This window comes from Grammomys surdaster, unplaced genomic scaffold (assembly GCF_004785775.1).
Source record: "Grammomys surdaster isolate TR1022 unplaced genomic scaffold, NIH_TR_1.0 375, whole genome shotgun sequence".
Classification (NCBI taxonomy): Eukaryota; Metazoa; Chordata; class Mammalia; order Rodentia; family Muridae; genus Grammomys; species Grammomys surdaster.
Genome location: NW_021604794.1, coordinates 1,593,186 through 1,665,274, shown reverse-complemented (window position 1 = coordinate 1,665,274; position 72,089 = coordinate 1,593,186). Strand labels below are relative to the sequence as shown.

General features: G+C 40.6%; 1 protein-coding gene and 1 pseudogene across 1 annotated transcript; both read left to right on the top strand.

Annotated features, from left to right (window-relative positions):
• The first annotated feature begins 34,518 nt into the window (after window positions 1-34,518).
• Window positions 34,519-35,238, top strand: LOC114632632 (annotated as a pseudogene).
• Window positions 35,239-50,838: 15,600 nt separating this feature from the next.
• Window positions 50,839-69,001, top strand: LOC114632637 (protein FAM240B-like). Its single transcript, XM_028781221.1, has 3 exons — window positions 50,839-51,179; window positions 62,178-62,322; window positions 68,404-69,001. The coding sequence occupies exons 2-3, from the start codon at window positions 62,180-62,182 to the stop codon at window positions 68,495-68,497; spliced, it is 237 nt and encodes a 78-aa protein (XP_028637054.1). The 5' UTR covers window positions 50,839-51,179; window positions 62,178-62,179; the 3' UTR covers window positions 68,498-69,001.
• Window positions 69,002-72,089: the final 3,088 nt, after the last annotated feature.

Genomic DNA, 72,089 nt, shown 5'->3' with positions numbered 1-72,089 from the left:
TCCAGGAAGAATTAGAAACAACCTAAAAGATGAAAGAGTTGTTGGTGGTGTTATGTTTTCAAGTTTCCATTTGGCATTTACCATTCCTACTGTAAGCGGAGCCAAGAAGGCAGGAAGCTGGAAGACAGGAATGATTATACATATAGGGAGATAACTGATCTGTGGCTGGGAAAGAATTGAGTCCCCTGGACATCTTAAAAAGAAGTATCAATCAGTAGTACAGATCTGAAGAATTGTTATGAGCGTAAAGAAGAAAAAAAAAACACCCACAAGACTATTACAAGCTTCCTTTTAAGGCAACTCATTATAGAGTGGCAAAGCCTTGGTGTACCTGGAACTGAAGTTACCCCAGTTGACCCATGTGGACAATGTCAGACAAGGTAGCTGCAAGCAAGTTGGTCACCATACTTCATAGACATTAAGCTTTTACTGACACCACCCTTACACCTGGAACATTTCTTGTTTTCATCTTTATGTGCACAGCAAGAATGCAAGTACCTGTGGAAACTAGAAGATGTTGGATTCCCTAAAACTGGAGTTATAGACAGTTGTACACTGCCCATTGTAGGTACTAAGAACTGAAGGCCTATTCTTTGGTTACCTCCCAAAGGTTGTATAAGTGACCAAGCTGTCTGACTGAATTTTCATGAGTCTTTTTGTGATTCATCTACCCCTGTATCACCATGTAACCCCCAATAAACTCATTGGTTCACCAATCCAGACTTTGGTGGAATTGTTTCTTGAGCCTGCTATTGGTGCCTGATCTAAGATGAATGGATGTTTGCTCATACCTCCCCAGAAAAATTCACACAACACCCACATTACCTTATATGAAATTGAGACAAAAATACTATATAAAAACTGCAGAAAATATACCTGATTAAGTATTGGTGCAAAGAAAAAAAAAAACCTCAATAGTGTACTAACAGTGAACTAACCAGTACATTAAAACAATTTCGCCATAATGTGTCCTACAGACCTTTCCTCTCAACAAGGGAAAATGCCATGTGTCACTTTTTTATAGTTCCCAGTTACATACTTCTATTCCACTTGTCATACTGGCAGATGCTTCATAGCTGTATGGCAAAGTTGAAGAAAAATACAACCTGAACTGATGTATGAAAATTTACCTCCGAGACAAACAAACAAAAATAGCTGAAAACCCTCCAGCTCCTCAATGTCTACCATCTTTCCTTTGCTGGCAGATGACCTCTGTATCTGAGAAGATTGGTTTTTCCTCTTTCATTTAGGGGCTGTCAGATTATACACATGTTCCTCCAGGAGAGGATCCTGGCCTCAACAAATGGGCTGTGACATGAGGGTGGAAAATAGATAAAGTTGCATCTGGAGTTCTTCATTCTCAAAGTTCACAGGAATTTTGGAGAAGAAAAAAAATGTTTTGAGGAGTCTTAATGACAACAACAGTCTGGTATTGTTAGTCTCACTATTGATAGGGAATGTTCTACAAACTCCACCATTTGTGTTGTTCCACAGTACAAGGAACACAGTTCGTCCAAAGGTGGTAATGAAAGACCTGCCTAATGCCGTATACTCAGGGCAAGAGGAAGAACCAGAATGGGAACTCAGATCTACACACAAGTGTGCACACACACACACACACACACACGGGATGGAAGGAGAGCTGGGGCAAGGAAAGGAAGAAGAAGAGAAAGAGAGGGAGGGAGGGAAGGAGGGACAAAGGGAAGGAGGAAAAGAGAGGGTGGGGGAGGAGCCAGTATAAGATTGTCTTATTTTCTTTTTTAAAAAAGAAGAAAATATACAGATGTATATAGTACTGTTTGCTACAAATACCCATTAATATATTGGTAGTAGATACATATAGACATGTGATTTTCTTTTGAAATCATACCCAGAAACTAAATAAGAGTTTTTAATAGAGTGCTATGAGAATGATTGTATTTTCATTTTCAAACTTTGTATAATATTCTAATATTTTTACAATGTTTATGTGTTAAATCTATGGAACAGATAGTTTGTTTCTGAATAGAACTTAGCTCTGCACACTCTAGCCCTTTTAAGTCATCCACCTCTGAGGCTGTCCTACTTTTTACTAATATTTCCCTCCTTCCACTTAAGAAGCAAAGAGGTTTATTACATGTCCTAGGTAATAAGACCATCTCATCAACCTCCAGTTACTGTCTTCATTTCACATTCCACTCTGGAAAGAAAAATGAATGTTTTAGTCTTTGCAAACCATGCAGTCTCTATACAACAATGACTTTGCTTGTTAACAAGGGGGGAAAAAACTATATAAATCACCAGCTTTGATAAGGAAAATATCCTGATAGAAGCCACCTGTAATGGTTAGTTTAAACTGTTAACTTGACACAACCTAGAGGAGTCTAAATGAGAAACTGCTTGAATTGGGTCGTCCTGTGGGTCTGTCTAAGATAGACTTTCTTTTATTTATTTATTTTTTTACTTTCTTTTTTTTTTGGTTTTTTGAGACAGGGTTTCTCTGTGTAGTCCTGGCTGTCCTGGAACTCACTCTGTAGACCAGGCTGGCCTTGAACTCAGAAATTCGCCTGTCTCTGCCTCCCAAGTGCTGGGATTAAAGGCGTGCGCCACCACCGCCCGGCTTAAGATAGACTTTCTTACATAAATTTAATTGAGGTGAGGAACATGCCCTAAATATGGGTGGTGCCATTCACTGGGATTAGGCTCTAGAGTGTAAAAATAAAGAAAGCTGAGCACTAAGTATGTATGCATTTCTTATTTCTCTGCTTTTGACTAGCTGCTTCAAGTTGCTGCTACCTTGACTTCCCTGCAATGCTAAATTATTATCTGGAGTTGTGAGCTAAAATCCTTTCTCCCTTTAGTTGCTCTGTGTCAAGACAGCTTTATCACAGCCACACAAATGAAACTAGAAGACCCCCCTCATAGGTTGAGAAGTCTATAGAGAATGTTGTGCCCTCTGCCCTCTAGAGAAAAATCCTATTCTCTTTCCCCTCTTCACCTTCCCTCATTCTCTGGGAAACAGCTGCCTTTTGAATCCTACCAATTAACTACAGCATTCACCCTTCCTAGGAAGAAGGAACTAAAATGACATGAGTGGTAAGACTACCTGACCCTTAACTCGTTTTCACATTTACAAAATCCAGAATAACCTGGATCTTCATGTAACAGCAGCCAATGCACAAGGAAGACAGACCAGGCCTACCATGGCCACCCTATGCCTGCCTACCAAATGTTCCATAGCTCCCTGTGTTACCCTCATGTCGGCAGCCTTTAGGAGAGACCATCTCTGTTCCTGACAACCTCCTCCTTTGGTTTACTAATTTTCACTATGAATCTGCTCAACCCCATCAACTTGTCCTCAAAACATGGCTTTTTCAAGTGGTAAGAAACAAGTATAGGCTCACAATTACATTGTGCAATCACAGGAGTGAATTCAAAGAGACTGAGGCAAAAGGGAAAGTAGAGACACACAGGAGGTGAGGTTGAGCTGACCACTGCCAGGTGCAACCAATGGGCTGCTTGACCACTAGGACCTTTACCCTGAAAGCTACTAACTGCCTCAGAACAGTCAGTGAGAAGAAAGGAGGAGACACTGGGGAGATGGTTCAGTAGGAAAAGCACTTTCCTATCAAAGCATGAGGACCTAGGTAGTCAGCATTTCTGATTATGGCATCTGAGCTTCTCCACTGGTCTCCAAAGAAACATGTACTCAAGTGTCCCAACAGGAAGCATAGATAAAGATATAAACAAGAGTGCAGTTTGAATTTTTTTTCAACACACAGCTGGCCAGATTTGTCTGCATGGTCCTAGTTTTTTAACCCCACATAGGCCAAGAAGTCAAAAGATCCTTTTCTCATATAGTCTTAAGCATGCTGCCTAGCACAAAGACATTCTTGACAAAGTCACAGTGGCCATGAAGACTATACAAAAAGAACAAAACAACAACAACAAAAACTGGAAACTTGAAAAAAACTAATTTGAATACAGCTGCTGTGTGTAATTTAAAATTCAATTAAAAACTAAAGACATTGACCCTCTACAAAGCAAAGCTGAAAACTCCAATCTCTTCTTGAGGGATGGGAGTCTTATAGCCTCTGGGCAGTTTCCCTCCCCTAATGTAGGGTTGGTCAGTTTGAAGAAAGCCAGGATGGTTGATTGTCCTGGAACTGTTGCATGACATGTCCTCATCCAACCTTAAGTTTGTTGAGCCAGTCCATCATCAGGGGGCCTGCTAGTAGGAAACAAAAGCTGCCAGGCTTTTGTCTCAAGTCAAGAGGCTTAGGAAGAAGCTGGCCCTCTAGAAAATTTGCCACCTTAATTGCCTCATCATGGCCCCTCTCCCTAACTGCCTACTAGGACCTCTCTTTAACTCCTGATCTCTCATCTCCAAATAAAGTCATATGAGGTGTACCACATACACAACTAGTTGATGTTGGTTCCTGGGCTAGAGCAAGGGCTGCTTGCTATTTGGCTTGGCAAGAACTCTAGCAGTAATGTCAGTAAAGAATATCTAAATAAAGACAGGATCACTGCATGGAGTCTCTTGAGAAGCAACATTGAAGAGAGTTGTTTGTTCAATGTCCTACCAAATTGCCTATCAATGTGTGCTTGCTAAAAAAGGCACCAAGCAAATCCAATGGAGAGATGCAAAACTGGCATTTTGGCAGCTTCAGATTCCCATTGCTAGAAACAGCCTAAAATTTGTATAAATGGAATTAAGCCTCTCGAATGAACCTGTGTTATAAGTGAATGTCAGAGCTTCTAAATTAGGATTAAACCACATCAGTCAGAACTAGTCATTTGTCTAACATCTTAAGTTGTAGTGACAATGAATCCATGGCTAAATAAAATGGAATGCTTGTTTCAAAAATTTTATAATTAAATGCCAACAATATACCCGTTGTTGTTGTTTCCACAACAATATATGGAGTTTGGAAGATATTGCTCCTAACCTTACAGTAAGAAAAAAAAAAAAAAACTGAGGAGCTCTGGAAATGGTTAGATTGGGAAAGTACTTGCTGTGCAGGGATGAGGACCTGAGTTCAAATCCCAAGAACCCATGTGAAAAGCTGAACATGATGGCATGTGCCTGTAATCCTAGAACTAGGGAAACAAAGACAAAATCCCTGGGAGTCTTGCTGATTGGTTAGCTAGCCTAACTGTCTCAGGAATTAAGGTAAAGAGAGACTTTGGAAGGCACTGAAGATTTACTCCACACATATGAGTAAACATAATCACATGCCCCAAACATTCATTTGCATTCACACATATACAAACATGCACATATACACACAGGGGAAAAAAGAAAAAGGAATGAAAGAGCTGAGCTAATTCTAAATTAATTACGTTTCTCCAGTGTAACAGAGAATTTATTTCACAAAGCCAATCCGCTGGAAAGATGAATAGCTGAGACTCACCCTTGCAGAAGGGCAGACCTTCGTACCACAGGCTCACGTCTGACATAGGTGCTTATCTGAAGTGCTGCTGGCTGAATGCTAGAGTTGGGGGAGGGAGGGAGAAGGTGTGAAAATCCTCATGGCTGAAGGTGAGAGGACACCTCCCTTTCATGGATTTTACTTTCCAGAATCTCAGCCAGCTCTCAGAGAAGAGCAAAGAAAACACACACTGTATGTCTGCCCACAAGAAAGGAAAGGGAATTTTGGAACATATCCAGAGTATTTTGAAAGCCCAAACCTAGTCGCTGGAAGAAAAGAACATTAGCTTACATGAAGGGAAGGAAAGCTATGTGTCTACCTCCATCCCCCTTTAGGCTTCTGATCTCACCAGATGGGAGAGAGAAGCCAAAGAACAGGAAGATTTTATCCAAGAGTAAATCCACTTAAAATAGTAACGGGATTAGTTAATGCTTCCCCTCCTTCACAATTTACTATCAATCAACAAGTTTCTGTTTTAATGCTAGTGGGCTCCAGGAAAGAGCCAAAAAGTAGTTCTTTGGGAAGACTAAAGACAGAAGGAGAGACAAGGCTAAAGAAGAAATATTATAATTATATCATTTCATTATTTTTTATTTATTTTTATTCACTTTACATTCTGATCACAGCCCTCTCCCCCTTCTCTTCCTAGTCCCACCTTTACAAATCCCTCCCTCCATTGCCTCAGGGAAAGGGAGCCCCCCTTGGGTACCATCCCACCCTAGCATTATCTACTTAGTACCAAAAGGTCTAGGCACAACCAGGCACTAAGGCCCAACCAGGCAGTCCAAGTAGGGAGGAAGGGGCTCCAATGGCAGAGAACAGAGACCAAGACAGTCCCCATTCTATTTGTTAGGGGAACCACCTGAACATCAAGCTACATATTTGCTACAAATGTGTATGGAGTCTAGGTCCCGCTCCTGTATGCTCCCTGGTTGGTGACCCAGGCTCTGTGAGACCGCATGATCCCAGGTTAGCTGACTCTGTGAGTCTTCTTGTGTCTTCCTTGACCATTCTGACTTGCTCACTTCTGTCTCCTACTCTTCCACAAGACTTCCCAGGCTCTGCCTGATATTTGGCTGTGGGTCTCTACATCTGCCTCCATCCACTGCTGGATAAAGCCTCTCAGGAGACAGTTATGCTAGGTTCCTGTCTGCAGGCATAGCAGAGTATCATTAATAATGTCAGGGGCTGGCTCTCTCACGTGGAATGTGGCTCAAGTTGGGGCAGTCACTGGTTGGTTGTTCCCCAAGTCTCAGTTCCATCTTTATCCCTGCACATCTTGTAGGCAAGACAAATTTGGGGTTGAAGGTTTTGTGCTTGAAATGATGTTCCCTTCCCTCCTCTGAAAATCCTGCCTGGCTACAGGAGATGACCATTTCAGCCTCTATAACCCCCTCTGGTAGGAATCTAAGCTAGGGTCACTCCCATAGACTCCCCATATCCCCTCCTATCCCAAGCCTCTAGCTAGTCACCAGATATGCCCCCCCCCGATTCCATTCTCATTCACAGTCCTCTCTTGCCCCCTTCTCCCCACATCCGATCACCATCCCATTCCCCTCCTCACCTCTGAAATGGATGTACAAGTTTGCACTCCCATCAGCAATGGAGACGTGTTACCCTTGCTCCAAAATCTCAGCATCATGTGCTATCTCTTGAGTTTCTGATCTTAACCATTCTGACAGGTGTAAGATAGAATATCAGAGCTGTTTTGATTTGGATTTCCCTGATGACTAAGGATACTGAACATTTCTTTAACTGCTTCTGGCTCATTTGAGATTCCTCTCTTTAGCTCTGTACCCCAATTTTTAATTGGGTTATTTGGATTGTTAGTTTCTAATTTCTTTATAAATTTTGGATATTAGCCCTCTGTCAAATGTAGGGTTGGTATAGGCTGCCATTTTGTCCTGCTGACAGTGTCCTTTGCAGTGCAGCAGCTTTTCAGTTTCACGGGGTCATATTTACCAATTGTTGATCTTAGAGCCTGAACCACTGGTGTTCTGTTCAGGAAGTTGTCTCCTGTACCAATGAGTTCAAAGCTATTATTCTCCACTTTCTGTTCTATCAGGTTTAGTGTTTCCAGTTTTACATTAAGGTCTTCGATTCACTTGTACTTGAGTTTTATGCAGGGTGATAGTTATAAATTTATTTGCATTCTACATGCTGTCATCCAGTTAGACCAACATTTGTTAAAGAAGCTTTCTTATTTCTATTGTATGGTTTTGGCTTCTTTGCCAAAAATCAAGTGTCCATAGGTGTGTGGGATTATTTCTGGGTCTTTAATTCAATTCCATTGATGAACCTGTCTGTTTTTATTCTAATACCATGTAGTTTTTATTACTGTTGCTCTGTAGTATAGCTTGAGGTCAGAGATGGTGAAATCACTAGAAGTTCTTTTATTGTACGGGACTTTTTGTTTTGTTTTGTTTTGTTTTAGCTATCCTGGGGTTGGTTGGTTGGTTGGTTTTCCCATATATAATTGAGAGTTGTTCTTTCAAGATCTGTGAAGAATTTTGCTGGAATTTTGATGGGAATGACATTGAATCTGCAGATTGCTTTTTGTAAGATGATCATTTTCACTATGTCAATCCTATCAATCCACGAGCATGAAAGATCTTTCCATTTTCTCATATCTTCCTTGATTTCTTTCTTTAGGGACTTGACATTCTTGTCATATAAGTCTTTCACTTGCTTGTTAGAGTTACACCAAGATGTTTTATATTATTTGTGGCTATTGTGAAAGGTGTTGTTTCCTTAATTTCTTTTTTAGCCCATTTATCATCCACGACCATATAGGGCAGAATGGGGTTTGTTCATCTCTTCTTTGCAGCCTTTCTAGTCTCTCTGCTCAGCCTATATGCACTCTATCTCTGGTGAACTTGTGAACTCCTGTGGGCAGAAAGTCAGGAGCTAAAAAAGGACTTGGAGGATAGACACTCCCAGGAACAAATCCAACCCTGTGTGTTAAACAGAAAAGACTCAAAGGAATGTTTAGACAAAATATATAAACATAATTTGGTGCCAACATTGATGAATAGAACTTATTGCTTTGAACAAATTACCCTTTCCTGAGGGTTATTTTGAAATCTAGAGAAATACAAATAAGAGACTGGGAAGTTGGCTCCATTGGTAAAGATGACACTGAACAAGCATAGACCCTGACTTTAAATCCCTGTGTCCACATAAATAGCCAAGTGTAGCTGCATACATCTGTAACTCCATTGCTGGTGGAACAAGAACAAGAGAATCTCATGGGCTAGCTGACCAATTAGTTGAAACAGTAAGTTTTAGATTTAATGAGAGACTCTATATTTTAAAAAAGATCAAATGCAATAGAGGAATATATCTGCTATTGACCTCCAGTTTCCACATGGATACACATGGGCAAGAGCACTCACCCACACAAAAAAATAAAAATGTGATCCAGGAGGATGGGGAGATGATTCAGTTGGTAAAGCATTTGTAGTATAAGTGCAAAGACCTGAGTTCAGACCTCAAGCCCTCACACATAGAGCCAGACATGGTTAACCAGAGAGTCTTCCCTAGTCAGTGAGCTCCAGGTTCTGTGACAGACCCTGTCTCAAAAAGTAAAATGGAAAATGATAGAGGAAAAAAGGAGACATTGACTTCTGGCCTCTATACAGGCACGGACATGCACATGAACACATGCATGCATACACTGCAGGGGATAGGGATTGACGTTTCCAATACCATTAAATGTAATATGTGCAAATGTCATCTTTTCTCTACCCGTTCACCTGTTGATGGACATTTAATTTCCCCTTCTTGCTTACTGACCTAATATTAAATGAAAGAAACAGCAATGCCATAAAAATCAATGCTCTGATTATTTTAAATAGAAGTCATTTAAGTTGTCATTGATGAAGCAATACATTCTGTGTTGCTTGTTTTAAATATCACCCAGTGGCTTTGATGTAACAAAATCAAGACAGATAGCTAACAGCAGAAAAATTCAATCATCCCAGGGAAATTTAATGCAAACACTGGGACTTGTTTCTTATCGGAGCCCCTTTGAAAGTCTTGCAGATGCTTGGTATCTCTCTAGCTGACTTTCCTCTTTGGACGTGGTTCATTTCATCTTTTTCTTCATCCTCACACTAGCAGCGTTACAATGCCATCCATCCTGTATATTTGTCAGTTTATAGCAGCTTTGTGAAGAAGCATGTGAATTGCCTCCAGGCAGGTGATGAGAAACCTTTCCAGCTTCCTGTGGATTTTTGTATGTGTTTCATAGTTCTCTGTATAAAATAATTGGAAGGAAAAAAGAATCCTTACTATTCAAAACTGTATTTGAGTGTGTTTCTTTTGTCTGAATTTTTATTTAGCTTTTATTCTCTTGGATTTCCTGTGATCATTAAATATAAAAGCCAAAGTCTTATTCTTAAAATTCAAACCTTTGAAATGGTTTATTGCAGCTGTCTATAGTTCAACCTAAAGGATGATTTATTGAAGGCATGCCAAGTGAAGTTTTACTATCTATTCTTCTATTGAATCTTGGAATTAAAATTTGTTCTGTGTGGGGGAGGTCAGTAGGAACTAGGAACATAGACAGCTCTTTAGCAGAGTTCCCATAAAAATAAGTGAATAAATAAAATAAAATAAAAAGATTAACACATAGGTAAGATTTTGATTTTCCCCTTCACTCAGTGGACACATCCATGAATCTTTGAAAGGTTTCATATCCTCCATTGTAATTTGCCAGATGATTTTTTCCAGCCTATGCTTAGAAATACAAAGTCAATTATGAGTTTTCATCTGAGTATATTTCACCAATGGTGACTTCTCTTATCTGTTATGTTTGGATCCTTGGAACTTTTGAAATTTTGTGCCAAATGCTTAGATTGGTAGAAAAATCAAGCAACTCAATGAAAAATATTTTAACTATTTCCTTTGTTAGTTGCAATTGTCAATTTAATACACCCTAGAATTATCTGAGGAAAAATTGGCTTCAATTAAAGAATTCCTTAGGAGGATTGGCCTGTTGGCATGTCAGAGTGGGGGAATCCTTTTGATTACAAATTGATGCAGAAGGATCCAGCCTACTGTGGGAGATCCTGTTCTTAGCCAGGTGGTCCTGGTCTGTATAAGACTACTAGCCAAGCATAAGTCAGCCAGCAAGCAATGTTTCTACCTTGACTTCCCTGGATGATGGATTGTAACTAATGAAAGAAGAGTTTTTGTTTTAGAGTCCAAGGTTGCAAGTAGGTGATTTGTGCTCCACCAGCCTCAATTATGGCAATAAGATAGAAAAATTAGTAGACCACAGATGTGTTTTGGATTAAGCCAGCTCCTGAAGCATAATCACTATTTATTACATCATTTCAATGGTGAAATGTATTCCAGATTTTATTTTTAAAAGTTATAATAAACCAGGGATTTCTTCACTGAGAAAACAGATGTTATAAAAAAAATATCAACAAGCCTGGGCCATTAACTAGGTATTCACTGTGAAATTTTATTCCTATGAATAAGCCAGTTCTTTGTAAATCTGAAGGTAAATCCAGTTGTTGAGAACTCGTTACTCCGAGACATATCATTATTCTTTAGAGTATTACCGCAGTTTGACATGTTGTTATTTAGCTTTCCCCACTTACTGCTCATCTTCATGCCAAGGTGATGAAGTCACTGGATGTAAGCTCCACTGAAAGGGAAGCTCCACTCTAAGGGCCCACTGGTTGTTAGGATGGTATCTTGCCTCTGAGGAACTATCTTTCCACTTGTAAATTCATTTCCTCTTTGAAGACTTTAATAAGTTCTTGGCATGTGCACTGCAAAGACAGAGTCCCTGGCAGTTCCCTGGCTTGCCTCTCTATGCTGTCAAGCAAATGCACTGAGACCTAAAATAGGACTCCTCACTGAGCAGAGCCCAGGTACAGGCAGTGCTGGGTAAGGCTCCAGACCCCTGTATTCCCAACTCTAGAACTGTACACCTTCCAGGAGCCTGGAGTCAATTCAAGACCAAGACGCCCAGAAGCCAAACTGTGAAACACAAAATACCAAACAACTCAGCAGTAAGGATGTGTCTGAATGTGAGAGTTCTAGGTGATAACAAGCAATCTGAGAAGACGGTTGGAAAAAAGTGTACAGCTATGCAGCAATGCTGAGGGCCTTGATGTGCACCAAGGATTTGAGGCTTGGAGGAAAATGGCCTGTGCAGCAAGAATCTAGAAGTCAGTCATGGTGAATGGGCTGTGCCCACAATAACTGGAGCACAGACAATCTTTGAAAATCTGGGCAGGTATGAAGCATAGTACAAGATCTTCAGTCTGCCAACATGATGCATGGGGAACACGAATGTGTTTCAGAAATTCGGGGGTTAATGATTTTGCCTGTCATATAAGGTCTTCTCATCCATGCTATGCAAAGTGCAGGGGTCACATTTATATGTGGTCCAGACACAGTGTCCTTGGTATTCTGCTTTGTCTGTTTTCTTTACCAGCTGGGCCCTAAGCCCTAGTTTCTGGCTGACATTAGTTACAATGCTTGTCTAATTAAACATTGCTAGGCCAACAATGACTCTCAAGCTTGGCTGCACACTGTAAGCACCTGAAAAACCATTAAAAACCTCAAGCTGTATCAATAAAATCAGAAATTCATCTTTCAATCTTCCTGAATATTGCAGGTAGGTTAGCCATATTTTGTGAATAGGAGTATTGAATATTGGGGCTGGAGAAATGGTTCAGTGATTAGGAGTACTGGTTGTTCTTCCAGAAAATCCAGGTTCAATACCCAGTACCCACATGGAAGCTCATATCCATCTGTAACTCCAGTTCCAGGGCACCTAACAACCTCACACAGACATACACATAGGCAAAACACCAATGCATATAAAAATAAATAAATTATAAAAAGAAAAAAGAGTACAGAATACCAGATGAATTTGAACTCAGATAAGTAAATAAGCAATTTTTACTTATTTATTTTTTAAATATATTATTGTCATCAACATCATCAACATCATCATCATCACCACTGGTTCTTTTGAGACAGTATCTCACAATGTAGCCCAGGCTAGCCTCTGACTTTAAATCTTTCTACCTCAGACTTCCAAGTTCTGTGATTACAAGTATACAGCATCACACCCAGTTTGTTAAAAATATTTTTGTATCTCAACTCAATGAAATATCTAGTTCTGTCTTATTCATTCCTCTTCATCAGCAGCAACCACACAAAAATAATTGCAACTATTTTGAAGGAGAAACAATGTGGTATTCAATCCGAGACTAGTCGATGTATTGTAATAGGACCTAGCACCTTTCATGTCCATTAATGTTTGTTTTATGAAATTGGGACCCTCACTGTTTAGCTCATATGTATTTGTAATTGAGGGATCCTCTTGAAGTATTGTTCAATTGTTCTCTTTGTTAATATGGGTGCCCTTAAAAAAAATCTGTCTTAGTTAGGGTTTGACTGCTGTGAACAGATACCATGACCAAGGCAACATTTTATAAGGACATTTAATTGGGGCTGGCTTACGGGACCAGAGGTTCAGCTCATTATCATCAAGTTGGGAACATGGCATTGTCCAGTGCTAGCTGAACACTGGCTTCCAGGCAGCTAGGATGAGGATCTTAAAGGCCACACCTACAGTGCCATGCCTACTCCAAAAAGGCCACACCTACTCAAACAGGGCCACACCTTCTAATAGTACCACTCCCTGGGCCAAGCATATACAAACCATCACAATATCTTTGACTATTTTTGGTTTAAAATAGGCTTTATTTTAGAACCGCCATGCCCGGTTGTGGGGGGGGGGGGGAAGTTGTTCACTTGATAGATTGTTTTCCATTCTTTATTTCTCAGTCTGTGGTGTCTTTTATCAGGGAATTGTGTTCCAATTAGTTGGATCCAACTTCTTAACTCAGAAAGCCATTCTATATCTCTGTTGGTAAGCTGAGTTAGTGATGAACTCTGGTCTAGGTCTTTGCTCAGTTTCTCCTCTCACAAAACGTACTCTTCCCTGTGTTCTCATGATTTAGATTTTCTTCCTCCTCTGTCTATAGTTTTCTGTTCGGTATCTTTTGCGGTGTGGGTATGGTGATGTTTGTCTTGAAATTTCTCTATTCTCCATCGGGTTTTTAAGGGTTCATGTGTGTGGTCCATGTATACATATGTGTTCTCATGTGTGGACACAGCTTTGGGGTCTCCATTCCTCTTCACTGTATTCGTTGAGACAGGGTATCTCTATTAAACTGAGGACTCAGCAATACACCTAGCGTAGCTAGCCAATTTGTTCTGTAGATACCATGTGTCCACCTTCCATGTGTTGGGAAAATAGTGGAACTAGAGTGACCATTCAACATTTACCTGAGCTCTGTAGAGTCCAACCCAAGTCTTTAGGGCAAAAGCTTTATCACTGAGCCTTCTCCTCAGCTATCTCCATCAACTTTAAAATACACCTTTGCTGGATATTGCAATCTTAGTTGGCAATTACTTTCAGGACTTGAGCTTTGTTGTTCCATGCTTTCTTTACTCTGAGGTAACCGGGGCAAGGGTAGCTAATGTGATATTTCTACCTGTGGGTGTTTCTTCGCTTTGGTGTTTTGTTTTGTTTTTTGTTTTTGACATTTTGACTGCAATGTATCACAGAGAACCTCTTCTCTGGTATTGTATATTTGAGATTCTAAATGTTTCAAATGTTTAAGTGTGTATTCTTTCACTCGATTTGGGGGTTTTCTACTATAATCTCGTTGACAGATTCTCCAGCCTTTGTTACATATCTGAGCTACTTCTAGTCCATGGCATCTTAAGTTTTGTCATTTGGTTATATCCAAAAGTTTTGGGTCACTGTGAATATGATCTTTTTCTTTTTTACCTTTATTGATTTTTGAACTTACATCCACATTCCTGATTTTTTCTAATGTTTAGTAGAGTCTATTGCAGATGCTTTCCGCTGTGTTGTTTTGGTTTTGAGTTTTGGTTTTTTTTTTTTTTTTTTTTTTTATCTGTAGCTCATAAAATACACATTTAAAAAACCTTGGTAAATTGTTTTAATCTGATTCTTTTGGATCAAAACTAGTTATTTATGAATTTAGCAGCAAAACTAGGATTCTACTCTGTCTTAGGGCTTCTATTGCTGTGATACAACACCATGACCAAAATGCAAGTTGGGGAGGAAAAGGCTTATTTAGCTTACTCTTCTACATTGCTGTTCATCATCAACAGAAGTCAGGACAAGAACTCAAGCAAGGCTGGAAGATGCAGAAGCCATGGACGGAGTGCTACTTACCAGCTTGCTTCCTCTAGCTTCCTCAGCCTGCCTCCTTATAAAACCCAGGACTACCAGCCCAGGGATGGCACCACCCACAATGGGCTGGGCCCTCACCCATTAATCACTAATTGAGAAAATGCTCTACAGCTGGTTGTCATAGAAGCATTTCCTCAACTGAGGCTCTGTGATGACTCTAGCTTTTGTCAAGTTGACACACAAAACCAGCCAATACAACTGACCCCTTGTCAACTTGACACACAAAACACATCACTGTTTATTTACAGTGCTTACTTTCTTATTCATCCCCAAGATCTAAATAACTGTAAAGGTTCCACAGTCTTTACAAATTAAAAGACATTAAATTTTGAATCCCTGTAAAATATCCAATCTCTTTCAAAATTCAAAGTCTCTTAACTGAGAATGATAAGCCTCAGCTGCTCTCTGTGACCCCTTACTGCTTTCAAAACCAGTACCACCTGGGTGACTCTTACACAGTACCAAGTCTGCCTGCCAAGAGTAGGCACAACCATGGCTGTCTCTGGAACACAGCTTCTCTGTGGTCTCGGAAAACACTTCCCAGAAAATTTTACCTCAGTGACACTGGTCTCTTCTTAATCATTGCTAATTTCTTAGCTCCAGCTAACCAGCATCAATTGTCCCAGTAATATAGAAGCTTCACCTTAGTAGTTCTGGTATCTTGTTAATTATTGCTGTTGTTCAGACCCAGAAAACTAGAACCACAGATTCTTAAATCCAAATAGCAATTAGCCCTGACAGAGTTTTTAATTTTTCTTCTGAAATTCACAAGCGAGGTCTCCATCTTCTGCATTACTCCCAACATTCTTATCTTCCAACCTTCTACAGAACATCCCACTGGGGTCTCAACACTCAATGGATTTTCTAGCAACTAGTTCCAAAGTCCTTCCACAATCCTTCCTAAAACATGGTCAGTTCTGTCACAGCAATACCCTAATCCTGGTATCAACTTCTATCTTAGTTAAGGTTTCCATGGCTGTGAAGAGACACCATGACAAAGGCAACTCTTATAAAAGCAAGCATTTAATTCAGGATGGCTTACAGTTTTACCAGCTTTCTGTTTTCAATGGTTCCTTCATTGCCTATGCTTGGCTGTTTTGGAACTTGATCTGTAGACCATGCTGAACTTGAACTCCAAGATCTGAATGCCTCTACCTCCTGAGTGCTCAGGTTAAAGGTGTGTACCACCATGCCTCGACCTAAGCTTTTCTTTAATTACTTATCACAAGGTCTTTATAAGCATGGCCACTATGCCTCAAGATCTGAATTAAAAGGATATGTCAATCTAGATCAAAAGCATGTGTCATCCTACCTCAAGATCTGAATCAAAAGCCTGTGTCTCCCAGGCTCAAGATCTGGATCAAAGGCATGTTGTTTTCCTGCCTCAAGATCACAGCTGTGCCCTCCATTCCTGGATTGTAGTTCATTTCATATATAGTCAAGTTGACAACTGAAAATAGCTATCACAACCCACCCCTTGTCAAGTTGGCACACAATCATATCTCCATATGTTCAAATGAAAACAATAACCAGGTCAGAATAACACCTAACATGATATAACTATATCTTGTACAACCACAAATGCCAGGAGCCATCCCCGGCCTAGTGGAAGGAGAAGGTGATCTTCTTTCTTCTCCTCTGGTCAGTTCTTCTTGAGGCAGCCGAAGGGGGTGGGAAGAGCGTCAGCAGTGGGTAAGACCTAAGGCTAGGCTACTGTAGCTGGCCTGCCCTCTGTTTGATCCTCTGAGGCCAGAAACTGCTGTTTCTGTCCACTGGCACCTCCGCCCAGGGACAGCAGAGAATTAGGCAATGCCTTTGTTCTGTCTCTGCAGGTGCTGCTAGGCTCTAACTTAGGTCTGTTGGTTTGAGGTTGCAGGAAGAAAAGACACTTAAAGAAGTTATTATAATTTATTGCTAAGTGTAAAAAGTTTCCTATGAAAGCTATCTAAGGGGAAAAGCAGAAAGGTCCTAAGTGGAGAAAGGTAAAAAATTCTAACAAAGGAAAAAATTCCAAGTGGAGAGATTCTAAGCAGGGAGGAAAGAAGAGGGGAGAGAGGAGAGAGAGAGAGAGAGAGAGAGAGAGAGAGAGAGAGAGAGAGAGAGAGAGAGCTAGAAAGAGTGGGAGAGAGAAAAGTGAGGAGAAGTGAGTGAGAAAGAGAAAGTGAAGTCACTAACGAACGTCCCTTTGTCTTATACATCATTCAGAGTAACTGATCACATGTTACAAAGTTCATCACAAGTTCACACCAAAATTCAAATCATAAATTGAAATAGAAGTTTACAATCGAGAATGTTTACATGCATATCCATTAGGAGTAATTATCTGGCAAAACATCCATCACTTGTCTAGCTCCACAGGTTCACTGAAGGTTTAAAACTATAACTAAGAAATTAGTGAAGTTTTGTATAGGTAAACCCAGGCAATATTTTCTCTTCTGTCCTAGCACCTGTAATAAATCGTGAGTTCCCTTTTAGTGACCTTTGGTTAATTGTTTTACAACCACCTTGGAATGTGCTCTGAGCAGGAAAGAGTCTGGTTACTATCTAAGAGCTGTTAACTGATGACACTTGGGAGACTGGCAGAGTTCTCATAGCAGTTTTGACTATCAGAAAGGGATGTAATACCAGTCCCACTATAAAAAGAGCTAAATAATCATTGATATAATTTTAGGAATTTTTATAGGATCACCATTAAGACTTAAGAAATTATCTATTTGTCTATATAGAATCACTACAAGACAGTACATCTTCGTGGGTCTGCAGGGATCTGCTCCAAAGGGGAGTGCTATTCCTTAGTGATTGTTATGTATTTTTAATAATAATAATAATAATAGGAAAAGCATATTAATAGCAGGATCTTTCCTAAAATTGTCCAGCCACAGCCTTGCTGATGGGGCACACTTGTCATAGATTATATAATAATCCAAGGCAAGCATTTCAGGATGATCAACTGCTAATTATTAGCTTGTCCTATTATGTCTCCTGACACACAAACACACTGTAAATTTAGAATAGGTGGCAATGTCCCTTGGAGAACATCCTTTTCACAAAATGGAAGCTTAGCTGAGTGGGATCTTGTCCCAGGGTGACTCTTACCTTAATTCCATTTAATATCTTTAATCTGTTTATCTACTTGAACACAGGATTTAGCACCATTCCACTTCCTGGTGTCCCTTTAATCCTTAAACCATACGTTTTGTATTTTTCCTTTCTCAGTTTGCTACATTTGATCAAAACAATCTTCAAAAGACTGAAACACAAGACAAAGTCTACACTAAGCAGTTTGGAGATTTCCTTTGCCAATGCGATTAATCTAAACCTCTTCACCTTAGCCTCAGATAGACTCTTTGGACAAGGGCAAATTTCCCCACATTTATCACCAAAATATCACAAGAATAATCTCTAGGCAACATACAAAAATTCTTCTCCTCTGAAACCCCTTGAGCCAGAGCCACAGTTCAAATCACCTTCAGCACCACTGTCTTCCATGTCCCTTCTAGGATGGCCCACTAACCCCACTTAAAGCACTCCACTGCTTCCCTAACGCAAAATCCCCAAATCTACATTCCTCCAAACAAAAGCATAGTCAGTTGTACTGGCTGATTTTGTGTGTGAACTCGACATAGACTAGAGTCATAACAGAGAAATGAGCCTCAGTTAAAGAAAAAACTCCATGAGATCCATCTGTAGGACATTTATTCAATTAGTGATCAATGTGGGAGAGTCCAGCCCATTGTGGGTGGTGCCAACCCTGAGTTCTATGAGAACTGAGAAAGCCAGTAAACATTGTCCTCCCATGGCCTTTGCGACAGCTCCTCCCTTCAGGTCCAACATTGTTTGCATTCCTGACTTCCTCCATTGATGGACTGTGATCTGGAAGTGTAAGCCAAATAAACCCTTTCCACCCCAACCTGCTTTTTGGTCATGGTGTTTCATCAAAGCAATAAAACCCTAGCTAAGATACTATCATTTCAATATTCAAGATCAAAATAAAAAAAGAGTTTTCAGAAGTTCTGACTCTGTACAGGGTAGAAGCAGGTAAGAATAAGGAAAAGCCAGGGGTGCTGCTGTTATTTCTCTATTGTCTAACATATGTTACTAGTTTTATGCAGGGATGTGTAAATAAATGCATACTTATATACACACATCTTTTTTCTGTGTTTTCTGCTTTCTTCCCTTTTTTGTGTTATTGTTGTTGTTTTTGTTGTTTTGAGACAGGGTTTCATTGTGTAGCTCTTGTTGTCCTGAAACTCACTATATAGACAAGGCTGCCCTCAAATTCATAAAGATACACCTGCCTCTGCCTCCCAAGCCTTGGGGTTAAAGGTGTGTTCCTTTAAGGTAATAGAACCCTGACTTACAACTTTTCTGTGATTTTTTGAGGAGTTGCAGTCACCACATATGCCCAGAGAATATAATGGATAGAGAGGTCCTCTCAATAATCTAGCCTAATGAAAAAATCTATGTAGTAATGCAAGTACCAGATAAATATCCATGAGTCCATAATGATCTAAATAAATGATTGAATAATAAAAAAAAAGATAACAGACTGATCTCCCATGAAGAGTAACTCAAATAGTTTATGCAGACATCCCATCCTCAGGAAGGATAAATATAACTGAACAATTCTTATGTATGAGATGCAGTAATTTCCACCCCAACAGTACAGTATGAAACAGGAAAAATACATAACTCTACTGCATTGATTCTGGTTCATTCATCATGACAAACACTGATGTGTTAATAATAAAAACTAAGTACAGAGTGCATGCCCTGTATGATTTTCACTTATCTTAGTATTGAAAATTTATACTAAAAACTCTACTCAGCCTAGAGCATGTGTTCTTTCTACTTATTTCTCTTCTCTCATTCCATTGGCCCATGTACTTAGCATCTTCACATTAATCCACTGCTTCTGGATCACTCCGAAGTAAAAGTAACATGCAAGGTTGAGGTAAGCCTGGCTGGGGATGGAAAGAAGGCATAAATAACACACGAGAAGAATGTGGCTAGGTTGTAAAAGTTCAAATTCCTGTACAGACATACAGAGAAAAAGCAAAGTGCATGCCCTGAGGATCAGACAGGAGCTTATGAAGTTCCAGATGCAATGGAACTGTAAGCTCCACAGTTCCATTGCATCTGAAATAATTGGCAGGATTTCTACAAGCTGTGTTGGGACATCTGAATATCACCTGACTTGAGGAACAACTGAAGAAATGAAGGTTGATAAATAAGAGTAAGAACTTCAAATTGAGAGTTGTAGAACTGCTTTTGAATCTTTACAGGAAGCAGATCTGTGTGGCTCTACACCAAAAGAGCAAAACGAACCAAATAGTTCCAGCATACAGATGAGTCCTCCACAAAAGACAGACATTTAGACTCTACCATTCTTTGCTCCACGGGGGAAAGGGGGTTAGATAGAAAACTCTCCTTGCGTTTCATTGGTCTCCACTAGACAAGTGAGAAATATAGGAAATCCATATCAAACCAAAGATCTCACTTTATCCTCACTCTCTACAAACATAATGAGCCAGAATATTCAATACTCTTAAGATTTGTTTCTATTTTTAATTGTGTGCTGTGTGTGTGTGTGTGTGTGTGTGTGTGTGTGTAAGAGGTGGGAGAGAGAGAGAGAGAGAGAGAGAGAGAGAGAGAGAGAGAGAGAGAGAGAGAGGATGCACTGGGAACTGAATTTGGTTCCTCAGCATGAATAGCACATGCTCTTAAGTCCAGAGCCACCTCTCCAACCAGTAGAATATTAAATATTTTTCGTGAATACTGTATATCATAGTCTATATAAAACAGCATAGGTTGTGCTTCTTTCCAATAAGCAAGTAAAACACATGGAAAGAAAGTGCAGTCAGGAGTTGTTCAGATCAACATCAATCAGCTGTGAAGTCTTATAAAAGAATAATGAGTAGAAAACACAAGCTGGATGAATTATAGCACAGCAGCCCTGCTCTGATGACAACCTCAATAACACAGTGTGTCATTCAGTGACAGGGGAGCCTGGAGAGCAAGTCTGACAGCACAATTTAATGCACTTGGAAGCTAGCACATTCCAAAGATGTGTTAGGGGACAGTAGCTCACAGGCATCCATTTAAGTACAATCGACAGGTATATTTAATATGAATGACAAAGTCATTGATATTGAGACAAAATATACTGCATCTTATCCAGTAAGTCACAACGAGGTTGTAATATATTCCCAACACAGGCCTTGACACCATTCTTTGCACAAAGGGCACTAACTCACTTTCCCAATAAATTAATGCAGAGTCCTTCTTACAAAAAAAAATAAATAAATAAGGATGACATCCAGGCTAGTTCGCCGGAAACGCTGCTGCGCTTTACCTGGGTTCAACATCTCTGGATCAAATCCAGACACAGTCAAGATTCTGGTAAGGCTTCGAGCCCCAAGGGCGGAGAGCTGAGCAGGAGGTGGGAGACCTACATCAGAATGCCTGGGAGAGAGGAAACCTACGCCCTGTTTCTAGCCTTTATCTCTAGGCTCTCTCGCCCGGCTGCTTCCCCCTAGTCCTGCAGTGTTCCCAGATCCCACCTTAGAGCCTCGAACTTAAGAACGATGGCTCTTAATTTTTTTTTTTTTAAGATTCGTTTATTTTTTATGTATACAGCTTTCTGCCTGCATGTGTGCCTGCAGACCGGAAGAGGGCACCAGGTCTCATTACAGATGGTTGTGAGCCACCATGTGGTTGCTAGGTATTAAACTCAGGACCTCTGGAAGAGCAGACAGTGTTCTTAACCCCTGAGTCATATCTCCAGCCCTTAATTTATTTTTACATCTAGCGTCCAGCTTCTCCTTTTTTACCTTCCCCGTTGTCATTTCCACTTCCACCTCCACCCCAGGGAGTGGGTCGGCCTGCTAGTAGTCACCTCTCAGACTTCACTTCCCTGATGGACCCCTTTCTTCGTCCTCGCCGGTGTAACTCCCACCCGACTCCCAGACCACCACCGAGTCAGTGCTCGTTTCCAGGAGTTTCTTTTTTCGTGTGCATCCGAGTGGGAGGAAACTGATGATGGTTGCAGATTAGTAAAGGGACGCTTGAATAACGTGTACCTCTACGTTGGACAAGTGTTACTGAACTCACTGTGAAGCCAGCCCTGTTAACAACAGCAACTAAGGCCCACTCAAGGAGCTTATATTTTAATGGGTAGACAATAACCATGTAAATATAAATAGGAAGTAGTTTCAGATCTTAACAAATGTTATGAAGAAAATAGATGGCAACTAGCCTTCCCCTGGTGGCAATTATCCCAATACTTGAAGGCAGAGGCAGGAGGATTGCAAATTTCAGGCCAATGTGGACTATGTAGTGAGTTCTAGGCAAGCCTGGGCTACATAGCTATAAAGGCTGTCTCCAAAGAAATGGGGAAAAAAGAGGCTGAGGAAAGAGCTTGTTGTACAGGAAGAGGGGTTACAGGGTACAGCAGATCATGCTTATGACCCCAGCTCTGGAGAGACAAAGGACACGCAGATCCTCTGAGCTCATTGGCCAGACAGCCTAGCCAAAATCAGCACATTCTAGGTTCAATGAGAAGCACTGTCACAAGAAAAAAAAAAAAAGTAGGGGCTGAGGAGGTGTCTCAGTGGTAAAAGCATGAGGAACTGAGTATGGGTACCTAGCACCCAAGTAAAACAGACAGGGGAGGCAGCTCCTGTCTGCAGTTTCAGAGCTGTGGATGTATAGAGTTCCCTGAGGCTCCCTGTCTCAAAAATAAAATGGAAAGCAGTTAAGAAAGAGAAAATAAAAGGATACATCAGCTGGTTTTTATAACCAAGTTGTTCATCTCCTTCCTTTCTAATGATAGGAAAGAAGAGTTGAACATCTTTAAGTATGAAGACAGTTCCACTGAGTAGTTCCAATGAGCACACAAGTACAGACGGGGTCAGGATAGGGTGTGGTTTGTGTGTGGTATGTGAGAAAACAAAACTTAATTGTTTGATAGAATGTTGAAGGAGGCAAACTCCACTCTAAGACTGCCAATATTGGTGTATGTAGGAGGAGACCAGTTTACAGAAGTGTTTCTCAACCTGGGGTGTCCCCCACAGTACCATTTACCAATGACTGCTGTGTATTGTGTCACATCTTGATGGAGGAGTGACATCTAGTGAGCAGAGGCTGGGGATGCAATACACATCCTATAAGACATGGAACAATCCACCTTGTCCTACCACAAGCATTTCAACCCACTGAGCCATTGCTCTTCTCTGTCCCCCTCTGATTTATACCTCATAACAATTGTTGGTAATGAGAGAATGGTGCATTTTCACTGAGCACTACTGTCAGCCACTGTGATGCCTTCCATCTTCCCTCTTGACTCAGACTCATCTCATTTGTGCAGCATTATTTAGTTCCTTCAGCCACAGACACATCTCTCCTCCAGGAGAGAGCTCATCCATGCACCTTAATCTGATTGGATGAGCACCCTCTTGCCTGACCATCAGAGAACATCCACCTGACTCATCCTGGGCCCATGGGTATGATCATTTGGGCCACTCGGGATGGGAACTTTTTTTCTAAAATTCTATGCCAAAATGTTCCTGATACATCTTATGAATAAGAAGTCACAAATCATTTCTACATAGGGGGAAAAGCAGTGGTTTTGCAAAGAATAAGTATCTTCATCTGTGTTGTGTTGCTGTAACAGAAGGCCTATAACTGTATAATCTATAAAGGGAAGTCTAGCTCATAGTTCTAAAGGATGGAAGTCCAAGACCTATGTGGGCATGTGAATGCCATGGCACACATGTGTAGGTTAGAGGACAATTTGTAACAGTCAGTTCTCTCTACCAAGTGGGTCCCAGGGATCGAACTCAGGTCCTTAGACTTAACTGCAAGTAACTTTAACCAGCTGAGCCATCTCACAGCCCACACTTCTCAGTTATAAAATACACTCCCTTACACATAGGAAACAAAACTTAAGACTTTGGCATTCTTATAAGTATAGAAATGAACTTTTTAGCCAGGCAATGGTGGCACACACCTTTAATCCCAGCACTTGGGAGGCAGAGGCAGGTGGATTTCTGAGCTCGAGGCCAGCCTGATCTACAGAGTGAGTTCCAGGACAGCCAAGGCTACACAGAGAAACCCTGTCTCGAAAAACCAAAAAAAACAAAAAACAAAAAAAACAAAAAAACCACACATACACACACAAGAAAGAAATGAACTTTTTAAAGGAGTAATCAGATGAAAGGTATGGTATATATGGCCCAGGAGAGTACGCAGCCTGCAAGCTTCAAACATTCTGCAGGCCAAGGCATCTGCAATCCTTCAGCTGTCTGTGTGGAGGAAGATAGACCCTCCAATCACCCAGTGAGGTTAGCTGTGGAGCCCAGGTAGGAACACCATGTGTTAAATAAGGATGACATCTCATTTATTTTATATCCCCTGCAGTGTACACCCAGATCTAAAACAAAAGCTCCTAAATAGTTACAAATACATTGCGAAAAAACAATTATGTACAGCCTAAGAAATTGTTTGTGTATCTATTTTTCTTCAGATTCCAAATTCTTCAATTCTATAGCTAGCTTTCATTATATTTTTAAAATTCATTTGAATTTAAACCAAAAATAATCTTTTAAAAAAAAAGGCTTTCCTTAATAAGAACAACCTCTTGCATTAGAGCTGAAACCAAAGCTAACTCACCTAAGTGGGGGCTTATGACTTCTGGCCAGAGCAAACACTAGAAATCTCACTTTTGGATTCTGGGTTGAGATTATTCTTAAAGCATGCCCATCCACTCTTCTTCCAGATTTAACTCTAGAAGAACTTAATTGCATTTTTCTTTGGCAACACATCTGCCCAATTATCTCCTTCACGAGAAAAGAGCAGAGATTGCTCCATCGCCTCCCCCCTCTCCCTTACTCTTCCATCCAGCTGACAAGAGATGCTGAATGCTTTAAGTGGGAACCAGAAAGGAACAGATGGACTGGGAACACTACAAATTCAGATGAGACACGGTAATTAGCATCCATTTGATGTTCCCCCCGCCCCCCCCAAAGTCAACTTGTGTTCGGCATTTGCATAGCTATAATAAAGATCTCACTTTGGGTGACATTTATGCATTTTGGGCAGAGTGAGTTCTGCCATTGGTAGAAGCATCTTCAGAACTGTGGGCAGAAATGAGATTTTCTAAGCCTAAACTTAGAAATTGTGGTTTGGAAGAAGTCAAATATCAGGGCTGAAGAGATGGCTCAGTGGACAAAGCAACTGCTGCACAAGCAGGAGGAGTTTGGATCCTCAGACCCTCACAAAAGCTGGACAAGCATAGTGGCTCACCTGGGACCTCCGTGAAGACAGGGAGCTCCTGGGGCAAGCTGGCAAGCTGCAGGAGCCAAGCTCTGGGCGAAGCGACAGACCTGCCTTACTAAAGAGGACAACAATTGAGGAAGATACGAAAGTCAGCTTCTGGCCTCCACGTGTAGATTCACACACATGCACACATGCATTCCCATACACACAAAAGAACCAAAGGAAGGAAAAAACATGAGTGAAAGAAAAGTACAGTAACAGCATATCATCTATCCTGAACCTTCTCAAGTGTGGACATGTGCTGATATAATTATAAATCTATTACTCTTGGCCAAAAAAATACAAGTGTTCCTGAATCTCAGAACCCCCACCTGTTATACTGGGAACTCCAAAAGACCACCAAGGAGCTGTTTCTGATGTAATCGTGTTAGGGTCTCTATTACAAGCTCCGGCTTGGACTCCTCCAACCCAACCCTGACACAGAAATATGGGAAGGCAGAGCACCTCCAATCTTCAGCAGGACAAGATTTTATAGGGAATGGGAGTGAGGGGATGTCCAGCCTGGCAAGTGTCTAATAGAATAACTACTGTAAGCTGACAGGTGGGTGCTCTGAAGCAAGACAGTACACAATCACAAATGTTCTGAAAGTACATCTGAAACAATCAGACTAATCTTTAATTAACTGTTGTTAGGAAGTAGCTAGGAGTAACTCTGCCAAGGTCAAGCCATGGGGTCCTTCCTGGTACTTGGGTGTAGCTTGAGTTCAGCTGTGGGTCAAGTTCTCAGGCCTTTTTTTTTTTCCTTTAAGATGGAGGCCGGTTCCAAGATGGAGTAGGTTTGGCCTCTCATTCCCCCCTTTCTCTGGTAACTAAAAGGCCCCCCCAATCATGGGACTTCCTGAAGTTATTATTATATTTTAAAGGGGGTTAGGGTTGTTCTCTTGCCTGTCTGTAAGTTCCCTAGAAGAGTCAACATTTGCTTCAGATGACTGCATATTGCCTAAAAGAATTCCCAACAATGTTAGTTGCTGTCACATAACTTTGAGATAATATCCAAAAACTTAATCACAAACTTAACTAGTTACTGATAATATACTTTCCTATGTGACATTATCATATAGGAGTAAAACTATTATAACCCTTTTCAACTTATTCAATCAAATATAAATACTATATGGAATCCACATCTACTTCAATCCGCTGAAGGGGGCCATGAGAAATCTCTTTAATAATTGAAACACCAATTCTTTTTTTTTTCCCTTCCCTTGTCCCTCTTGCTCCAGTCCCACTCACTCGGACCTTTTTTATTTGTTTTATTATTATATGTAAGTACACTGTAGCTGTCTTCAGACACCCCTTAAGAGGACATCAGATCTCATTATGGATGATTGTGAACCACCATGTGGTTGCTGGGATTTGAACTCATGACCTCCAGAAGAACAGTCAGTACTCTTAACCACTGAGCCATCTCACCAGCCCGGGTCTCAATTCTATTTATTTATGTATTTATTTATTTATTTAATGTATATGAGTACACTGTAGCTGTCTTCAGACACACCAGAAGAGAATATCGGATCCCATTTGTGAGCCACCATGCGGTTGCTGGGATTTGAACTCAGGACCTCTGGAAGAGCAGTCAGCGCTCTTAACTGCTGAGCCATCTCACTAGCCGTAAAACACCAAATCTAGTCATTTTCTGAAGTTATGTTTTTATTTCACTACCTACATGGGCATTTAATGTTAACATAATTGACTTTATGCTTGAAAGTCTTTTAATTATACTCTTAGTATGCATTGCATTCCTAAAACAAAACATAAGGTATTTAAAAGTTAAAATTTACTAAGCTTATTTTTCATGACCATGGATGGGTTCTGAGTGTTGACATTTGTGTTTCTGGGTTGCATTACAATTACAAAAGCAGTTAGGCCATACTTGATTGGTCTTGATAATGAAAACATTCTCTACACTGTGATAAAGTGTCCATTGGAGATGCATCTCACTAAAGGATAAGTGCACCAGAGTTGCTGATAAATCATCCCTTCAGCCAGAAGGACGTTGTAGGTTGGGTCCGAGCCACACTGGAAGATTCTAGATATACAAGAGGGACATCTTTCTCTTAAAAGGAAGGTGGAAAGTCATTATGAAAGTGGAGAAGGAAAGGAGAATCTCCAAGCAGAACTAACTTCTCTCTCTTTGATAAAGGTTCATTTTTACTATTGTAGATTACATATATGTGTTCGAATATGTGACTATGAGTTCAGAGGCCAATGGATCCCAGAGGCATCATATCTGCTGGAGCTAAAGTTATAGGTGGTTGTAAGCCACCTGTGTCATACTGGGAACTAAACTCAGTAATACTAGCTCTTAACTGCTGAACCATCTCTGGTCCAGAGTTGCCGTCTCTTGCAGATAAATGTCAAGAGTTATCCATTTTTTAAATGTACAGAGACGTCTGTGGTAGCTATTCTTATTGTCAACTTGACTATACCTGGAATTAACTAAATCCCAAGTTGGCTGGGTACACTTGTAATACTTTGAATGCATTTTTCTTAATTAAATTATTTGAAGTGAAAGACCTGCCCTAAACTGCCCTTAAAAGGTAGATTTTTGAGGTGGAAAGATCCACCTTAAATTTGGGCCACACCTTCTGATGGCAATCTATATAAAAGATGTGGGAAAAGGAAGTTTGCTCTTTGCCTGTTATCCTCCCTCTCACTGAGCAAGTCCATTCCTTCACTGGTGTTAGAAACCAGTTCAGGATTCTGGTGTATACTGAAGACCAGCAGCAACATCGTCTTGTGTACTGAACAGCTACTGGACTCTTGGACTTTCTATTGTTGGAATAGTTGAACTGTAACCTGTAATCCACGTTAATAAGTCCCATTTATATACAGATATAAATAGATTCAGGTGAGGGCTGGAGAAAGGGTTCAGCCATTAAGAGCACTGACTACTCTTCTAGGGGACCTTGGTTTAATTCTCAGTACCCACATGGCAGCCACAGGGCATCTGTAACTCCAATTCCAAAGGATCGAATACCCTCTTCTGGCCTCCACAGGTACTACATATATAAGTTACACAGACATACATGCAGACAAAACACCCATATGCATAAAATAAATAAATTTAAAAATATAAATTTATTTTTTAAAAGATACTTGACCAGATGCGACCAGTTAAAGAAATGAGGGCACTAGCATTTCATTGTCCTTGAAGCCACTGGATAGTGTTAGGCTCAATTTCCCATCTATCTACTTTTTACTTTTTCCCAATCTAAAAGCTCATCCTGCCTCATCAGTCTTGTGGAAAACATCCAGATGACTGTCTTCACTTCCAGGACTGCTCCATCTATACATCACACACTGAAGCCTCACTCAAAATAGTTATTTTTCTGTTCTCGTAAGCATTCAGCATCTCCTTGGTACAAAAAAACCCAACCCTTTGCTTTCTAACCACATACCCTAATATCTCTGAAATCTGATCCCATGTAATGGTCCTGGAAGCTGGTTCCGCTGGGATGCCTAAGAATCACGCCATCACCACAAGTGCATCAATTGCCCACCTCTGTTAGACAGACCTTTTACCCTTTCTCTTTCTGCAAGCATCCCACTCCTCCTGTCCCATCCTCAGCCTCAACATCAAAAGAGAATTATTCTGCACATTCTCAACACTGCACAACTATGGCTGGGCTATTGAAAAGCTTCCTAACTAAAGTCACTAATGCAAACTTCTCCCAGGGCTGGCTGTACATTTTCTGTGATAAGCCTCCAGTGGGTTTCATAGTTACAGCACACATGAGAACTCATAGCTCAGCATTCAAGGCTTCTACAACCAGGCCGACCCTTTTTTCATGCTTCCTTTCCCCCTATCTCCTGCCCACTGTTGGCTTTTCCCACCACTACTCCCAAATGCAGGCCATGATCTAGAAAAATGTCCCTTCATCCTACTGTGGTCCTAGAATGCTCCTTCCTGCTCCTCCTCCTCCAATAGTTCCAGTTTTGCTCTCCAAAAAGACCCAGATCACATGCTCCACTACATGAAACACAGTACAAAATCCTTCTTTCTTTCTCTGTCCTCTCTACCCATCACAGCAGTATAAGGCAACTACTGAATAAGTTGGCCTTTCCTGGAGGATCACCATCCAGGTGCCCATCATTTTGTAATTGATTCCTTCATGTTCCTAGGATGTAAGATCCACCTCTCTGATCTGTGGTAAAAGGGCCTGTTTGGAGTGTTAGGCCTTGGCTACTTCTCTGAAGAACCTAGCTCAACCCTTCCTATCTTCCTCAGAGCTCCCAGGACAAAGTGGGGTCCTCTCTTTTAGACACAGCTTGTATATTAATGTCATAGCCTACATTTGAACTCCTAAAGCCTTCCATAATTGATCCCATCCCCTACACACACTCATTTACACACTCTCACCCGCATACTCTTACATATCCAAACTCAGACACAAACACACACATACATCCACAAACATACGCTTACACACACATACCACAAACTCTCACACACACACACACTCACATACACCCACAAACATACACTTACACCTCTCTCTCTCTCTCTCTCTCTCTCTCTCTCTCTCTCTCTCTCTCCACACACACACACACACACACACACACACACATACCTCACTCACTTTTGCAGGAACTTTATCATGCTATTGACACACTGGATCTTATTTCAATTTTGCTGCCTGTTTGTCTCATTAAAATATAAAATCCATGACAATAAAAACCTAATTAGCTCACGGGAGGTATCCAGATGGCCCAACATACTGAGGGTCCTCAGTCCTTTTCTAAAAAGTAAAATATAAGCAATATTTCAAGATGAAATACGTGAAAATGTAATGGAAAAAATCACTAAAAGCTTCAAATGTCATGTAAGCACTCCTGAATAGAGTTTTCTGCCCTTCCTTGGACTTTACTTAGCAAATCTGACAGTATTTTACAGTTCTTCAATCTTCTTGAATTCTAGGGATGTAGCTCGGTTGGTAGAGGGCTTCCCTAGCATATGTGAATATCTGGTTTTTGAAACCAGACATGGTAGTATACTTTAGATTAGGAGTTCAAGGTCACCATTGCTACATAGGAAAAATGAGGCCAGCCTAAGACACAAGAGATCCTGTCTTGAAACAAATGAAGAAAAATTCTGGTTTTTTACTACATTTACTTCTTGTGAGCAGGGGCAGTATACTGCAGTGTTCCACAGCACAAATGTAGAGGTCAGAGACAAATTTCAATAGTTGGTTTCCTCCTTCCATCAACTCAGGTCAATTCAGCCCTCATGTGAGTTCTAGGAATTAAACCCAGTCGTTGTACTTGGCACCAAGAGTCTTTACAGAACAATCTCTCTGGCCCCAATATTCTTGTCTCTTGACATCAACTAATGCCAAAAGGAGGCTCTGGCTGATCAAAAGTGGTATAGGGCTTAACTATCATCCTAATTAGACTAAGCCGTTCCAATGGTCCGATCGTGTTCCTGCTCCCTGTGAGATCTGGACAAGAAATTTCCATAGTATTTGATTTTGCTCCTCTGTCCCCACTACACTTAAGCACTACAAAGCCATCAAGCTCCCATGAATCACATTGTTAGATTCCTTCTCTCCAAACCTCTGGTTTTACATTAGAGGAGCTGGAATTTCCCAAAATGATAGATGTTCCCTGTTAATGTTAATATTCATTACTTCTCTATGATTCACAAAAGCTACTTATGGAAGGAAGGACTTATCTGAGTTATAGTTAGAGAGAAGGCTCATCATTGTGGGGAAGGTCTGGCAACAAAAGAATGTGACAGCTGGTTGCATATGCGCAGAGTCAGGAAGCAGAAAACAGAATTATGTATGAGTACTTGACTATCTCCTTTATTCCGTTCAGGACCTAGCCCATGACATGGTACCATACACAGTGGGAGGATCTCCCTATCTCAACCATATCTAGATAATCTCTCACAGCCACAGTCGGGAGATTGCTCTCCTAGATGATTTCTAGATGTTATCAAGTTGACAATCAAGATTAATCGTCACAATGCCACTGTCTTAATTAGGAGGAAAATGGATCAAATATAACACTGTTCTTATTCCAGGCTCCTTCCAGTTTGTTTCCTGCCTCCTGCTTCCTGTGGCATTTTTTCTTTTTATCATATTTTCATTATGTTTCACAGTATATACTTTATTTCTCTTTTTTTTTTTTCTTCATGACAATATCCAGTTTCCAGGTATCATTCTGGTGGCTTTTTCTACTAAGTTGTTGAAGCTGAGGGCATAGGGAGGTGAACATATTCTCTAGCTGAATCCCTTCATCTTTAGAAATGGACAACTGATTTTAAAGGTTTATGGAATTCAGAAATGAAGTTTTGATTTATTGTTATTTATTTACCATTTGACAAATCTATAATCAAACTCTAGCCAGTATGGACAAGTTCACCTGCTCTTGGAGGATTAGAAGCACATAAAACCAAACTTAAAAACATAGTTTTAACACTTGTAAGTAAACTTGACTGCTACGACATAGAGCCACTGCTTCTGAGAGAACCCAGTACTTTCTTTCTTGTGTTTTTGGAAAGATCAACCCAGGACTCAAATCTGTGAGCATTCCTTCTACCTCTGACATGATCCAGAAGCTAGAAAAAAGGGGGAAATTCTTTACAATATGAAGCAAAAAGTCAAAACTAATTTTTGATATCTCAATATGTCTAGGTACTGGTCAAAGCAATGAGAGTAAGTAACAGCTTACAGCTCAGCCACAAATGGGTATCTAGATAATGTCCTCCAAATTTAGAGAACATTCTGGAAAACAGAATGAAAATCATGTATGAGTCAGATAAAGTGTGAGTGGTGTAAAACACTGTCTTCCAAGTCCCTCTTGAATGGTCATTTCCCTCTTGAGCACACAGAAGCTGTGATTACCTACACAAGACCTGCATAAGACAGGGCTCACAAACATCCTATCATGTTGTCATGAAGCACTTTCCTTCTCAGAGGATTTATAGGCAGGAGAGAGAGACATTTCTTAGTGATTTAGCCACTGATACAGTGCTCATGCTCCTATAAACAAACCCTTACTTATTTTCCTGTAAGCAACCTCAATAAAACTTATTAGGTTAATAATAATAATAATAATAATAATAAATTGAGCCAGACATGGTGGCACACACCTTTAATCCCAGTTCTTAAGCAGCAGAGGCAGGCAGATCTCTGTCACTTTGAAGCCATTCTTGTCTATATTTAGGGAGTTCCAGGCCATCCTTACAAGGGAAGATCCTGTCTCAAAAAAAAAAAAAAAAAAAGACATGAAAATAGAAGAACTGTATGGAAAAGGAAGAGGATCAGTGGGAAGGGGTGAGAGGGCAATGAATGAATGCTATCAAAATATATGATATACATATATGAAGATGTCAAAATGAGACCTATTATTATGTAAAATTAGCATATGCAAGTAAAATCATTAAAATAAAATAAATAAGAAAAGCCAAATATGGTTAAGTAAAATGTAAATAAAATGTTAGCTGAAAATATGCACCCATGAAGATGTGGCCAGAAAGTGACAAGCACCATAAATTGCAGGGATTATTCTAATTAGAGGTTAAGTTCAAGTTACCAATAATGCATTGCTGTCACGTTAAGGGAAAAAAAATTAACCAGAAGCAATTCCAGATTTAAATCCTCTACTTCATGCTCTCTGTGTCTTCTGTCCTGTCTTCTTATTATCTGAATTTGTGCCTGAGTGAAGGCTGTCTTGTGGATTTATCCATGAATCTGTATCTGTCCTTGTGTGTGACTGCCTGTGCGTCTATATGTGATATATATGCATGTATATTTAAGCAGTGTCTGTCTGATCATGTCTGTGTATTTTGTTCCTAACAAAGGGCTTCACTCTGCATTTATTGAACAGCACAGAAACCATCACATGGGAAACCCTTTAAAAGGGTTTTACAAAGGACCAAGTCACTGGCTTTAACTGATCTCAACTAAACCAGATAACAAACATCATTGCTTATCAACAAATATCCACCATATCCAACAGAAGGAGCCTAGAGAGGACAGTGATAGATGGGTTGTCACCAGGTCCTCTGACCCACTAAAGTTAAGACTGGCATGTGCCCTATGACTATGATTGTCCTATCTTATTTCTTTGTCCCCCTTGAATTATTGTGATTGGAATTATTCAATAAACTCCCTCTTTGAATCCTGACAACTATAGATGAGATCAACCTAAGCACACCCTGGAGAATCTCCAAGGAAAGGGTGCCTGCTTAATTTCATCAAGATACTCTCCCCTCCCCCATAATTCCTTTATGCAGATTCCTGTATTTCTAGGTCCTAGAGACTACCTGGCTTGCTTACAGTAATGGCTTAACCAAGTTTGCGTTTTCTGAATTGTTCGCACTAGAGAAGATCCCACTGTTTTGCATCTTCTTGTATGTTATACCTCAGGTGTTCCTCTATAATGGAGAAATAGACAGGCATTGCAGGCTCCCCTGCAGTTAGAAGGTCAGCCCTAATTCTGAGAGATAAAAACATTTAAGAAACTCAGAGTTCAAGTAGACATACATGGAGGACATTTGGAAAATTCTATTCCCACCTGGAAGCCCAAGTAGACTCCTTAGCAAAGATTGTTCTTCAGAATCACAGAACACTAAATCTCCTCTTTATGAAACAAGGACCTCTTGGTATAGCACCAGGAGAAGCTTGTTGTTTCTATGCCAACTAGTCAGGGGTAACTAGGAAATGTTTAAGCATGGTCAGAAATAACCTTAAGGAAAGAAAATAAGAGATGCCAAGGATCAATTGATACCAATCCTTTTTCTCCTGATCCTCTAGTTAACTACTATACTTAAAACCATGACTAACTTAACCCTCACTATAAGATACTGTTTGCTCAACTGCCCACTTAGCTATGGAAAACAGAGAGTAAATTCTGTTAAACTACAATTACTAAGATGATATAACCCCCTACCTCAAGATTAGTCTACAATTTGGCTCATGCCATAGAACCTGTGGGGAATATAACAGGCTCTCAGACCTTACTAAGCTCCCAGACCTTAGCACAACATGCTAAAATCACCATTTAAGCCTTGAGACTCGGCAACAACACCTACCAAAATGGGAACAAAGGCTAAGTCAATGGTTCTAGGGTATGATTGGGAAAGTCACAGAGTTAAACGTACTAATTGTACTAACCTTGATTGTTTTCCTTCTTGTAACTGTTCTTGCTAGTTGAAGTGTGTCAACTAGGATGTGTGATTTGTGCCTAAAACCAAGAGTTATAAGGCTTGGAGCTGCCTGGTTTGGGCTAATTCTCCATACAGTCACCAGCTGACAAATAAAGATCTTTTCAGCTTTAAGGTTGTCCTTGGGATGGTCTGGGGAGCTTACCTCACAACACTTTAAAACTTTATGGAAGATTTTAAGAAGTTGCTTTCAACTTCTCTAGCTGCTGCTTTCCGCAAATGATACACATGTCTGGGTCATGAGCACAGAAGAGTACATAAGATTGCACTATGCCTTAGCTTAAGTTGTAAAAGTTGATTATATGGATTGCTGGCAACTGGGAAGCATGGCCAAGCCTTGTAGAGTTCTCTTGAGTGGAGAAGCCTGTAAACAGGTGGATGTCTTCAAACAAAATCTTTTCCAGGAGACTGATGACTTCCTCTGCACTTTCTTGCCACAGAAAATCATATCCCTGAGTCAGCTCTTGCAAGAGGATTCCCTCAATGTGGCTGACCTCTCCTTCCTCCAGGCTCCTCTGAACATCCTTATCCCAGATCTCCCACCCAAGAATGAGATAGAAACATACAAGCAGAAGAAGAAAGAAATCCCTACATGCAGCTTCCTCCCAGGGAATGAGAAGCTTCTGGCCCTGCTTGCTTCAGTTAAGCCAGAAGTCTGGACTCTCAAAGAGAAGTGTATTCTGGTAATCACATGGATCCAGCACCTGATCCCCAAGATAGAGGATGGAAATGATTTGGGGATGGCAATTCAGAAGAAGGTGCTGGAGAGAGTGAATTCTGTCAAGACCAAAGTAGAAGCTTTCCAAAGAACCATTTCCAGGTGCTTCTCAGAACCTGGGGATGCTGTAGTCAAGGCCTCCAAGGACACCCGTGTAATGGATTTGGTAATCCATTTGGCCTTGGTGCATGAGTGAGATGAAGCAGCCTATGGGGTGCTTAGGGCCATGGTGCTGGACCTGAGGGCCTTTTATGCTGAGTTTTATCATAGCAACAACCTAGAGAAAGTTTTCAACCCAAAGGGTGAAGAAAAGCCATCTATGTACTGAGGTAAGGATTAGAAGGAGACAAATGATTTATACTTTATGTAAAGTAAAAAAAAAAAAGTTGATTACATGGGAAATCCAAGACAAGTAAAGCTTATTGTTACATTGTTCTCTCAAAAGCAAATCAAACAGTTTGAGTACACAGTAGAATAGCAGTCTTAAGTGAACTCGAAATATTTTATTAATTCTGGTTGTGAGGTCTAAAAAGAGTTTCAGTCTCTTAGAATGTAAGAATATTTCATAATATTGCATATTCAGAGTAAATGTTGCTGGGGAGTGACTGACTTCCATATGCACCTGTTGTCCTCTAGTAAGCTATAGTTTCTGCCTTTGCAATACAGACAATCCAGTGCACATGCCTTTAAGAGACTTACTGGGTTTTATTTTCCTATAACTGGCTAATTTGTCTTTTGTGCTTGGAGTCTAACTCATTTCAAAGTGATTGAACTGCCATGAGTCCTCTATAATTTTTCAAGTCACAGGCTATGAGGAAATATTTATAGAACACATATCTGCCAAAGAATAATTTCCAGAACATAGAATTCTTATCAAAAAAAATCAACATAAAAAGACAAACCGGTAGAATTAGATACTTCACAATGGAGATGTACAATAGCTTGTGAAAAAGCGTCCAGCATCATTAACTACAAGAGAACTGCAAGCAAAGCTCATTGAGATGACCCTATACACTTGCTAGAACCATGCCATCCAAACTGAAGAAGACCAAGAAACTCCAGGGTCATATGAATCACAAGTACCCATGAGGCTTTGGGAATTCTTGTGGCATGTATCACCACAGGCTAGGCTCTGACAAGAATCATGAAGATGACTCTAGGAAAGCTGGTATGATGCATTACCACTTAAAGAGGAACCAGAGCTTCTGCCCAACTGTCAACCTGGATAAACTATGAACACTGATCACTGAGCAAATATGGATAAATGCTGCAAAGAACAAGACTGGAGATGCTCCCATCATTGATGTGGTGTGATTAGGCTACTACAGAGTTGTGGGGAAAGAAACACTCCCTAAGCAGCCTGTCATCCTGAAGACCAAATTCTTCAACCATAGGAGCTGAGGAAAAAAATTGAGGTGCTAGAGCTGCTTGTGTCTTGGCCACACAAGGAAATTCGTTAAATGCTAATGTTCTTTTCCATGTGTTCTGAGTGTAGATTCTTTGGTGACATTTCTATACATCCTTGTCTGTATATTTGGAACCTGTCTAATGGGTCCTAGGAAGATGTGAGGTATGGACTCTGTCCATGATAGTCTCCACAGGTAGTAGGTAGACATATCCCACCCTCACAATTTCAAGTACTTCAGGATGTGTGTGTATTCAAATGGGTTGAGTTCCATAAAGCAGTTATGAATTCCTGGGTCCCTGTATGTGGGGCAGTAGGCTATGAGAAAGCCAGAAAGCCTGGTAGGAATCTTTGAAGCCCCGGAGACCTCGGCCTGAAAAGGGCTAACAGGACGGAAGGTTGCTTCAGATTCCCAGGCCATATGGCCCTCTTAGCTTCCGATTCCCACAAAGAGACCGGTGACCCTTATCACGTAGGATAACACCTCCATGCAAATAAGGCATCACCAAACCCTCAAGCCAAACCAATAGGGATTACCTGTTCTTTCCCCCGAAACATATATATATATGTAACCCCAGAGCTAGAATTAAATTTACTACTGCTGTGTGGTGCAAGGTCTCCTGCTGTCGGAGTGCTTTCGAGATCCCTCACCAGTCCCTCATTTCAAAGGACAACTCTCTCCTCTCTTCTCAGCGGGAAGAGCGAGCTGAACTGAAAGAGCTGAAACACTTTTCTTCCGTGGACTCTCACGAGCTACCCCCGGAAGGAGAGAACTAAAAGATCTGATAACATTCTCTTGTTTTTGGAGACTGGGACGGACGGAGGTCCCGCTCCGCGCAACCGGAAGGCATGCTTGAGCTGTGCCCTGGTTCACAGTTGCGCTCTCCTTCGTCGTTGCTGCCGCCACCCCTGCCTTTGGGGTTTTCAGGCCCACCTGAGGCTGTCATGGAGCACGAGCCCCGCCCTGCCGGCTGCCGAAGGCCCAGGGCCAGCTCCGCCAGCTCCTTCCACGCCCCTGACCCCAGAGTCTGTTCGCCCACCCCGCCACCTGACACCAGCCGCTGCCAACCAGGCACCCTGCGGTTCTGTCAGCCTGCGATCCCTAGGCACGAGCACTGCCCAACACCTGTACATGGTAAAGAGTTTTTCCTTTGGATCTTTTCATAGGGATCTTTTCACAAGGAAGAACCAAAGAAGGAGCATGTTACCTAAGTAACAATACAGTTAGCTTGAAGACCAAAGTTCAGAAGAGTGCTGAATTTTGAGTGTTCTTGTGTGTCAGGGAGCAGGGATACCTCTTCATGTTCAAGGAGATCTGAAAAATACTCTTTTCATTTTTTTTTTCAACAATTCACCTTCTGGTTCCTAACTAGAGACTAGGAGTAAGGAGCACCCAGTGAACCTAACAGCTAGCATTTTTTGTGTCTAATGACTGTCAAATCCAAATTAAGTTCTTTACTCATTCAATAAGTATTAAATGAGCCATTATAAATAAATAACTGAGCCAAAGTTCAAAGTGGAGGAACAAGTTAAAGGACTTTTGACTTAGTGAGCTCATTGCTTCTTCCAAAGAAGTCTAACCTTACAGGACCACACATGAGAACTGATAAATAAGCTTGTCTTAGTTTTATTATGTTGCTGTGATAAAACACCCTGGAAAAAAGCAACTTAATGGGGTAAGGGTTTTTCTGGCTTACTATTGCAGGTTACAGTCCATCATTCAGGGAAGTCATGGCAAGAACTAGAACATGACATCCAAAGGGAGAATATAGAGAGAATGAATGCATGCCTGGTTATTTGTACTCTGTACTTACATTGTTTAGAACCCCTTGCTTAGGGAATAGTGCCACCCACAATGGACTGGGTCTTTCCACATCAATGAAAAATCTAGACAATCAACCACAGACACACTCACAAGCCAGCCTGATCTAGATAATTCTACACAGAGACTTCCCTTTTGAGGTTATTCTAGACTGTGCCAAGCTAGCAACTAAACTAATCACCATGATATTGTATATAGCAGAAAGCATTCCTCAAAAAAGTAAATCACTATAACAAAACATATAGATAATGCTACTAATATAATGCTACTTAACCATTCTCAGTGTACTGTTCAGTGCCATGCAGTACATTCATACTGTTTGATCATCACTGACACAACCCATCTGCAGAACTTTCTTATGTCCTCCAACTCTAACGACTCCTGTTGAACACTAAGTCAACATTCCTCTCTCCCCCAAGCTCTCATAAACACCATTCAAAAGTCTGTCTCTATGAGTTTGAGTATTTTAGGTAACTGAAGTAAGTAGAATCACACAATATGCATCCTTCTTTGAGTAGTATCACATCATCTTTGTGTAGAGGAATTGTAATCCAGCAACACAGTTGCTCTGGCAAGGGATCATATCCAAAGATACAATCTGAGTGGAATATAGAGATGCCCTGGATTACATTTTGATCTGGCTGAAATACAGACTTGCCTTTAGTATACTCCCTTAATCCTTAACAATGAAGGTAAGGTTAGTTTATAGAAGGAAGCAGCCATGTTTGAAAATGATATCTAATTGAGAGGCAGGCAAAGTGATGAATCAGAGATAGATTTGACAGAATGAGTCTGAGATAGGTTACAGAAAGAACAAGCTAGACACAGGTGAAGACAGAACAAGCAAGAGTATGAGAAGGAACAAGAAGAGTAGAACATATTGCCAAAGTTAGTATGAGGCCAGGCAGAGCAATTCAGTCAGAAGCAGAGAAAAGCTGGATTGAATCAGTCAGCTTGGAAGATTAGATTGAATGGAGGCTAGAACCTTCCAGGACTAGATGTAGAGATTAGGACAGAGAAAGAAATACTCTAGCATCATAACAAGTACTTTATTCACACTGCTTGAGTATAACTCTTAACTCATCACTTCACCTGAGTAAATAAAAGGAATATTTGCATCCTTGTTTAAATGAGGCATGTGTCAAAGTTTCCTTCTTTATAAGATTGAATATGTTCCACTGTATCTAGATGTCATATTTTGCAAGTCTGCTTTTACCTTATAACTATTGTGAAAAATGGAGATAAGAAAATGTGTAACAACAAAATGGTCCTATATATTTCAGTGTAATGCAGTAAAGTAATAGAAACACAGGATTACCAAGATCTTCCATGAAGTTAAAGATACCTTAAATCTTTTGTCTTCCCTGTGACTACCATTACATGTTTCTGCCCTTCCTCTTGTTAATCCTGAACACCAAATTTATGAGTTCCAACTTTACCTGTGGCCATCCTCACAGCTTCTACCACAACTGGTCCACTGAGGAATGTGTATATCAAACCACCCCCATCCCCACCCCTACTGTCTTAGTTAGGGTTTCCATTGCTGTGAAGAGACACCATGACCAAGACAACTCTTATGAAGGCAAACATTTAATTGGGGCTGGCATACAGTTCACAGGTTCAGTCTATTATCATCATGGTGGGAAGCATGGCAGTGCCCAGGAAGGCATAACACTAGAGTTGCTGAGAGTTCTGCACCTTGTTCTGAAGGCAACCAGAAAAGACTGGAATCCTCAGACAGCTAGGAGGAAGCTCTCTTCTACAATGGGTGCAGCCTGAGCATAGGAGACCTTCAAAGCCCACCCCCAAGATGACATACTTCTTCTAAAAAGGCCACACCTGCTAATAGTACCACTCCCCATGGGCCAAACATATTCAAACCTCCACACCCACTGAGCTAAAGTGACTCCAAATTAATGCTAGCAGCTGAGAAGTGGATGTGTCCAGGGCTTCCAGGGACTCCTGTGGCCCTTGGATCCCTATCAAGACCCTGATGCTTAGTTATTTCATGCTAACTCCAAACTAGTAATTAAAAAATACTACAGCTTATGAATTAGAAGCAACCCAGAGGTTTTGTTTATATGGAAAGAGAAGTGGTTGCTTGAAGAGGAATAGCTATTGAGTCCTTTTTATTTAAATTATTTTCTAAGGAACAGAAAGAGTAAAGGGAACACATCATAACTTTTACAAAACAATTCCCCTTCCTGAGTATAATTGCTTATTATACTGACACCAGTAACACCTTTGCAAAAGAAAGCTGGCACAGCCAGGCCTCTCCCCAGCTGCGGGAATGAAGGCATCAGCTTAGTCCTTTTCTAATAAGTCATAAACATGGGACAGCTTGAATCCCGGCTCCTGGCTTTTTCTACTCCACTGTCTATCAATGCTCTGACCCCACAAGGCTGGGCCAGGGAGACTCTCAGATCCAAGAGCTATCAGGATATACCTGCCTTGGAAGTCTTTCTTCGATACTCTGAGAGACAGATCAAAGAGCTATCATCAGGATATACCTGCCTTGGAAGTCTTTGTTCAATATTCTGAGACAAAGGGAATGTAACTTCAGTAGCTGTGTGAACTGAGCCACTGTATCAGTAAGTACTGAGACCATCCAGCTAATGAGGACAACAGAATTGTAAGCTGAGTCTCAATGCATACTCATTAATATCCTTTGAACTGTAAAAGCTGCATTTTTTTTCTGTGTCTGGCAAACCTTTCTAATGCTGCCAGTATCACCAAAATCTTTAAGTGATTTAAAAAAAAAAAAAAGTATACCACTCAGCTTCAATATGTTTGAAGATAAGTTTTTATGCCAGTGTGAATTGCTGCTTGCATATTTGTTTCAGGTTCTGAACTTCTGTCATAAAAAAATAAAAACTTTTTTTTAAGGTTTTTAAAGTATTTGGGTACTCAATCATTTTCAGTCTCAGATGTCAATGTTTCATTGAAAGCTTTAGAGAAACACAGAATGCATGACAGGAAATGAAATGCTACAGCCCAAAAGGCCTCCCCATAAACCCATCTGGACTTTAGACATCGCTTCCAATATGAGCCAGAACATGGGTGCCCATGTAGAAGGTACATTCCTCCCCACAGGTTCTATATGCTGTGTAGGAAGAGTTCAGCCTATGGGACCTCTTCCAAACAACCAAGCCATATATGAGTTCAGAAAATAAGAAGCCACATTAATAATATTTTGTCATAATTTTCAAATGGTGATGAAATACAACAAAAATTGCTTAGAAAAATATAAGGAATTTTTTTCTTTCCTGTTAGAAACACTTGTTTCTAAAAGCCACTGTCATTAACTGTAGCTTTAAAAATTAACTGCAGCTTTAAAAAAATAGGTGATTTTTAAAAGAAGGCACAACAACAATACTAATTGGCATGTTTTCAAGTGAGAGACACTAATGAGTACTAATGAAAGAAGTTACACATAACCATTCTTGATGAAATTCTTTTTCCCTATGGAAACATGATTTTAATTCCTTGCAGAAAATATTTTTGTTAAACCATTACTGGTGGAGTTGAAATCTGGAAGGGAGAAAGGGAAGACAAGAAGGAAGATAGATCCTATCACTTGAGAGGTAGAAGACAATAGATCTCTGTGAGTTCAAAACCAGCCTGATCTACATAGTAATTTTTAAGCCAGCCAAATTTACATAGTGAGACTCTGTCTCTAAATAAAAAATTTTTTTTAAAAATAGGATTTAACTCAGCAACACTATTAACAGAGTCTGGAGGTTGAGATTTCATAACAATGGGAGCATCCTGTGGAAAGGGATCACGAAGGATTGAAGGAGCCAGAGAGATTAAAGACATCAGGAAAGTATGGTCCACAGGAACAACTAACCAGGGCTCATAGGAGCTCACAGAGTCTGAACTGACAATTAGAGAGCCTGTATGGGTCTGATCTAGGTCTTCTGCATACATGTTTTGGTTGTGTAGCTTGGTGTTCTTGTAGGATTCCTAACAGGAGGAGCAAGGGCTGTCTCTGATTCTTTTGCCTGCTTTTGGGACCCTTTTCCTCCTACTGGATTGCCTAGTCCAGCCTTAATATGAGGATATGTGCCCTTTATTATATTATTATTATTATTATTTTATTATTATTGAGGTGTGGCCTTATTGAAGGAAGTGTGTCAATGCTATGCTCAGGCTCTGCCCAGTGAGGAAAATAGTCTCCTCCTGGCTGCCTTCAAATCAAGATGTAGAACTCTTGCTCCTCCAGCACTAAGTCTGCCTGCACAATCCCATGCTTTCTGCCATGATGATAATGGATTGAAATTCTGAAACTGTAACCCAGACCCAACTAAACGTTTGTCTTTATAAGAGTTGCCTTGGTCATGGTGTCTCATCACAGCAATAAAATCCTAAGACACTTGATATGCCTGATTGATATCCCTGGGAGGCCTGTCCTTTTCTAAAGGGAAAGGAGGAGGAGTGAGTCTGAGGGAGAGGTAGGGTGAAGGGGAGAGACTAGGAGGACAGGACAGAAAGGATGCAGTCAGGATGTAATATATGAGAAAATAATAATTTTAAAAATGTCGTAGCAATTGAGAAATGAAGGCCAGAAGGCAACTCAGACCCAGACTAGGGTGTTCTCTGTCACAGCATGATGATCCAGTTCTCAAAAGATGCCAACAGCAATGGTAGGACCTGTGTTCTAGGTAGTTTCAAGTCATCAACCTAGAGAACCACAGCACAGAGAGTTGGGGAAACAGAAGATGGAAATCATTAGCCCTTCTTCAGTAGGGCATAGAGAGTTGTGTTCATCCTTAAGGAACTCTGGTCTATGTGCAGGACCCTAACCTGCAAGGAAAGTGTAAGAGCTTCGCACCTTCTCTCAGCCTGACATCTAGCATCCGTGTTCTACAGAGTTCTCTGTGATCGCCTGTCATTAGCTGACAAACTCATGCCCTGGGTAATGTTTTCTCGTTTTTTCATTCAAGAAATATTTACAGAACACCTGTTAATTAATAATTCAAAAAGCCATTCATGCAGGGCCTTTAGAGTGTATTGTTCTCATTTCTGCAGGGATTGATGCTTTGATAGTTGTTGTTGTAATTATTTAAACTCGGCCTCTGGCTCAAGCCGAGTATCTAAGCTGCAGCGGCTCTGCCTAGCCCAGCCGCCACGTTTCTTGGCCTGAGGCCACATGTGCACTGCAGTTAGAACCGGCCCACCAGAAACACCAGCCCTGCCACCCACTAGATGCCAGCGTGAGAGATGGCTCTGCCAATCTTCCACGCTGTCTCCGCAAGGCAGGGCATTGCCCAGATCATTCCTCCATCCATGCAGGCCCAGTAAGAGAATGAGATTCTAATTCTTATAGATTTAATCAAAGGCTTTATATGTTTGATAATGATTAACAAGATGCCCATACAAAGAGAGTTGTATCTCAATTAGCTAACCTAATTATAAGTTTATAAGTTATTCCCCACGAGTGCTCTCCATATCTGTGTGGTTCTCCATCCTCCTACATCTCTGCTCTCTCTCGATCCTCCTCCTCCTTTTTTCTCTTCCTCTCCCAACTCCTCCTCTACCTCTTTTTACTCCTCCCACCTTAGCTCCTCCTACAGATAGTTACTGGGATTTTCCAACCTGAGAATGTTGCTGTTATTGTGTATCAGACTGAGACACCCATGTGTCAGTTAGCTAGGACTTGAGCAACAGGCACACTCAAGCTCCCCTGGTAAAGTCCGGCACATCCTTGGTGACCCTGGATTTTTTCTTCCATGCCATATTAGTCTGTTTCCTGTCTGCAAATTGGGAGGTTCATGTTCCAGAGAGATCCTCAGATTGCCTTTTTCTTGAGGGCTTCACTGATCCAAAGCTTTCCTGGAGGCCTTGATGTATCAGAAATTTGGCAGAGGCAGAAATTGGCTAGGGCCAAGGCTTGGGGAAATTTTCCCTGTGGCCCCAATGTATAGAGAAGGGATACAGTTCTTTCTCTAAAACCAGGAATATGCTTAGCAGAGCTGATAATGGCCTGGGGCTAGGGCCTTGGAGGAACTGCACCTGTGGATCCTGAGAACCCAACTGTTTCCACTCAAAGTTTCAATCACTATTAGAACCAAGGCCACCATGTGCTTGGTCTCTGACATCCTTGACAGATTCTGGGTTCCCCTTTATGCAACATTGCTAGATTAGCTTCCTGAGATACTTCATCCCATTGTATGACTCTGTCCCTACAAATAGTCTATAACGTACTATGCTTCTTAATAAATACGCTTGATATAAGTCATCAGTTTATGCAAGATCTCCCTACCCCAGCTTTTCTTTTTTATCTTCTTATCTTCTTTCAATGACGTAGGACACTGTCATTGAAGAATGACCTATGAGTCCAAGTCAACTTTTAATGTAATGGACAGTGAAAACCTGGAGATTTTTGGTGACAGAGTCACATATCAGCTCCTGGGGTCCCATATGTCTTGGATATTGCTGAACAGTGTGACCCCAGATGACCATTCAGGTACTATCATCAGACACACAAAAAATAAATAAATATAATATGAAAAGCCACAGCATTCACAAAGATTTGGGATGTAATATCTGGGACACGGCCTAATTTTTAAATGTCTTCCAAGCATACCTAGATCCATGAACAACTGAAGACTTACAGACTCAAGGCTTCACATACATCCGTGACCAATCAGTGGTTGCTAACTAACTATGCAGCCTCTATAAATCCAGGCTTAAAAATAACAAGAGGAAAAATAATAATAACATTTTATGTGTTCTTTGAAATTTTTATGCATGTATATGATATATTTTTATCTTATTCATTCCCTTCGACCTCTCTCCAACTTCTCCCCAGGACCTATCAATTGTTCTCCCTCCTAACTTAATGTCCTTTTAAAAATATTTTTACTATTGCTGAGCAATGGTGACGCATATCTTTAATCCCAGCACTCAGCAGGCAGAGGCAGGAGGATCTCTGTGAGTTTGGGATCACCTTACAGAGCTACTTCTAGAACAGACAAGACTACACAAAGAAACGTTGTCTTGAAGAAAAAAAATTATAAATAACTGTACTAAGTCCAATTAGTGTTGACCACAGATGGGTGTATTTCCCAAAAATTTAAATTGAAAAGTTCCATAAGCAGTTACACACCACAGGAAAACTTCAGATTTATCCCAAACACATCTCACAACTGCACTCTGCTGCTTCACGCTGACACAGTGGGCAACAGTGACGGAGAGAGAGCCTCTGCTTCCCTAGATTCAGCAGCTTCATGATTTCTACATCAGAATTGATATGGAACTAGTAGCACACAGCCTTTCATCCGCACTAGGAGATGAGGAGATGAGGAATATGGGCTAAAGTTAGAGTTCCATCAAGTATAGTCATTAAATGCCGTTGTTTCATGTGAACCTCCTGCTACAAATTTCAGAATCCCTTTGACTAGGCTACTCTTTCTTGGGTAGTTTATTACTTAGCCTACAAGCATCAGGCTTATTTGAGCGACTTCAAAAGAACAAAATGACTGTTGGTAAGCCAATCAGCTATATCTGAGTCTATGACATGTACGGAGTCTAGAATAAGCTACTTCCTTCAGCTGAAGGGCAAGGAAGAGATATCTCTTCTTTGGTTCTCTGGACTCAGTAACAGCCCTATTCTAGTTGAGGTGTTGCGATATCATAGTCTACCACTGCAGCTCTGTCAGGCTGGTGTACCTGGAAAATCCCGCCTGCAACCCCTGCCCCACAAGAAGAGTAGATGAGAAGTTTGCTAAGTTTAGTCGCTGCCCAAGCCTGGAAAGGAAACCAGGCTTCTCTCTGACTCCAGCCACATCGCCAAAGCTCCTCAACAAATAAAATCTGCTTTCTCTGGCACGACAACAGAGTTTATAATTTCATGCAGACTCTCAAATTCTTAGAGTGTTATAAAAAGGGGTCCAGAAGAGATAGGTCTGGAGAATTCACTGAGATTGGTCACTGCCTCCTCACATCCTGTGCTACCGCCTCATGACCACACAGCTCTCACGAATCATTAACTCATCCAACCGGAAAACCAACAGCCTTCCCATTACCGCAAGGTGATTGACTATCTACTCAATTCTTCAGCTGACAGGCTAAACATCTGGGATAATCACATTTTCCCACATGCCTTCTGAGTTGGGAAATATAAATGATAGTTGGAGGTTTCCACTCTGATTTTCTAAAATTCCTTTGAAGTTATTATTTTCACAGGCATGTGATAGTGTTTTTCATTTAATTAGTCCTAAGATTAATCTGTGAGCTTTTTAATCTCAATATCAGTTTTTATAACTAGTGAAAGTAAAAAAAAGTGGGGGGGAGGGAACTGGGAGGAAAGGGAAGTGTAATCAGAATCTAAAGTGAATGAATAAATAAATAAATAATTTAAAAGAACAATGAAAAACAATAGTACACCTACAAATAAAGAAAAGAATGAAAGGAGCTAGAGAGATGGGTCAGTGATTAAAAGCCACTTGCTAGTTCTTCAAAGGACCAGAGTTCAGGTCCAATACCCAGGATGAACTGCTCACAACCATCTGTAACTCCAGATCTGGGGGATCTGGGCACCTGCAGGCCCCTGCACATACATGTGTACATGTACATAAGTAAACAATAAAATAAATCTTTTTTTTCTTAAAGAATTAAAACTGTTGTTTGCCAACAACTTTGAGAAAACCACCATGATCAAATGTGGTATGTAACACTCCATTTTATATACATTCAACTTATATATGTAAGTGTTCAATATATGTATATTATATAGTCATGTAAATACAACTAGATATGTTCTTAATTATTTACTTTCACAGTCAATACTGTGGTACAAATAAACACTATCCAATTTTAAAAGATCCACTTGTGTTTGAGATTAAAGAAATGCTAGGGAATCAACAACATGTACTCATGAAAAATATACAGCTTGTATTATGCAAAATGTTCACAAGAAAGGATATTCAGCCATAAAGACTGAGGTTTGAGAGAACTTTGTAAGGTCGATAAAATATTAAGGTCGATAAAATACTAAGCTTTTTTTAAAAGTAAAAAGCCAAGCATACACCTTTAATCCCAGTATTCTGGAGGCAGAGGCAAGTGGATCTGTCTGTGTGAGTTTGAGGCCAGCCTTGTCTATATACTGAGTTCCAGGACAACCAGGTCTATATAGAGAAGCCACAAAGTAAAACAAAAAGTTTTAAAAAATACACATTTATCTTTGACCAATCACTGCCGAGGTTTCTATAAGACAAAAAGCTTTAAAACATACATTTAACTTTGACCAATCACTGCCAAGATTGCACTGGTATGCACAGGTATAACTCCATCTCAACATAGCTCAGGGACATGAGCATCCTCCACATCTAACTGCTTACAAATGGTTCTGCTGGGAGCCATATTCTGCTTTCCACACTTGGTTGAAGACAGATGACGCAACTCAAAAAGATTCACATTTGAATCTGAAGCCAACGTTACCTTTAAGTCAGTTAAAATAAGACTCCCATCCTACCTTCAGAGCCATTTTTACCTAATCTATTTGAGCTCAAGATGTCCACGGAAAAACTGGAGACTAGAGAGTGTTATTATTATGAATTCTGAGGCCACAAGTTCCTAGATCACATTAACACAGCACAGGCCCCACCTCCACCTTGGGGAAATTGTGGTGAATTTTGAAGTAGAGGCCAGTGGTATAAAACTGAAATCCATTTCTATTTACAAACGCCCCTTATAAGGTTTCCTATAGGGCCACCCTACACCTAGTAGCCTATTATAGGTAAAAGACACAGGCATAGACCAGTTGACAGCTCTACTGAGCAAGGGGCTGTGTTTTAACTCCATGGTCTCAGCAGCTCGGTGTGGTAGTTCATGTGGGAGTTAACAAGCTTTTTGTAAAGGACAAGTCACCACTAAATTCTATTCTAGATAATTCCTAAATAAAAAGGTATGTCTGTGGGCACCAGGGCATAATTTACAAAAACAGGCAATGCTGGTACAAAGCCAGGTGTTCAAACAAACACTTATGCCTGAATTTTATAGCCACATGATTCACAAGAGTCAAAAAAGTGAAAATCACTCAACTGACTTTGTCAATCAATGAAATAATTAATAAAATGTGGTGTGTGCTGGGGATGTAGCTTAGCAACAGAACACTTGCCTGGCATGTGTGAGGACCCAGGTTCACTTTATAGAACTACCAAAAGAAAAATTTTAATTGTATTTTTGGGGGAGGGGGTTGCTTTGGAGGAATTTATAATTTGCCATTCCAAAAAAAAATAAAACGGACAGCTTTAAAAATAAAATAAAAGCCGGACAGTGGTGGCGCACGCCTTTAATCCCAGCATTTGGGAGGCAGAGGCAGGCGGATTTCTGAGTTTGAGGCCAGCCTGGTCTACAGAGTGAGTTCCAGGACAGCCAGGGCTATACAGAGAAACCCTGTCTCGAAAACCAAAAAAAATAAAATAAAATAATTTTAAAATGCAAAATAAGGCATATCAATTCTATGGCATAAAATAAAATTTAAATAAAAGACTAAATCTCCAGATCCACAATAAGGGCAAAGAAGTAATCTACGCAATTACCGTGTCTTCATGCCAAAAACTACACATAGAACAGTATGCCTTGAAATCTTGAAGTGAGTGGGTGCATGTAGATTTGAAGTGGTTTCTTCTCAGCTGGGTGTCCCTGCTTTTCTCCTGACCCTGTTTGGGCACTAACTACTGTGTTAGTTAGAAGGAGGAGTCCTGAATAGGCTCTGACATGAGTGCTTGTCAATCATTTCTTCCTCTTTCAAATAAATGTTCCTTTCTTAGTAGGGGAATGGGTCGAAATGAGTTTAGTCTGAGAAATGGGCTTTCCTATAATTATTGAATGAGATCATTTAGGCAGGAAATGAGAGCTCAACAGTCTCGGTTCAGATCCTAACTCTGCCACTCTTCAGTTACGTGATCATTTCGCTGGGCCAGTGTCTTCCCAAGTAAACAGAGTGCAAAAGTAAGATCCAAATGTGGACAACTTTATCCCTGTAGATTAAATCTTGGTTGAACTAAGAACATAAGGGATAGTTCTTTAAAATGGATTAATTGGGTCTAGAGCAAGGACTCAGTGATTAAAAAGCACTTGTTACTCTTGCACAGGACCCAGATTTGATTCCCATCACTAACATAGTGGTTTATCCAAGTCCAGTGACTGATGGCTTCTTCTCCGAAGCATATATGTGATCCACCTACATACATGTGGGCAAAATACATCTGAAATAAACTAATAAATCTAATTTAAAAATTAAAAGAATAGATGTTAGCTTGAAAGATTCTGTCAGTGGATTAAATGTTTGCAGAATTCCCAAGTATAGCAACAGCCCATGAGAAATATTTTTGATGTTTCCCTTGAATTTTTTTCTCATGACTTGAAATAATAATGAAGAATCTCATATAATCAACACAGTCTTCGTAGCTTTCACACTGTAGGCTAAAGAGGAAATGAGAAGAAAAAGAGAGACGAGGAAAAGGAAAAAAGGGAAGGGAAAGAAAGAAGGGGGAAGGAGGGAGGGAGGAGGAGAGAGGGAGGAAAGAAAGAGGGAGGATGGAAAGAGGGAGGAAGGAGAGAGGAAAGAAGGGAAAAGAGGAGAGAAGAAAGGGAAAGAAAAAAGACAATTATCTTATAGTGATTTGCTGTTTGGTTTTACTATATTTTCTTAGCTTGAAATATATTCATAAAATACAAAATATTAGCATTCATTTGAAGTTTTTGTTTTGTTTTGGTTTGTTTTTTTTGGTTTTTCGAGACAGGGTTTCTCTGAGTAGCCCTTGCTGTCCTGGAACTCACTCTGTAGACCAGGCTAGCCTCAAACTCTCGAACTCAGAAATCCGCCTGCCTCTGCCTCCCAAGTGCTGGGATTAAAGGCGTGCGCCACCAGCACCAGGCCCATTTGAAGTTTTAAGATATAAACTTCATTGTGAATCTCATTGTAGTTTCAATGTATCCCTCGAAAGTGTTTTCACTGAATTTTTTTAATTATTGCTTGTGTGCAGTTTCTAGAAAAAAAAAATTATTTTCAAGCTAACTTTTCTTTCATGTAATTAAAAAGAAAATTCTGTTGTAGGACTGACTTATTTCTGCTATTAAATTAGGCATCAAGTTTATAGTGAGTGCCCTTACTAAGATACTTTTACAGACTCAACTTAAATATTACCACTTCAGCAAGTTGAAATCTACATATCAATATTAGATGAATTGTCACATGTAATGTGAGTTGCAGATTTATAGCCCACTGAACCAAGTAATGGGTTTGCAATTAGCAGCATAGTCAAAGGATTTGATGAAAACCAGAGCTATTTCTGTGACCAGATCAGTGACTGTTCCAAATGCTTTTCCTAAGGACAAAGTGTGCTTCTCCGTGATGGGACAAGAGCCACTCTAAAAGGAGAAGTCGATCTCACTTGGATGCGTTTGATTGGAAAACACTCACTAGAGGTCAATTCCTTCCCAGCTGGTAGAGTACTAGCAGGCCGTGATATGTCATCACCGATTCTATTCAAGGATTAATGGCTCCAAAGAACAAGATGCCTCACTAAATCTTCCTGTAAGATTATACCCAAGTGTGGCTCGTCCCACCATTCCAGTCCCCTTTGCACACTAAGGGGCAGAGAATGGCTTTTCACAAGTCACAGAGCAACAAGGCAAATGGGTAATCCATGCGTGTTCTAAACTACCTCTCTAGGTTCAGGCCAAGTCATAGCATTCATGAGAAACTGCCAAAACAGAAGCTTGCCTGCTCAGAAGCAGGCAGGGGAGGGAGAGATGGGATTTCTTCAGAACCATCTCTCACCATGAGGGAAGGCTATAGTGTCCCTGGAGAGATATTGCCTGATTCTACTACTAATTTGGCTCGAATGACCTTGAAAGGCTGAGGGATTTCTGTCACTCCTTCTACTCCATATATAAAAAGCTCCAACAATGAGGTTTCAGAATAGCGCCCGTGGCTTTCCCGAGCGGAGCTGAGGAAGCAGAAAACAGGATACTTGCCCTTTTTTACACCCTAGCAGGATATCAGTTCACCTGCCGATTCATCTTTAAGGTACTATGCGTTGAGCTTGTGTTGTCAGGTTATGGAAACGCCTTTCTATAGCCAGTTGGAATGTCTTCGATGAGTTGAGGTTTTTTGGTTTGCTTTTCTTTTTTTTTTTTTCTTTTTATCTCCGGTTTTCTTTTCCTTAAATGTCAGTGGTGTGTGAATTTCAAGTTCAAGAGTGTGAAAAAGACAAGAATCGGTGTCAATCTCAGAGTGAGGCTCTGTGAAGATTAACCAAAATAAGGAATATATCTCATGTTGATTGATGGATAAATTTAGTCCCAAGAAACGTTTGCTAAAAGTGCCAGACCACAGAAGTGCCTCGGGAAGCCGATGGATAGGAGGATTAAAAATTAATTTGAGGTTTTTACTTGACTGAGTGATCTGGGACTTGGAAAATTAAGCAGTAGAATTTTGTTTGTTTGTGTTTTGACAGTTAGCTATCCTGTGTTCCTTCATTAGAGAGATTGCATGAGTCCTACAAAGTCAACTTACAACAAATGTTACCTAAGTGGCTATTTAGTGTGAAGTTTATCTGGCAATGAGTTCTAGGACTCTTAAGGGAAGTTAATCAGTAAAGTAAACTTGAGAACCACCAGTTGAAGCCTAGCAAAGGGGCTCATACCTGTGATCCCAGCACTCGGGAAAATCATGATTTCAAGGTCACCCTCATCTATAAAATGAGTTTGAGACCAGCTAGGCTAGCTATAGTAGACCTAGTTTCAAAAAAAAAAAAAAAGTGAAAAAAAGTTTTTCACAGGAGGCCAGGTGCAAAGAAGGAAATCAAGCTACTTACACAAGAGCAGTCTCTTTTGCTAAAAGTTGATTTACTTCTATTTGCCCTTCTCATATATACAAGGCTACCAGATAGCCTCATTTGGAAATGAAGAAACTGAAACTCAAAGTCCATACAATTTTTACAGTGTAATCTCTTCCCTAGAACTTAATATTGGCAATTTCCCTAACTATTCAAGTCAAGGGGTCCCCAGGGAACAAACACAGACACACACACACACAGGCATGCACACATGCCTCAATTCGTAAATTCCTAATGAGGAGACTAAAGTATCTTTACCATAATTTAAAAGCAAGCATCTTTTCAATTATAGGTCAATAAGCCCCATAAAATGAAATGTATTTAAACATGTATTTTAAAGCTAACTATAGCCTAGGAACTTGGTAGATTGTTTGCCTAATATACAGAAGACTCTTGTGTCTGTGTCTGTGTGTGTCTGTGTGTGTGTGTGTGTGTGTGTGTGTGTGTGTGTGTGTGTGTACTCATGTGTATGGAGGCCAATGGTGGACATCAGGATCTGGCTCTATCACTCTTAGTTTTATTCCTTTGAGATAGAGACTCTCACTGACCCTGAAGCTATACATTGCATACTAGACTGGTTTGCCAGTGAGGCATCTCACCTGGGATCTGACTGTCTTTGTCCCCTGTTGCTGGGATTACAGGCTCAAGCAGCCATTCCCAACTTCAATATGGGTATTAGGGATTCAAACTCAGGTCTCCTTATCCACTGAGTCCTCTCCTGAGGCCCAGATTTTGTTGTTTTTTTCATCTGCATTCCGGGGAATTAAACTTATATTTTAGTGTTTACAAGGCAAGCACTTTACCAAATGAGTGATTCCCTCAATGCCCTCAGATTCTTCTACAAGAAATGTTAAGATCAAAGTGGCTAGAGTCCACTGCCTCAGAGGGGATATGTAGCCTCTTGTCATTGTTTCTATTGAGAAAATAAAGCCATTGTCTAGTGACATCTAAAGGCCACTGGTCTGGCAGTTTGTGGAAGGGGAGAGAGAGAGACAGTTTCTCCCAGAACCTAGGACATAACTATTTAGTCTACAGAGAGCTCACTAGTCCATGTAGGGATCAAAACTTGGACACTCAAAGACAAGTCTGGCCAGCAGACATGTTTTGACATTCTGGCCAGTGCCTTAAAGTGTCTTAAAATTCATTGCCAATATTTTAAAATAAGATTGAACCTTTTTTAAAAATAAATATTTCTTTTGAAAAACTTAAAAATCAGTCAACACTCTCTTGGCTACAGGCATCTGGAACTGAGTGCCATGTCTCCTGTAAAGCAGTACACATTCTAGAATTTTCACGTCTTCTAAATATACTGTGCTTTCGGTTTGTGGCCCTTGGTTTGTATGTTATTAAAACAATAAAGAACACAAGTAAGGTTTTATTAAGCATTATCCATGCCAGAAGCTAAACATTTGGGCCCTGCCATTTCTTCAGCTGGAAGCTGGCTGATTTTATATGTATACATTATTCCACTTTACAGATGAGGAAATGAAGAAGAATGCACAGATAGATACATGGCATGGCTAGCTCCAGAACAGAATACCTCTAAATGCAGTGAAGATTCCTTAGCCAGAACGCTTCTCATAACTCATAGCCATCAACAAGTAGTAGAATGCATAAATTTACTATAAGGCTCCTTTTTATTTATTTTTATTTTTTATCTTAAAATAATTTTAGAATAAGAAATTACAGAGAATACAGTATGTTTCCATCTATCTCACCCAGTCCCTCTAAGATGTTGACATCTTATGTAGACCTGGAACACTCACCAAAACAATGGGGCTAACACTGGCATAGTAAAATTCCCTACAGACTTTATATAGATTGCCAAGTTTTTCCACTAACATCTGTTTTACTGTTATAGGACCCAATCCAGGACCCTACATTACATTTATGTGGGACACACACAAACATACACATGTATATATAGACATATAAATACTTATACCTCCTTATTCTCCTCCATTCTGTGCAAGTTTTCAGTCTTATCTTTCATAACTTTGATATCTGTCTCTGTCTTTCTCTGTCCCTGTCTCTCTGTCTCTGTGTCTCTCTTTGCTTCTCTCTCTCTCTCTCTCTCTCTCTCTCTCTCTCTCTCTCTCTCTCTCGTGTGAGTGTGTGTGTGTGTGTGTGTGTGTGTGTGTGTGTGTGTGTGTTTCTGGGATGTGAAGCATACTAAGGTTTAAGCATGCTAAACTGGCATCTACCTCTGGGCTGCCTGGTCTTAGTCATTTTAAGGAACAGTGGTCAGATGCTTTATAGAATGAGGCTGAATTTTAATTTGTCTGCAATTTTCTTATTTGTCTGTTTATTTGTTTATCTTTTTACAATGTTATCCATAATTTATATTCTTTGATCAAAGTCTCTTCTGACATCTATTATCTCCTATCCCTTTCCCCTCCCACCAAACCCCTGATTCTTGCCAAGTTCTCTGGCTATTTTCATGTTCTTTTCAATTTTATGTATATGTGTGAACTGCTGCATTTAATTAGGGTAGTCTGGAGGAGCACGAGTTAGGAGTCATTTGCTTGAGTGGAAACAATGTAACCAATGTGTAACCTTCCTACGAAAACATACTGAAGAGACAATGCAACCTAAGGAAGCGTTGTGTGAAATCAACAATTGCCACTTTGACATGACCCTTACTCATTGGATAAGGTGTTCCTTGTTTCTGCTCTGTGAAGTTACTATTTCCCCCTCAGCCATCACATGTCCCCATACTCAATAAGAACCAGCCAAGTGGGAGCTTGTATAAAAAAAAAAAAAAAATGGGAATTCCCTTTCTAAAGCCTCCACTGAGAGGAGTCAGCTTGAAGACATGTTCATAGGATTAAGCCACTACCGCATTCCTCCTTCTGGTTTATTTGGGGGTCTTTTGTTAAGCTCAGTGTGCCTCAGATGAACTGCTCTCTTAGTTTTCCAACCTCTTCCACACACATTCACTAGGAATCTCTTTCCTTTCGCTTACTTACTATAATCATGTCCTAACAATCTGAAGTGTAATATGTTGTTTTGTTGCTCAAATTCTAATTTTGGTTATTGATACTAAAATCGCCTTTTGCCCTTTCAAAGTTTCTTAAACCTGGTCGGTTTTTTTGTTTTGTTTTGTTTTGTTTTGTTTTTTTGTTTTTTTTTTTAAGTTATCCATGTTTTTAGCTCTATAAAATGTTTAGTACAAAGGGTGTTAGAGTTGAAACTGTATCCACAATTTATTTACAGATGTTGGGTTCTACATAAGAGACTGGGAACTAAATGGGAAAGAAAATGGGGAATATGTTTCTCTCTCTCTCTCTCTCTCTCTCTCTCTCTCTCTCTCTCTCTTTTTAGGTTTTTCGAGACAAGGTTTCTCTGTATAGCCCTGGGTGTCCTGGAACTCACTCTGTAGACCAGGCTGGCCTTGAACTCAGAAATCCGCCTGCCTCTGCCTCCCAAGTACTGGGATTAAAGGCGTGCGCCACCACCGCCCGGCGTTTTTTTCTCTTTTAAAGACATAAAAGTAAATTTTTATTTTTTATAAACATGTTTAGTGTGTGTGAGTGCACATACACAGAGTGCACATACATACTCCATAGCATGCGTGTGGAAGTCAGGGGAAAACTATGGGAGCTGGTTTTCTCCTTCAACCTGTGAGTCCTAGAGATTGAACCCAGTTTACCAGGCTTAGAGGTGGGCATCTTTACCAGTTAGTCCATCTCGAAGGCCCCAGAAGAAACGTTTCTTTAAAGTTTCACATGCATCTCAAGATTACAAAAACATTACAAGGGTTCCTCGGGGCTGAAGACATGGATAAGCAGTAGAGTGCTTCCATAGCAGTCTGTGGTCATGTATTTACTTCTGAGCACTGAAGTAAAAGAGAAAGAAAGAAAAGAATTCAAAGAACTTCCTCGACCAGAAGCCGAGATACATCTATCATCACCTGCCTGCCTTATCTCCTTCTATATTTTTCTTACCCATTTTCGAATAAGGGTGTCATCATCATGACCTTTAACCCCTACACACCAGTGTGCTCTTTCTAAGGACAGAGACATTCTCTAATACTCACAGCTCCATTGTTAATTGGAGAAAATTAGGTAATCCTGGGGGTTAACACGGAGTCTCTCTCACATAGCACAGATTAGCCTCAAAGTCCTAATCTTCTTGTCTCCACCTCCCAAATACAGTGATTGCATGCCTGCCTAACCCACTGTTATCTTAAAGGAGAGAAATTTACTCTGTCAGGCCATGATTTTTTTTTCGAGGAAACAAAAAATTAAACACACTGAAGCTGATAGAGTTGTAAGTGAGCATGAAAATCATATACAAAAATACCCAGAACAGGGCCAGCAGCATGGCTCAGTGGATAAACATGTTAATCCAATTCCTGGAGCCCACCAAAAGGTAAAGGAGAAAACCAACTCCATAAAGTTGTCCTCTGACTTCCACAGGTATACTGTGACACACATGACCTGCCCATTCAACAACAACAACAATAATAATGATAATAAAATAATAATTAATAATAATAATATTGTTTTAAACCAGAATGACATTTATGTGACCTTCTGTCCTCTAGACTTATTTAAATTGCCTACTCTTGATTTTAAGCTGTTAGGGTAAATATCAGAATAGTTAAGCTGAGTGTCAAAACAAAGAAGATGTCTTCTATTCTTAGAGAACCTGAGGACTGAAGGAAACCAAGGAGACTTGAAATACACCCACAGGCTTCCCTAAGAGACCACCCCCTGCCAACTGCACACACCTGAGGACGAAATCAACAAGCTGAAACTCTTAGGTGGAGAGGTAAAAGACCTGAAGCTGAATTTTTTTTAAGACAGTTGCCTAAGAGAAGAGCAGAGACACCTGAGGTGGAAATTCCTCTTGTAAAATATCAGAGCTTAGTATTAGTCCAGTAGCTCAGGAGAGATAGCCTCCAAAGGTTTGCACATCTACACATGGCTTCATGTTTCTTGTTTCCAAGCTATTAAAACACTGCTGGTTCTTCCACTGAGATCACAGAAGCTTTCCCATCTTCCCGACCCCCAGAGAAAGCAGGTGTACCATGTAGTGCCTTTGTGGTTGTATGTATATGGCTGATGGTTTTCTGTCTGTACCAGGGGAGGTGCACAGACAGCAAGTCACAGCTGAGAGTGTGCATCAGTTCCCCATGGAAATCAAAAAATGGACCCATTTAAGACCTGTTTCCTGGCTTGGGTTTTTATTTTCCTGAAATTGTTACCAATTCTTTTTCTTCTTTTTCCTTTTTTATATGAGATCAAGTACCCCATGCTGGCTTCAAACGTGCTCTGTCATGAAGGATGATCTTAAACTTCAGACCCCTAGCATATACTTCACAAGGGCTAGAATTCGAGGTGGTTCATTTGGTACTGGGGATTGAACACAGAGATTCATGTGTGCTAGGTTCATGTATACTCTATCAATGTAACTACATTCCCAGTCCACAATTCTATTTCTTGAGGACCCAAGCTGCCAGTGCCAGCCACTATTGTGCCGCTCACAATTAGCACAGTCAGTGGAAGCAATAAGTATAAAACAGATTATGAGCTAAAGTAACTAGAGAGAGGATCTGGCCTAAATCAAAATGCACTTTATGGTAAAGAAGTTGTCATATTACTAAAAGCTGAGCTTTGATCTCCCACCAAAACAAGCAGCTATGAATAACCTGTGAGGACTGAGGGCAGTTGCAAGTGATGACAACTCTCATTTTTAGTAGATCGGTCATTTCTTCAGCATGCTTGGCATCACACAGTGAGTGTGTTTACTCAGCCTGACCACAGAGAGGACACAAATGTAACATCCTAAATGGTCCCAGAAGCTTTGCTAAAGGCATCTGTCCAGGCTCTAACACTGAGCCTTGGACAAAAGGGGAGCCTCTTATTCTATTCGTCTCAGGTTTGCTAATCCTAACAGCCCAGCAACAGAAACAAATAAACCTTAAGTGTGAGCTGAGTCAGTGAGAAATGAAGCATTTGATATCATATGAACCTAAGTTGGTGAGAGTGTACGTAAGTGGTGGTTCAAGGTGGTTAACATTTTCTATGCTTGCTATGGGTGGGAAATAGACTATGGGCATCCTGCAAACATGCCTGTGACATCATGTTTGAAGAATGAAAAAGCAGAATGAAAAAGAATGAATGAAGTACCATGAGCTGGGTTACAACATTAGTTTGTCTCATGGGTAATGAAACTGACACTCTGAACACAAAAAGCTCCTGCTGGCTCAACTTAATGGTAATAACCAGCCCAAGGCCCTCATTCTTGGTTCCCTCGTACATCTGACTGGCAGAACACAGCCTGCAGAGCTGGTACATTAGTCAGGATACAGGAGTTGTAAGGAAAAGTATGCCCACATGCCCCCTTATGGATGAGGTGAATGTGATTTTTTTAAAAAAGCCCTCCAGTCCCAGCTATTACTGGAATGACAAGCAGTGGAGTCTGTTTGGCCAATTCAAATAGCATTTGCATGCTCAGGTGTGGTATAAGAAAGAGAGCTCTGCAGAAGAACTCAGTAGAAAAGTGGGGGGCAAAAGGAAACGTTTGGGGGGCAAGCTAAGAATTCTGTAAATGTTCTTTTGCTATGGCAACGTATATGACAAGATGTAACTTGAAGAAGTTAGGATTTATTTAGGTTTGGAGTTCAAGAGGTTTCAGGACACAGTGTTGAGAAGGCATGGTAGCAGGAGTGTTAGACTCTTGTCCACATCACATCTGTATGCAGGAAACAAATAGACAGGAAGTGGGTCAAGCTATAGAATCCCAAGGTCCACAGTCTCCAGAGACCCATTTCTTCCACCAAGGCTCTACCTCCTAAATGTTCCACAGCTTATCAAAACAGTGTGAAGTGTTCAAACATGACCAAACTGCAGCACTGAAGGAGGAAGTTCAAGGCTAACACTATGAATAGGAAATGCACCCCCAAACCCTGAGGAGCAACAGGAAGGCCTCAGACTACACCCAGCAAAACCCATCTTTTCTATGGCCAAGATGAGGCTGTATTCTGCTTTGAACACATTGTGTTGTGAACACAAACAGAGCAGATATCACTCAGGATCACAGGGTGCCCACCATTGCCTTCCTTGTCATGTAGTTCATGACCCCTTCCTAAGGTGAAGCTCCTCCATGGAAATAGAACTCCTAAGTCTTTTCTGACCCAAAATGGCCTGCATGTTGGAGATCCCTAATAGTCTTTTATCCAATTTCCCTTGGGCATACTCAGTTTGCCCTTAGGAGTATAAACTTCTCTTCTTTCAGCTGATTTAATTTCCCTGGATCCTGGATCCACTAATGACTTGCCTGCTAGGATAAGTGTCCTCTATACCCAACTCACCTTCCAGTCAAATGGAGAGATGTCAGACTTCGTGTGGTGTCTAACTGATGCCTGCTGGGCTCTCCTCTCTTTTCCATGATGCTCTCTCTTTAGCTTAAAATGTTCACTCTAAATTTTGATAAAAGAAAACATTTCTATAAGTAGTTATTTGACCAAGCTATCCTTTCTATGAGTGATTTGAATTTTCCAAGTTTTAGAAGAAGGGTTTGGAGCTATAGCACCGCTAACGGGATGCTTGCCTAACATGTGCAAAGCCCTAGGTTTCATCCTCAGCATTGCATAAATCTAGTGCTGTGCTCACCTATAATCCTTGAGAAGTGGAACAAGAAGACAAGCATAGCATAGTAAATCTGAGGCTACCCTGAGCTATATGAGACTCTGTCTCCAAAAAGGTGTTTATAATAAAGGAATTTATAACTAAACTATACACCTAAGGAGTTATTGCTTTACATCCACATAAACTACAAGCTGTGAGTATAAACCTTTGCTTCTAGCTCAGCATAGTATTATTCTTTGTTGGATGGATGGATGGATGTGTGTGCTTGTGAACAGACATTCATTTATGTATGTGGGAATCAGGGGACAACCCTTAAGAATCAGTTCTCTCCTTCTATCTTGTTCAGACGAGGTATTTCTTGTTATTTCTGCTGCATCGCAGACTGACGCTATCTGGTCCCACAGGTTTCCTGGTGATTTTCCTTTCTCCACTTCCCTTCTTGCCTTAGGAATGTTTGAACTACAGATGTGAGCCACAGCATCTGGCTTTTTACATGTATTCCAGGAATTAAACTCAGGTCATCAGCCTTATGCAGCTAGCACTTTTACTCACTGATCCACCTCTTTAATCCAAGCAATATTTTTTTATCCCACATGTATACCCTTAGGAAAATGAAATATCTTATAGTCTCCTGTAGGTCCAACTAAACCCACACAGAATCCAAGTGCATGGAAGGGCAACCATTCCCTCAGTTCTATGAATAAAAATGTAAAACCTAATCTATTTTTGTTATTGGTTTCTCTTCCAATGTCCAGTGACTAGAAATTTCTTGGAATTCTTCACACTGAATCCATTGGCATGGAAATAAAAGTAAATGAAGTTATGTATGCCCTTGGAGACAGAAGACTGCTGTGATCAGGTGGCCAGAAGACTGCTGTGATCAGGTGGCAAGAGAGCCCAGGGTTCACACACACATACAGATTGAGAGAGAGAGAGAGAGAGAGAGAGAGAGAGAGAGAGAGAGCTGTCCCTGCCTGGAGAGATCTCAGTAAGTCACCAGAATTGAACACTTCTTTTACACAGAAACGGCAAAAGAAATTCCCTCTCTGACCTTCTCTCATTGACTAGGTCCTAGGATATCTTAAGAGACAATTTTTGTTTTCCAGCAGGTTCTTTTAATTTAAAAAAAATACAGTTATTTTGGAAAAAATCACTAAATTAGTTAAGAGCAACTAAATACCTATTAAGACACCCAAAATACCAAGACCATATTCTTTAGAAAACTAGACCCCACTAAGTCACAAATATCCAAACACTGAGGTACCTGCCAGTCATGGGAGAGCTCTGAGATCCTCAACAGAGAGAGAACTCAGTCACTTTGCCTTTTTGAAAGGACAGGAGTGGGGAGGGAACTCTGAATCCGTGTAGCCTGAGCAAAGTTAACTAACGTTTCTGAGTATCAATTTCCTCATATGCAAAATGGGAAATTAATTAGCTCATGTTAGCCATCCATAACAGAGTCCTCTATGAAGGTGAGCAGACCTGGGTTAAACCCATCTCTGTTTTAGTCACTAGGAAGGCTAACTCTATTCCTCAGCATCCTCATCTGGACAATGAGTGTAGAACTTCCCCTCTCCTCACAGAGCAGCTCCCAGGAGCAACAGCACAGTGAGTAGAAGATGCTTCTCACACATCTTTCTCAGAGAAGAGCAGAAGTCATTGTCATTCTGAGGAGGGACAGGGAAGTACGACATCTGCTAAGCACCTTGGGCTCTGCACCAGATTCAGAGGGTTTCTCTTAATACTCATTTTATTCCTATACTCACAAACTAAAATAAGTCAGAGTATATTTAACTACAATTAAAATGATTTTCAAACATAAAATCAAAATGTGGCAAAGAATTTATTTTACATATAATGGGAACATTAGAAAGAGACTTCGAGTGAAGAGCTGAGAAGAGATTTACCAGGCAATATGCTTCCCATGCAAGCATAAGAAGCTGATTTTGAATCACCAATACCCATGTAAAAGCCATGTATAGTGGTATCTCCATACTAGGAGGATGCAGAGACAGACAGATTCCAGGAGCATATTGGCCAGCCAGTCTAACCAAATCAATAAGCTCCCAATTCAGTGAGAGCCCCTCTCTCAAGTGTTGATCTCTGGTCTCTACATGAGCACACACAGGCAAGTGTACACACACATACACACACATACACACACACAATTACAAGCGATTAAGAGATTTTTTTTAAAAATCAATAAATTTGTAGTAGATTAAGATTTGACACCAGGTATATCATTTGAACAAAATTTATTTTAATTTATGTTTTAGAATCATTTGCATTACTACAATTTTTCAGTAACTTACAGTGTAGTAAAATGGCTAAAAGATAACAAAAAAGGCAGCTGCTTAAGAGTCAGTTTACCTTCAAGGGCCACAGATGACTTTTCTGTGGTTGTTACTGTTTGCAGAATACTGTTTACATGATTATTACTCTCATTTGCAGTGCAAAAGCAGAGTCATCCCTTTGAGTGTATGATGGCTGAGAAGTGTCAGCTTAAACTCAGCTGGATTCAAGCATATTCCAAATCCAAATGCCTCTCTACTTGCAGTACTGGGCTATGCTTTGTCTTTCACCTTGCAGGGATGAACAGCCAGTATATGCGCAGGGAAGTCTTCTGCTGCGAGACCTGCGATGAGCTCAAAAGCTTCTGGGAAAAGGAGATTCGCAAACAGACTTGTTACCGAGAACTGGAAGAAGATCGCCAGGGGAGAAGTGCTCTGAGAAAGTATGGAAAATGCTTTCCTGTCTTAGGTTTCCTTGGGAATACACCAGATGTGGAGGGCGGCTCAATTCTTTTCATCACTCACTGATAAGAGCAGGTGGATGCTGGATGCTATATTATAGAGGGAGGAAACAAGAGCAAGATATCGAGGGAAAGAAGTGTGTATTCAACTCACAAATCCCAGAGAGGAGTCTCCATACGTTGCTCAGACACATCAAAGAAGGAGCAGGTTTTAATCAGAACATAGGAGCCAAGAAGAAAGTGTAAGCCATACCCTTTGGGGATTTCCAAGGCAAAACAGGAAAGAGAGGGCAGTCCAAGGTTGGCTAGTTTGCACAACCCCAGTGGTCTAGCCTTCAGTGCAGGCTCTAGAATGCTTTCCAAAGGGGAGCACAATAGCAGGTATGGAAGTTGAATATGGAAAAGTTGAAGCTACAGACTTGTGTGTAGATGGTTTGGAGATTGGCTGAGCCTCTTGCTGAGACTAAGAATGTAGCTTAGTTGTTAGAGAGCTTACCTAAAATGTACAAAGTCCTGAGTCAGATGCCAGCACCAGATAAAATGTGATCCAAACACCTGTAATCCCAGCACTGGACAGGTAGAAGCAGAAGGTTCAGAAGTTCAAAATCACCCACCTACATTACATGAGACTCTGGCTTATAAAAGAGGGTGAGGAATTAGTCCTGAGAGAGGCAGTCTCTCCCTAGCCATGACTTTTAAAAAAGAAGTTAGAAGCTGGGCAGTGGTGGCACATGCCTTTAGTCCCAGCACTTGGGAGGCAGAGGCAGGTGGATTTCTGAGTTCAAGGCCAGCCTGGTCTACAGAGTGAGTTCCAGGACAGCCATGGATACACAGAGAAACCCTGTCTTGAAAAACAAAAAAAAAAAAAAAGAAGAAGAAGAAGAAGTTAGAACATAAAATACAGAAAGTCAGAAATCAAGGTTAATAGAGCCACTCATTCAATATTGCCGCTGTCTTCATGGGCTTTCTTTAATGAATCTAGAGCCTGTTTCTCACTCAGCTGTCAGCACTGCTAATATTTTACAGCCAGAGAACTATCTGCAGTGGATGGAGGGCTCTCTTGCCCTTTGTAACATGTCCAGAAGCATTTCTTGCCTCAAAACATTGACTGTCAGCAGAATTCCCATTCCCCATAGAGGTAAAGGTTCCTGGAGGTCAAAATGGTCCCTACTGAGAACCAATAGCTTACAGATATCAACAATAATTTCTTCAACATACACAAAAGTCAAGTTCTGGGTTGTCCAGATGGCTCAGCAAGTACGGGCACTTGACACTTAAGCCTGAAGACCTGAGTTTGATTCCCTACAACCAATATTTGGTTGAAGGAAGGAATTGACTCCACAAAGTTTTCCTCTGAATTTCGTGTACTTGTCACAGCATATGTACCCACATATGCATAACATGCACACAATAATAATTAATAATAATAATAAATAATTTAAATAAATAAATAAGGTTATGTTTTCTGAAATTGTTTACTCATGAGCTGGGTGTGATGATACAAGCTGTAATCCTAGTCCTTAGGAAATGGAGGTAAAAGGATCAGAAATTCAAGATCATCCTCAGCTACCTAGAGAATTCAAGGCCAGCCTGAGCTACATAGAGCCTGCTTCAAAAATAAATGAATAAAAATAAGGATAAAGTAAAATATCCTGTTCAGCTCTTTACAATTGTAACCCCAGAAGACAAGGTCAAACTAAGCTTCAGGGACAGATATGTCTGCATGAGAAACTATTTCATGAAAACCTTCCACATCTGGAAGGACACATATAAAGAGTTTTAGAGGGAAGGTAATGCACTCTTTTTCTCATTGACAAATGAATTTCTTGTTTTAGTTGGGAGTATATTGAAAGGAGATTATTTATTTACACACAAAAAAGCATGCATTCTATGAGTATCGTGGGTCTGATGTAAGACCCTCTTTTGCCCTCACAGGTCAGTTCCTCAGAGCAGCAGGAACAGTTCAACTCCTCAGAGTCTATATAGGTTCTTTGTTCCTGAAGTAGGAACAGTCCCACTGAGACATGGACTCACCAGTGGAACAGTAGCTCATGTAGTCCGGAATGGCCTCAAACTGGCTACATATCTGAGGATGACCTTGAATTCCTGATCTTCTACCCCCATATCCCCAGGCATGAGCTACCACATTTAACTTTCAACATCATCTAAACTCCTAAAAGTTTAAGCTGCAAAGAAGAGCCTCCCTCCATATCTAAAGAAGAACTCTTCCTCTCTTCCATCCACATCCCTAAGAGTGTTACCAGAAAAGTTATCATCCCTTGATCTTGTTTAGAGGAAACAGGCCTAGATAAGCATCTGTCCTGTGTGATATCTGGAAAGCAGCTGGCCCTCCTGATACCCTTATTCCTGCATCCCTTCCTTGTGCCAAACTAGCATGGAAGTCTGAAGGCTCCCCCTGACCATCGCAATTCCATCTCCCTCTGTTTTCACAATTCCTTCCCTAAATATTCTTCTGGAAAGACTCTCAACTGAGATGCATAATGCCGGGCCTGTGACAGAAAAACAACAACCCTGGGCTCGAATTTTCACTGCCTCCCAGTGAGTACGTGTTAGGTCTTGAGAATCTCACCACCCTGCTTTCTATCTAAGTCTAGTTAATTCTACTTATCAAGGAGAATCAGAGTATCCAGATATTAACTGTCACCACCTACCCCAATAAATCAAAAGAATCTAGAACAATAAATAAATAAACATGACTTGGACTTCATTTGAAAAGTGAAACCAGTATTTTTAGGCTAAAAGGCAAAGACTTTAATACCAGCTATACTGCTCCTCTCATGTGTTCAGATATCATTTTTAAAGATTATTTTATTTTTGCTTATGCATATGTGTGAGTCTCTGTGTGTATATGTACCTGTGGTGGCCAGAAGAAGGTACCAGATGCCCTGAAGCTGGAGTTACAGGCAATTGTGAGTCACCTGATATGAGTACTAGGAACCAAATACAGATCCTTTGCAAGAGCAGCAAGTGCCCCTCACTGCTGAGCCATCTCTCCAGGCCCTTGACACTCCTTTTTTACAGAGCCTTCCTCACACCAACTACCTATGCATTTATAGTCACCATTTTACTGAACCCAAAGCTGAAAGGAAGCAGCAGAGTGATTCAAGAGAGTGACCAAAAAAGAGCAGCAATCTATCTGAATAATCTGAACATCTAAACCACACTGAAAGGCCGTTTGGGTTGACAGGGTACTCAGGCCTTTACCGGTTAGCAGTAGTGGAAGGGCCGCTATGAAAAGTAAACAAATGCGTTGTGAATCCCAGATTCTGACACCATCTTCCCATAATAGTTGATTATCCTGTATGTGTTGATCTGGGTCCTCTAAGAGGATCAGATTAGATGTGTTGGAGATTTATCAGGAAAACATCTATGGGAGAAAAAATGGGGAAGAAATTATGGTGTGGTGACAAATGTTTCACATCTGGTTCCACCCATGCACATACATGTATACATTTACCATAAATCTCATTGACAGGAAAGCTGTGCCACACACAACTCACAGGCAATAAAATTTACAATGTTCTTCATTATAAATTCAGCACAGCAAGCTGATTCTCGCAGTGTGATTTTAATGGGTTTTGCTGACCTATTGTGCCTGTGGCCAACGAATAGTTACAATTAAATCAAGACTTGACAAAATCAAGTAAAAAATCAGTGCTGGTTTGTCATCTGCCTCAGTCAAAAAGTCCTATTATTGATTGCAATACTATTTAGTTCTGAACAAATATTTCTTCAAATTTTTTGTTATTCATAATATGATACCTTTAGGATATAATTCTTATGTTAGTACAGACTGTTCAAAGCAATCCATCAAGCTTGATGCTATCACCCAGGCAGCTAGCCTTATCAGAGAGCCTGAGAAAACCCTGAGTGTAGTTGGAAAGGGGAAGATTTCAGTACAGAGTCTTTCAAAGACGAGTGACAAGGAGAGCCTGTGAGCCATAGGACCCCCAGATCAGACAGTTTGGTAACAATTAAAATGCAGATGAAGCTAGGCATGGTGTTGAAGGTCTTTAATACCAGCTCTCTGGAGGCAGAGGCAGGCTAGTCTCTTTGAGGTCAGAGACAGCCTAATCTACAAAAGAAGTTCCAGGCCAGCCAAGGGTATACATATTGAAAGCCTGTTTGAAAAACAGACAGAAGATAGATGATAGATAGATAGATAGATAGATAGATAGATAGATAGATAGATAGATAGATAGATAAAAAATAGATAAAGACAGAATGCAGATGACCAAGTAACAACCTCATAACACAGAAGAAACAGAAACACAGGTAACACAGAAGAAATGGAAAATTGTCAATAGATGGACGTCAAAATTGGAGGTCACAGAATCTCAATAAATAATCCTTTCTTAGCTGTCTTCTGGTGTATGCTGTGGATAGTGCCAAAGGATCCCTGGTAAAAACAGCTGTATGCCAGGTGTGCACTGGTTCCACACTTCACCTCTCTTTTCAAGCAGGCAAACCCACTCTTACACCTCCTGCTTTTATTTAAAGTTGAGACAGAAAACTAGTGTCCTGATGCTATTCTCCCATGTGTGTTGCTTTTCTATACACCTTTCAACTTTCATACCTTGGTTAATAACATGCTACAGGCACAATCATTGGCAAACACAAGGCTAATCCTTCAGATTCTTCCCATGCTTGCCTGGGCTAACAATTAAGACGTTTTAAATAAGAAGCTTGAGACGGTGAGACACCTCAGCAGGTTAAAGTACCTTACCTCTCAAGCCTAAGGAAGAGGAGAAGAGGGGAACCAACACTGAAAGTTATCCTCTGACTCCACATGTGCATGAGAGCACACACTCATACACAACACACACACACCAATAATAAAAGTAATAATAATATAAAGAAGTAGTAGTAGTAGTAGTGATTAATTTTAAGTTAAATTTTTAAAAGAAGATGAAGTTGCCCTGGAGCTAGTTTGATGCCTAGAGCCCTCAGAATATTTTTATTGAGTTGATTGAATGTAGCATTTCACGTCTGGGAATTTCTCAGGAAAGTACAATAGACAAGGATACGGCAAGAATAGAAAACAATATATTCACTTTGAGATTGTTCGTAAGAGAGACAATGTGAATACATTTTTCCTTTCTTCTTCTTTATATATTTTCATCTTGCTATACATATTGCCTCACCTCCAGTACCTCGAGATTCTTCCAGATTATTTTGCTTAAAGATTTATTTGTTTTCACTTTGTATGTCTGGATGTTTGACTCCATGAATGTATAGGTACCACACGTGGACCTAGTATCTAAAGAGACCAGAAGAGGGAATGGAGTCCTCTGGAACTGGAGTCACAGGGGGTTATGAGCTGGTGTGGGTGCTGGGACCCAACTCAGACCCTCTACAAAAGCAGCATGTTCTCCTGTCACATGTTAACACTACTGAGCATCTCTCCAGCCCCTTTCTCATCCTTTGATTGATCAGAGACCACAAATTAGTTTGCCGTCTTAGTCTGCATTTTCTATAGATCTGTCTGCCTGTTCCTTTTTATCAGGGTGCATTAACAATGGTGACTCTGTATCACATAAGACTTAAAATCAGGTCCTCTAAGTCCTCCAGCCTCATTCTTCTTCAAAATTCTTTTGGCTAATCTACTTCTTTTCTTGCTTCTCCGCATAAAATTGATGATTGTTTTTTAATGACGACTTGCTATGTTTACCCAGGCTGGCTTCAATCTCTTAGACTCATGTAATCTTCTTGGTTCAGTCCACCTAGCAGCTGAGCCCACAGATGCCTGCTCTTCCAGCTTGATGATAACTACAAAAACACTTTAACTGGAAGTTTGGCTGGAATTTCACTGAGTCCAGTATTAATTTGGGAAGGCTAAATTAAATCTGATGAAAGACTACTTATTTGTAGACTTCACTTATCTTTTCAGTTTTCCTATTCTATCTCTGCTCTTTACTCGTTGGCAAGAGTCACAGGCTTCTTGGGGCAGAATTTATGAGAGGCAGATGGAAAACGTAAGTGGGCAAGGAGATACGGAGACAAATGCACTAACCAACTGCATGTATGGTGTCTCCTCCTCAGGCTTAGAGAAGAATGGAAGGAGAGGCTGGAGAAGAGGCTGAGAATGCTGGATAATCCTGATGACAAGGAAAAGCAGGCCAACCCTGAGAACTGAGTGCTTCTGGCAAACCATCAAGGGCATCTTTTTTCTAAGAGGAAAAAGACTTCTGCCTGAGTTAAACTGACAGAACTTCCCCATTTTCTCTCCCATTCGAGAAAGGATTCACATGCAGACCCCACCGTGTACTAGTGGGAACTGTTATCCAGCTCATTGCTCTTCACAGAGAGGACAGGGTGACTACATGGGTAGGATTCTTAGGACATATATATTCTTTGAATTAGCATCCCTCCCCAGGTTTCTAAGATTCATATGGTATAAGCTGGTTCTGCATTCTCCCCTCATTTTGAAATCTAAATGCTTTCTCTGAGCTTGCTTAAGGAAATGACCTTAATGAAATCTAGCTCCCTACAACTCCAGAAATTGGTCACAAAATCTTTGTCTCCTTTCTCTGGCTTTTTTTTTTTTCAAACAGAGATGCTGGCAGAAATAAAACTAGTATGAATATTGAAATTTTAGTGCTATGATCTGAAAATAAAATGAATTCATTTTTCTCTTCCTATAAACTTGGGCTTTTTGATGATTATGTTTTATTTAGGCACATGCCTAAATAAATAAATATAAAGTATAACTCTGCTAAATGGTCCCGTCTGTCTCACCTTCGTCCTTGCTCACCTCAAAACTGCTAAGACCTTTCACATTTGTCTTAGTCAGTTCTCTACTGGTACAGCAAATATTGGCCCCAGAATCCTCAGACACATTCTGGAACTTTGAGTCATCTTCACTTAGCTTCCTGCCTGGACCTAAAGAAGCTTACTAGACAAATGGGATTTACAGTAGCAAGCGTGGGGATTGCTTTGCCTCAGGTTGCTTGAGGCAGGGCAGGAGCAAAGGGAGATAGGATGTAGGACTCCAGGCAGCCAAGGCACAAAAGTGGCCAGAGGAAATAAAAGGCTGAGTTCAAGACACTCTGAGACAGTCCTGGGAAAGACATGTTGTCTAGCCTGCTTCTTTCTGCTTCTTCTGGAAAACTAACAACTCTCATTATGGCCAAGGGAGCTGTGCACAGCAGGAGAGCTGGAGAGACTTCCACCATCACCCACAGTGAGATCCCAAAGGCTGTGCCCAGGCCTCTCCTGTGGACTATTACTCAACTTACATTCAACATAAAGACTGTAAACTCATTCTTGGAAATGCTGAGCAAGTTTCAAAAGAGGATGATCATGAAAAAGGACTTTGGTGAGGACCGAGAACCATGGGAATAAATATCCAGATACCTTACCACATATGAGTCAGAAGTCTTCTGAAAATGTAACACTTAAAGGGAGATCTAACCTGCAAAAAATCATTTCACTATGTATGTACATACCTACACATCACATGCTATGAGAAAGGAAACAGAACAGGAGAGGTGTGGAAGTGAGGAAAAGCAGATAGGAAGCTATAGGAAAACGTGTGTAACAGAATGAGGAGGGGCTTCCTCTATAGAAGAGAGGAAGTAGGGACAGGGGCTCTAGAGAGAGGCTTAAGAACAGACTTATCCTCACGATAATAGAAGCCATTGCAATTTATAGTTAGGCACTTATATACTATATGCTAGGTAAGCACTCTTCTACTATACCTCTAATCCCACCCATTACTCATTTTCCTACAGTAATCCTTTCACATTAAAGGATATACAAACTAGTTAGGCACTGGAAAAAAACAAAACCCTAAATTGGTATTCTTATTAGAAATCTAAATGGAAGTTCAGGTCAGGTTCATTAAATAGTCATTGTCAAGCCTAAAAAGCTTGAAGCTATAAAGGGTTAAAAAAAATCTTTGAGCCAGTCAGTGGTGGCACATGCCTTTAGTCCCATCACTTGGGAAGCAGAGGCAGGCGGACTTCTGAGTTCGAGGCCAGCCTGGTCTACAAAGTGAGTTCCAGGACAGCCAGGGCTACACAGAGAAACCCTGTCTCAAAAAAAAAAAAAAAAAAAAAAAACCTTTGTCTATACGAAAGTGAAAATCTTTTATGTGGTAAAATGGAGCATGGGAAGAGTAGCTTTGGCAGCTTTTCAAGTTTAAATGATCATTTGGCTGCATGCAGCTGGGAAAATGGATTTGACAGATGACAGGAGATGGTCTGGAGATGAATTAGGGGTTAATGTCTGTGGTCACAGTGATAAAGAATATAAGCAAATAGAATGCATGGGTCTTGCAGATTGGTTGGATGTAATGAGACATGAAACATCTAAAAATATAGATGCTCATTTATCTTAACCAACACTTATTTAACATGGACTAAGTATGGAGAATATGAAACCTGAAAGCTGCTGAGTTGGTTCTATTAACAGCCAAATTTACTAACCAGTGAGGACTCTGTGTGTGGTGCCTATCATCTTGGGCTTTGGGTTCCTGGTGTAGCAATGTACCCTACCTCTGTGCCTTTCCAGATGGCTGGATAGATCACTGGGTGTAATGTTTCCTAGCACAGGACTTGGTACAGAGGAAAACCTTGATGTAATTGGGCTTTCATCTCCTCTTATCTTCTGACTGTCACCAGTCTAGGCCCATGGAAAATTCCGGGTTCACCCTAGAGCAGTGATGTCAAGCATACCTACCAGTCCTAATAGTTAAGCAAACTGTTTTGAATTCACAGATTTCCTGGGCCCTACTCTCGAAGACTAATTTTGCTGGTTTCAGGAACTGTGTTTATATCAAAATACATGGGAGATCCTGACTAGACTTGGAACCCAGTTCCCTAGAAGGCATGGGAGATAATGAGGGGGGAGTGAAACAGTCTGTTAGTCAGACTTAAGAGAAGTATACATTATGCTCTCTGCCAGTACAGTCCAGGGAAGGCCTGGTCAACTCCCAGAGTAAATGAAGTCAGCCTTGGAAGATCAGCTAGTAAAGGGTCAGAACGGGACTGCAGGATGGGAAAACAAAGTATAGGCCAGGTTAAGTAAGGGAAGGTCCTTAAAATGCTACACTAAGGAGTTTGGGCTTCGTCACGAAAGCAATGGAGGCTCATCAAAGGTTTCTAAGCAGGCTGGTAACCTGCTAAGAGCTTGTCTTAGTAACCTAGTGAGGTGATGTTGGCAGCAGGGTTGAGAATACACTCTACAGAATGAGGGGATTGTCTTCGCTAAAACTGTGATTATCCAAACAGCTTTATTTGGAAAATAAAGAGTTCAGTGATCCCGAACTCTGGCCAAGGCAAATGGAAGTACAAATAAGGGATCTAAGTTACAAGAGGCAAGGATCCCAGAGTGGCCATTTATTTCTGGTAAACAGCTTCAAACTTGCAGGTTTCCTTGAAAAATTAATTAGCACTTTCCTTTTAATAAGACTTTACATTATGCCAATTTAGGGGTGAGGTTAGATGCCACTCCTCAAAAAAAAAAAAAAAAAAAAAACAGTTATCTTTACACCTACCATTGTCGATACTGAGGAAAGTAAGCCGAAAAGTTCTTTTTCATTTGGGATAACTGAAAAACATCACTCCATGTTATCGACAGAAGAAATGAAAGCAGTGAGTGTCCCTTTCCACAAAGTAATTTAGCTGTAAGATTTCTGAGCAGTTTACAAGCCCCCGAGTATATTTTGGGGCTGAAATTCTTGTACCCAGGCAAGGAGATACAATAACGCTCACGGGGCTGCTCCA

Excerpts from the sequence above, each read along its gene's own strand:
- LOC114632637 (XM_028781221.1), top strand. The coding sequence starts at position 62,180 with ATGAACAGCCAGTATATGCGCAGGGAAGTCTTCTGCTGCGAGACCTGC. Across the intron at positions 62,323-68,403 it reads GGGAGAAGTGCTCTGAGAAA|GCTTAGAGAAGAATGGAAGG; the intron begins GTATGGAAAATG and ends TCTCCTCCTCAG.